The sequence below is a fragment of the Phoca vitulina genome, unplaced genomic scaffold (assembly GCF_004348235.1).
Source record: "Phoca vitulina isolate PV1807 unplaced genomic scaffold, GSC_HSeal_1.0 scaffold5, whole genome shotgun sequence".
Lineage (NCBI taxonomy): Eukaryota > Metazoa > Chordata > Mammalia > Carnivora > Phocidae > Phoca > Phoca vitulina.
The window spans coordinates 7,668-78,695 of record NW_022589708.1 but is presented as its reverse complement, the minus strand read 5'-3'; the positions used below and the strand labels follow the sequence as shown (position 1 = coordinate 78,695).

General features: G+C 44.1%; 2 protein-coding genes and 1 long non-coding RNA gene across 6 annotated transcripts; 1 reads left to right on the top strand and 2 right to left on the bottom strand.

Moving 5' to 3' along the window:
• The first annotated feature begins 4,083 nt into the window (after positions 1-4,083).
• UPF3A (UPF3A regulator of nonsense mediated mRNA decay) lies at positions 4,084-26,011 on the top strand. Of its 4 annotated transcripts, none has more exons than XM_032402545.1 (10): positions 4,084-4,334; positions 5,021-5,127; positions 6,420-6,526; positions 10,393-10,491; positions 10,613-10,723; positions 14,186-14,241; positions 14,332-14,478; positions 19,920-20,077; positions 22,295-22,592; positions 24,894-26,011. In XM_032402545.1, the coding sequence occupies exons 1-10, from the start codon at positions 4,128-4,130 to the stop codon at positions 25,044-25,046; spliced, it is 1,443 nt and encodes a 480-aa protein (XP_032258436.1). In that variant the 5' UTR covers positions 4,084-4,127; the 3' UTR covers positions 25,047-26,011. The 4 variants fall into 4 exon arrangements, with proteins under 4 accessions (XP_032258436.1, XP_032258435.1, XP_032258437.1 ...); XM_032402544.1 differs by having other exon boundaries at positions 14,332-14,490; XM_032402546.1 differs by lacking the exons at positions 22,295-22,592; positions 24,894-26,011 and adding an exon at positions 12,464-12,499 and having other exon boundaries at positions 14,332-14,490; positions 19,920-20,235.
• Positions 26,012-28,946: 2,935 nt separating this feature from the next.
• LOC116631429 lies at positions 28,947-42,455 on the bottom strand. Its single transcript, XR_004299172.1, has 3 exons — positions 38,951-42,455; positions 33,592-34,062; positions 28,947-29,950 (listed from the first exon to the last, which is right to left on the bottom strand). It is a non-coding gene; the product is annotated as an uncharacterized LOC116631429 (long non-coding RNA).
• Positions 42,456-44,061: 1,606 nt separating this feature from the next.
• On the bottom strand, positions 44,062-60,251 carry CHAMP1 (chromosome alignment maintaining phosphoprotein 1). The gene is made up of 3 exons (XM_032402543.1): positions 60,132-60,251; positions 55,000-55,120; positions 44,062-49,814 (listed from the first exon to the last, which is right to left on the bottom strand). The coding sequence occupies exon 3, from the start codon at positions 49,758-49,760 to the stop codon at positions 47,310-47,312; it is 2,451 nt and encodes an 816-aa protein (XP_032258434.1). The 5' UTR covers positions 49,761-49,814; positions 55,000-55,120; positions 60,132-60,251; the 3' UTR covers positions 44,062-47,309.
• Between the last annotated feature and the right edge of the window lie 10,777 nt (positions 60,252-71,028).

Here is a 71,028-nt window from a genome sequence, read left to right as displayed (position 1 = left end):
TGAAGCCATCTGGTCCTGGGCCTTTCTGTGTTGGGAGATTTTTGATTACTGATTCAGTCTCCTTACTTGTTACAGCTGTTTCTTTTTGGGTCAGTTTTGGTAGTTTGTATGTTTCTAAGAATTTGTTTCATCTGGGTTATTCAGTTTGTTGGTTCATAGTATCCTGTTATCCTTTATTTCTATAAAGTCTGTAATAATTTCTCCTCTTCCATTTTATGATTTTAGTAGTAAGAGCTCTTTTTTTCTCCTCAGTCCATCTGCCTAAAGGTTTGGCAATTTTGTAGAGCATTTCAAGGCATCAGCTTTTTTTAGTAACTTGCTGTTGTTTTTCTAGTTTGTATTTTCATTTCCAGTTGATTATTTATTTCCTTCCTTCTGCTAGCTTTGGGTTTAGTTTGCTATTCTTTTTCTGGTTCCTAAGATGTAGAGTTTTATTATTGAATTAAGATTTTTTTTTTTTAACATAAGCATTTAGAGCTATAAATTTCCCTCTGGGCACTGTTTTTGCTGCATTCCATAAATGTTATGTTGTGTTTTTTTCATTTGTGTTTAGGTATTTTCTAATTTTCCTTGTGATTTCTTTTTTGACCCATCGGTTGTTTAAGAGTGTGTTGTTAAATTTCCCACATATTTGTGAGTTTTCTGGCAACCCTTCTATTATGAATTTCCAGTTTTATTCCATTGTGGTTGGAAAGGATACTTTGTGTAAGTTCAGTCTTTCTAAGTGTATTCAGACTTTTCTTGTAGCCTAATTTATGGTCCTTCCTGGAGAACATAGGCTGTTCACTGGAGAAGATTGTGTATTCTGCTTTTGTTGGATGGAGTGGTCTGGTTGGTTTATAGTACTTTTCAAGTCTTCTATTTCCTTGTTGATCTTCTGCCTCCTTATTCTGTTACTGAAAATGGAGTGTTGAAGTCTGAAACTGAGCGTAGAATTGTGTCTTTCTCCCTTCCATTTTGCCAGTTTTGGCTTCATGTATTTTGGGGCTCTCTTCCTGGATGCATATATGTTATACTTCTTTCATCTTCTTGATGGATTGACCCTTTCATCAATATATAATGTCCTTTTTGTCTTTTATAACAGTTTTGCCAGCCCAGCTCTCTCCGTTACTATTTACATGGGATATTTTTTCATCCTTTTACTTTCACCTTTTTGTGTTTTTGTATCTAAGCAAGTCTCCTATAGATGGCATACAAATGGACCATAATTTTTTTTATCCATTTTGGGTTTTAATTGGAGAATTTGATCATTTACATTTGAAGTAGTTACTGATAAGGAATTTAGCTTAAGCTGCCACACAGCTGTTTGTTTTCTGCGTGTCGCATATTTCTTGTTCCTCAGTTCCTTTCACTGCCTTATTTTATAGTTGATCTTTTTGTGTATTTTGTATATTTCTTTATTTTTGTTGTTGTTTTTCTTCATGGCTACCTTGGGGATTACATTTTCCATCTTAAATTTATAACCATCTAATTTGAGTAATCCCAATTTAGTGTTAGTAGCATACACACACTGCTGCTATGCGCCTCGCCTTCCCCCTTTCTTAATATTGCTATTGTCACAGATTATGTCTTTATTCATTGTTCCCATTAACATTGATTTATAATTTTTGTTTTATTCATTTGCCTTTTAAATCATACAGGAAAAAAAGAATTACAAACCAAGAGTACACTAATACTGGCTTTTATATTTACCTATGTAGTTATCTTTACCTTTGTTCTTTATTTCTTGATAGGATTTAAAATTATTGTTTAGCATTCTTTCGTTTCAGCCTGAAGGGCTCCCTTTGGCATTTTTTGAAGGGTACTTGTACTTGTCTATAAGTGACAAACTCCCTTAACTTCTGTTTATTGGGGATGTCTTCACTTCTCCTTCCTTCTTGAAGAATGGTCTTGCCAGATACGAAATTTTTGGTTGACAGTATTTCTCATTCAGAGCTTTAAATATGTCATCTAATGGAGATAGGATTGTATAATTCATTTGTCAAAATCTTGTAAGCCCTCATCCTGACTTCAGCAGGTACAGTATCCTACTTTTTAATGGTTTCGGAGACATTTATTCAGAGCATGATTAACAAAGTATTGCACAGGAATGAATTTTCCGGGGGGTTTGATTGGTTTAGTGGGTTGGTTAAGCGTCCAAGATCTCAGCTCAGGTCTTGACCTCAGGGTCATTAGTTCAGGCCCCATATTGGGCTGTACGCTGAGAGTGGAGCCCACTTAAAAAAAATTTTTTTTTCTGGCATCTGAAATGATCCTTTAAACACCAAAACTTTTATCTTCACCTAAAATGTATTTATTTGACAGAGAGAGACACAGCGTTTGACAGAGGGAACACAAGCAGGGGGAGTGGGGAGAGAGAGAAGCAGGCTTCCCACCGAGCAGGAAGCCCATGTGGGACCCTGGGACCTTGACCTGAGCCAAAGGCAGACGCTTAAAGACTGAGCCACCCAGGTGCCCTCCAGGTCTTTGAAGTAAGGCTTTGTACATTTGAGGAATCTGAATGCAGCTATTGATGCTTCCAGGGCCCAGCATCCAGGCTGTTCTCTTTCAGCTTACCACAGTGAATGTTTAATGCAGTAATGCACTTGGACCATGAGTTACCTACTACTCTTTAGACTCAAATACTGAGGTTTTGAGTTTTCATCTTTATGTAATGGCTTTTCGGTCTCTTCTCTGTCAGGTATCACATGTACCTATTTTTATGCCTCCCCTCTTTAGCTAGGGCTAAGAAAATCAAATGACTGAACTTAAAATAGTAATTTTTAAAATAGATAAAAATGGGGCACCTGGGTGGCTCAGTTGGTTAAGCAACTGCCTTCGGCTCAGGTCATGATCCTGGAGTCCCACGATCGAGTCCCGCATCAGGCTCCCTGCTCGGCAGGGAGTCTGCTTCTCCCTCTGACCCTCGCCCCTCTCATGCTCTCTCTCTTTCTCTCTCTCAAATAAATAAATAAAATCTTAAAAAAATAATAATAAAATAAAATAGATAAAAATGAAGGTATTAATACTGTTTTCACATTTATTTTGCCTTCCAGACCAAAATATTTCTTCATGTAATTTCTTCATTGATCATGCGGTATGATTTTTTTAGGTTTCTCAAAGAGCAAACTCCTGATAAAAAGGAGCCATCACCGTATTGCCAGTGCTTTAAGAAATAAAAGGCAAATCCAAGCTGTTTTTCAGATCAGCAGCTAATGCCAATGTTTAGGCTTCAGAGAGTATCAAAGAAAGGTACTTCTATTACTTCCCAGTTTTGTACTCTTACAATGATAGTTTCCTAAAAAGGAATCCTTGCCAACTTTAAAGTGACCATACTGTCATTTTCAGAGGAATAGGGGTATTCTGGTCACCTGCTGCTTTAAACCACAGCCATTTACCAATTAGATGTGCTCCCAAGTAAAATGTGACCAGCATTTACCTCAGGACCACATTCATGTGCGGCAAAGTTACCTACTTTATTCACTCTGACGTTGAGAGATTATTTTGCCTTATTTTGTCTATAGTTGTGTGTGTATGTAAAACCAAACATTTTAACAGGCTTGGTGATGATGTCTAGGAAGCTAGATTTTGTGATGTACTTATTTTTTTATATAAAATCTTAAGCTATTTTATAAGTATATTTCATTCACTTTATCTTGAAATTTGTATTGTAAGATTTTTTTAATGTTCAAAATGTCATCAATCAAACCTGAATTCTAAAATTCTGTGATTTTTGTGAAACCATTTCTTAGAAACTTTGTTAATGACAGGAAGTAAAGAGGGGCACCAGGGTGGGGTGGCCCAGTCAGTTGCCTTCGGCTGGGGTCTTGATCTTGAGGTCCTGGGATCGAGTCCCCTGTTGGTCCCTAATTTCCCGCTGGCCGCCTACTGGGCGAGGCCTTTCCTCCCCTCGCCGCCCCAAGACCCTCCCGAGACCCGGCTACCCGCGCCAGTCGCCCTTTGCCCACCCCGTGCACTCCCGGGCCGGAGGTCCGGGTCCGGTCCGGGGCACGCCCCAGGCCCCGGAGGGCAGGCGGAAGGGGTGCTGGACGTGGAGCATCATGGGCCCGGGGGGAGGGGCGGTGGCCCAGTTCTCGCGACATTTCGGCCCGGGAGGGAGGCAGCAGCGACTCCGCGGCGGGTGCGAGATGCGCTCAGAGAAGGAGGGAGTGGGAGGCTCCGGGGTGGCCGTTGCTGCGCGGGACCCGAGCGGGAGAGAAAAGCTGTCGGCTGGGGAAGTCCAGTTCCGCCGGGAGTCGCCGCGGCGAGAACCAGAGGTGCCACCAACCTCGTCCTTCGGCTGTGGGGGCGGTACAGGCAAACCTCGCGAGGAGAAGAAGACGGTTCTGAGCAAGGTGGGGGGGGAAGGGCGGGGCAGACCAACCTCGCGAGAGGAGGAGGGTCTTCAACAGGGTGGGTTGAGGCGAGAACGGAGTGGTGCGTGCAAACCTCTCGAGATGAGGGATGGTCTTGGGCGAGGGGAGGCGGGGCCAAGGGTTGGCGTCATGCTGGAGGCGGAGGGGCGCTAAGGGTGGCGGGTGGGCGGGCGAGCCTCGCGAGAAGAGGGATGGTCCTGCGCAAAGGCGGGGCGGGCTCAGGGTTTGGGGTGGAGCGGACGGGGCGAGGCCGCGGGCGGCGTGTTCTGGGAGCGCGGGGCCGGGGCCGGCCGCTTCAGCACCGCTGACAGCGGCCAGGCGGGGGCCGTTTCCCGCCCCGCCTGGAGCCTGTGGTGTTTCCGGTCGGGGATGAGCGCGGAGACGCTGCGATCCGCGGCGGGGTGCCGGTCCGGGGCGGCGGGCGCCCACCGCGGGCTTGTGAGGTTTGAGTTTTCCACTCGGGCACGGACAGTACGCGTCGTGCCCACAGTCGTCGGGGTTCCCGAGAAGGGAGCTGTGTTAGGCGCAGCCCCTTCTGACGGCCGTGCTGTGTCACCCGTGCATCGCGGGCGTTTCTGCGCTCCCTCTGAGCCTAAACACAGGCGGCGTTCAAGGGATGGAAGCGCTGGGGGGGACGCCAAGCCCACCGTCCGTCCTCTCCTCAGGTGGTGATCCGGCGGCTTCCTCCCAGCCTCACCAAGGAGCAGCTGGAGGAGCAGCTGCACCCGCTGCCCGCGCACGACTACTTTGAGTTCTTTACCGCCGACTTGAGGTGAGAAGCTGGGAGGCCTTGTCGCTCGCTGGGAGGTGGTTGTAGACCGCGGAAGCTGTCTCCGTCTCTTTCCCACACGGACCCAGAAATCAGCGCGCACCTTACTTGGACATGATCGTTAAATTCCTCTAAAAGAGATTTGAAATGTGCCGGTACTAGCACCCCCATCATCCAAAAAGACAAACTCCGGAGAAAGAAACCGTATCCAGCCCTCAGAAACCCTGTGCTTGCGTCCAGCGCTACCACCCCCACCCACACCTACCAGCTGCTTGTCTCCTTCCCTTTCACCCCTGGGTAGAAGGGTGACTCCGAGGACACTTTAACACGTCCACATCTTCTCTTTGTGAACGAAGAGAAAGCAGACCTCAGGTTAGACCTTCCGCAGGGGACAGGTCAGCTACATTTTGTGATTTTCACTGTTTCTACTACACTCTTGATCATCATTGGTACCCTTGTTATCTTCAGTGTCGTGAGTTGGCATTTGTGGGAGCCCTATAAACTCTCCTTCTGAATAAATACTGTTTAAGTAACAACTTTCAGTCTATTCAAAGAAAAATATTTCTAACGGAAATATAGATTTGGTTTAAAAAAAGTAACAGGTGAATTTCAAATGACTAAAGTTTGAGAAAACTGGTATAGTTAAAGGACAGGCCCTGGACTCAGAGTGATTCAGGTTGGAATCCCAGTCCCACTTTTTAACTAGCTGTACCTTTTGCACGTACTGAATTTCTCTGAGCCTGTGTTCTCATCTGTGAAAGGGGGTTGGAAGTTCTGCCTATGAAGGAAGTTGGTAGTTTTGTGGTAGAGGAGAAGGGCTTAGTTCTTCTGTAGCCCCCATACCGTGTGCTGCAGTTAATAACCCTTAGAGTACGCAAAGGTGTTCTCTGAGTCAGTGAAGATTCTTTTGTGCAATATGATGTTTTCATTTATGAATCATGACTAGATTTTATTGGGTCATGATGTGTGATAAGGAATGACCTTTGAATAACCTTGCCTTTGGTTTTCAACTTTGGAAGACCAGTATTATAACCCTGTTTCTGTGTAGTAGAGAGACTGCCCTTAGTGTCTTTCCCAAGTTATTAAAAAGATCTTGGGTAATGTTTTGTTTATTATGGGTTTTTTTTTTTTTTTTTTTTTTTTTTGCTAAAGAATACCCAGATTGTTGTAATTAGCTGAGAGGTGTTCTTTGGCACATAGGTTTCAGTTTGTTGTATCTAGAAAAGAAAAAAAAGCAAAATTAAAGAAGTCTTGCATTTTTTACTAACCATTTTCACTGTTATCTCTTATTTCAGTCTTTATCCTCATCTTTATTCAAGAGCATACATTAATTTTAGAAATCCTGATGACATCCTTCTTTTTAGAGATCGTTTTGATGGCTATATCTTCATTGACAGTAAAGGTTGGATCATTGGCTTTTTAAACTATTATAATCTCAAAGTACGTTAATTAAGTTTTGCTGGAATGTTTGTAAATTATAATTAAGTTCTCAGATACCAATCTAAAATAATTTCATAAATTTCAATTGTGTTACTGTGGTTGTGTGCTTATGTTGAAAATTAAAATTATATATAAACCAAAGAATTCCATCAATTCTTTGTATCAGTGACAACCTATTTTTATATTATTGGAGTGAAGTTTTTAATATAAATGAGTTTTCTGATAATTGAACTTCCCTTTCTTATGTACCAAAACCAAATCACTTTACTTTTGTGCAATAGGAATTTTCTAAAATATATTATTCACTTATATCTATGTCTTTTTAAACAGTGTGCTCTTTATATTTTGGCTCAGGTCACGATCTCAGCATCGGCTCCTTCTTCACTCATTGGGGAGTCTGCTTAAGATTCTCCCTCTCTCCCTCTGCCCTTTGTCCCTCACTGAAATAAGTAAATAAATTAAGATTTTATTTATTTGACAGAGAGAGAAAGAGCACGAGCAGGGGAAGTGGCAGGCAGAGGGAGAGGGAGAAGCAGGCTCCCCACTGAGCAGAGAGCCCGATGGGGAACTCAATCCCAGGACCCTGGGATCATGACCTGAGCTGAAGGCAGAGGCTTAACCTACTGAGCCATCCAGCACCCCTAAATTAAGTAAATACATCTTGAAAAAAAAAATAAAAAAATAAGCATGTTAAACAGAGTACTCTTCATAATTATACCATTTTTGGACAGTGTCATGGGGGAGGGGATTGTAATAATGAACATAAGTTTCTGACTCTGTTGAACAGCATTGCCTGCTGAGACAGGGATATTTACCTCTACTGTAAATGGTTCCGATTCTCTGTACTTTTTGGATCTTGCCTTTGTCCTCCCTCCCGTCAGACTGTCAGCTGTTGTGTCCACTGCGATCGAGCTGGTACAACTGTAAGAGCATATTCTCTGAATACCCCTCACCAACCACCCTCCTCCCACTCCACTCCACTGCTGCTAAGTGTTTTCTTCTTCACTGAGAGCTAACAAAATATCCTTAAAGAGTGACTAGGCTGAGGCCAAGAGATTCTTTCCTGTGAGGAAAAGCAAATGTAATCTTGAACTATTTTTAAGATTTTATTTTTTTAAGAGAGAGCACACATGCGTGAGGGGAGGAGCAAAAAGGGAGGGAGAGGGACAAGCAGTGCAGAGGCCAACGCCTCAATCCCACGACCCTGAGATCATGACCTGAGCCCAAACCAGGAGTCAGATGCGTCAGATGCTCAACTGACTGAGCCACCCAGGCGTCCCTCATCTTAGTCTTTTCTGAGCATACAGTTCAGTAGTATTAAGTACATTCACACTGTTGTGCACCCCATCTCCAGAACTCTTTTCATCTTACAAAACTAAAACTCTGGACTCTTTAAATAACTCCCCGCTTCTCCCTGACCCCTAGCTCCTGGCATTCACCTTTCTATTTTTTGTTTCTATGAATTTACTAGTCTAGATACCTCATATAAGTGGAATCATACAGTATTTCACATTGCATGGTGTCCTCAATGTTCACCCGTGCTGTAGCATGTCTCAGAATTTCCTTTTTAAGACTGAGTAATACGCTACTGTGTGTATATACCACATTTTGTTTATCCATTTACAAAGAGCTGGCTTGCTTCCAGCTCTTTGCTATTGTGAATAGTGCTGGTGTGAACATGGGTGTACAAGTATCTGAGACTCTGCTTTCAGTTTTTTTGGGTATAACCATAGCAGAATTGTTAGATCATATAGTAATTATATTTTTAATGTTTTGAGGAACTGCCATACTGTTTTCCGTAGAAGCTACTTCATTTTGTATCCCCGCCACCTGGGCATGAGGCCTCCCAATTTCTCCACATCCTCCCAACACTTGTCGTTTTCTGTTTCTTTGATAGCAGACATCCTAATGGGTATGAGGTAGTGTTTCGCTGTGATTTTGACTTATATTTCCCTAATGCTTAGTGATGTTAAGCATCTTTGTGTGCTTGTTGGCCATTTGTGTGTCTTTGGAGGAATGCCCATGTTTAAATTGAGTTGTTTTTTGTTAAGTTGTAGATTTTTTTATATATATATATGTATATTATGGCTCTTAACCCCTCATCAGATGTATGATTTTTTCCCATTCCATAGGTAGCCTTTATATTCTGTTGATTGTATTCTGTGACACTCAGGTGTTTTTAATGTGATGTGGTCCAGTTTTTCTGTTTTTATTTTAGTTGCCTGTACTTTTGGTGTCACATCTAAGAAATCACTGCCAAATCCAATGTCAAGTTTTTCCTCCATGTTTTCTGCCAGAGTTTTATAGTTTTAGGTCTCATGTTTAGGTGTTTGATCCATTTTGAGTCAACTTTTGTCTGTGGTATCTGATAAGAGTCCAGCTTCATCCTTTTGCATGTGGATATCCAGTATTTCCAGCAGTATTTTTTTTTTTTTTTTGAGGTTCTATTTATTTGAGAGAGAGAGAGCGAGAGAGAGCATGAGCAATGTGAAGGACAGAGGGAGAAGCAGACTCCCCACTGAGCAGGGAGCCTGATGTGGGGCTCGATCCCTGGACTCTGGGATCATGACCTGAGCTGAAGGCCGACACTTAACCAACTGAGCCACCCAGGCGCCCCTAGCAGTATTTGTTCAAGAAGACTGTCCTTTCCCCATTGAAAAGTCTTGGCACCCTCATGGAAAACCATCTGATCATGTATGTGATGGTTTATTTCTGGCTCTGTGTTCTAGTCCATCGGTCTGTGTTTCTTTTTTTATGCCAGTACCATACTGTTTTGATTACCATCGCTTCATAAGAAGTTTTGAAATCAGGAAGTGTGTCAACTCCTACTTAGTAAGTATCTATGTACCAGGCATGTGGGTGCAGCAGTGAATCAGACATTGTTCCTGCCTGTCCAAAGCCCTGCTCTCCTCCTGGTTCTTGACTTTATTCCAGATAGTTAAAGTTAGCACAGAAATATTGTCCAGATAAATAAGAGTTGCAATATCATGGTCACCTGACCATTCCTGACAAGGCTAAAGGATTCAGTACCAACATGGAAGCGTTCCATCAGTTGATTAAGTAAATAGTGAACGTTTCTCAGTATGTTCCTGCCCCCCACTCCCACCCCCCCCACCCCGCACATAATGACCAAATCAGTTTCTCGTGGCTTTTGTTCTAAACTTTTCTGTTTGAAGCCAACCCTGTCTGAGTATTGTGCATGCCTTCTGAGGCCCCTCTTTTAGCCAAGTGTCTCTTCTAAACATACTAATTCCCTTGAACTCATATAACAGATTGATCATTGAAACAACCTTTTAAAATTTAAAAAAAGAAAAAATGTGACTAAGGAACCTATTTAAAGGTATTCCATGATAAACTCTTCAGTGAGGGAGAGAAGGGTTTATTGACATTTTAAGGTGTGTGTCTTGATGAATTTTGAATGCATTCAGTTATGTAGCCACTACTGCAACATGAGAAATCATTTTCTTTAATAAATAAGTGCTCGTCCTTTGTTCAGATCTGGAGTTTGACATGCTAAGTTTGCAGGTGCTTGAAAATAATAGTTTAAATGGTAATGTTATGGTCAATCTTTAAGAAACCTAGATCATGGGGCACCTCAGTTGGTTAAGCAACTCACTCTTGATTTTGGCTCAGGTCGTGATCTCAGGGTCACGGGATTGATCCCCGCTGGGGCTCTGCTGGGTGTGGAGCTTGCTTAAGACTCTCTCTCCCTCTCCCTCTGCCCCTCCCCCCACAAAGAGAAAGAAAAAAAGAAAGCTAAATCATTATTTTCCAAAATGAATATAGTGGAATTTTAGAATGGTTTTTGCAATTTGTTTTCTGTTAAAGGCCTAGAATATCCTGCAGTGGTAGAGTTTGCCCCATTCCAGAAGATAGCCAAAAAGAAACTAAAGAAAAAAGATGCCAAAACTGGAAGCATTGAAGACGGTGAGTCCCTTTACAGAGGCTGGATTATGAAACTGCCAAATTAAATACACTGATCAAATATAATTCCTGTCCCATATGTGGGGAGGAGCATGTTTTTCTTTTTTTCTTTTTTAATTTACAGATCCAGAATATAAGAAGTTTTTGGAAACTTACTGTGTGGAGGAAGAGAAACCTAATGCCAATCCCGAAACTCTTCTGGGAGACATAGAGGCAAAGACAAGAGAACTTATTGGTCTGTTTGCTTATGTCTTCTCTTTACTTGATTGAGATATGTATTTGTTTCTTTTTTACGATTATTTAAAAATTCACACTTGTGACAGGCTTAGCAGGGATGTAGAGTGTTTTCCAGTTGTAACAAAAATATGGCAACCTGGGAAAATATTTCTGAGGGAGAGCACCAGAGCTTTTGGTTACAGTTATTTGTTCACAGTAGCTGATTTAACGTGTAGCTCAAAGGATTTTTTTTTTTTTTTTTTTTTTAAAGATTTTATTTATTTGACAGAGAGAGAGATAGCGAGAGCAGGAACACAAGCAGGGGGAGTGGGAGAGGGAGAAGCAGGCTTCCCGCTGAGCAGGGAGCCCGATGTGGGACTCGATCCCGGGATTCCGGGATCATGACCTGAGCCGAAGGCAGACGCTTAACGACTGAGCCACCCAGGCGCCCTCAAAGGATTTTTTAATCACTAAAGTAAATATTTATAAAGATGTGCTTAGCAAGCATGTGCTCGTTTTTGGTCTGCACACGTTGAGTGGGTACCGACTCAGCCTAGGTGTGTGGAGTGAGCATGAATGGGACACATGAGGCCTCTGCTGTCATGTATCTGTCCTGCTCGTGGGGAAGACTGTAGTAAACACCTGTAACAATAATCAGGCTTTAAGCCAGGGCATGTCTATGTGATCAGTGCCACAGTATGATGAAACAGTCCTGGGAGGGCAAGGCCCTCTGAGAGCAGGCGTGCTAAGACATGGAAGAAGAAGGGACTAGAGACAAGAGCTGGAAGCTGAGCTGTGGGCCTGTAGGAACAGGATGTATGCCTGTGTGGTTGGTACATGGTGGGCCCGGGGCAGAGTGGCTGGAGAGGCAGGTGCGTAAGAGGTTTGCAGTTTGTTCAAGAGAAAGCTGGAGACCGCTGAGGGAGTGATGTGGCCTGATTAGTTTTCCTCATCACTCCATGCACATTGCTCTGTACGCGATGGATTGCTAGCTGCAGAGTCTGCATATGCTCTGGCAGATTGGGTGTGGGAAGAAAGGAAACAAAAAGAATCCAGGCCTCCAGGAGTTTGACTCAAACAGATCAATGAGTGGAGGCACCATTACTGACATGGGGCAGACTGGGGAAGAAACATTACTGGAAGCGAATTGAGATCCACTGTAGAACATGTTAAATTTAAGAAGAGCTAAAAAAGGAAGCAAGTTAGAAATTATTTGTAGGACTTGCCCCCTGCCCCCTTCCCTCTTTGCTGTGTAAATGCTCTTGTACTGGATAGCCACAGAAAAGGACCAGGGTCTTCCACTTGTGGGCAGTTTTGAGATAGTCCTTGGTGGCCAGACGCACACCATCCAGCTGGCTCCAGCCACCCTCCCACACCAGAGGGACGTCCTCTCCCATCCCAGCCCCTTGCTCGGTACCTGGTGCACAGTAGGTGCATTGTAGTGTTTTATGGAATGAGTAAGTGTGATTCACAATCTAGTAGCCCAGGATGAGGCTGTGGAGCTTTGTTTCTGTGATCCAGTTTCTGCCCATCTAAGTTTGGATCTTAATCCGGCAATTCAAAGCAAGTTGCCTTTTTCTTTTCTTAGATTCTGGCCTTTAGTGGATTCTATGATCTAGTCTGAGCAATGAGGGTTAAATGGAAATATTAATTCCCTCTATAGTTGCAGGTTAGTGCAGTGGCATAGCAGGGTCTGTAGAGCAGACAGACCTGGGCTCAGCTTCCACCCCTGAGACTTAGCATCCCTGTTTCCTCCCAGGTGGTTGTGACAGTGCCCAGGACGCAGCAGCTGTCTGTAAGTGGTAACAGGCTGTTGGTTAAATTCGTGTTACATTACATGGCCATGCACCTTCTGTTTAACAAATAATACACTTTTATGGTTTGTAAAGCACTTTCTTTCTTTCTTTCTTTCTTTTTTTTTTAAAGATTTTATTTATTTGAGAGAGAGAGCACAAGCAGAGGGAGAGAGAGGGAGAAGCAGGCTCCCTGCTGAGCGAGGAGCCCGATGTGGGACTCGATCCCAGGACCCTGGGATCATGACCCGGGCCGAAGGCAGCCACTTAACTGACTGAGCCACCCAGGCGTCCCTGTAAAGCACTTTCAAATACAGGGTTTCATTTACCTTTCACATTGATCCTTTGGGGTAACGAGGCAGGTATTTTGTTGGAGAAGAGAGAAGGTGGGTGGGGTCTTGTCAGCTCCTCCACCCACCCAGGGAGGTCTTGATCCTGCTCTTTGCTCACTAGTCCAAAACTCCCACGGTGCAGAGCAAGAGTCCTCCCTAATTTGAGGCAACTGCCTGTTACAGAGGGCATCAGCTGTGCTCATCCTGAGCCAGAGTTCATGATTAACATAGGAGCCACCCAGGGAGGGAATGGGCTCTTCTTGGCCCCTGCACCTGTGAGGAAATGAGCACATTTGCCCAGCCCTAAATCTGGGGCTGAGCTTTCCTGGCAGAAGCCATTTGACACATTATGTCGGGGTGTTCAGGAGTTCTTAATTCCAAATTAAGAATCCCTGCCAGGGGCTCTCTTCTAAAATTCCTAATTCTCAGAATTCGAGAAATGTCATGGCCAGTCTTCAAGTGCGTCCAGGGATTCTTCCTTCCCCCCATTTAATCTTAGGTTTTGAAAGAGCTGTGGAATAGATCCACACCATTTCCACTTTCCCCCCTGCATCGTCAGCCACTGACATGGGGAATACATATTTCTTAGAACCAGTCCCCCTGAGAGGCTGCCTTGAGGCCTGCCATATTTGGGCACCAAATTCCAGGTCAGATCAGACACTTCTGGGGCATGAAAGCTGAGGATTGAGTTTAAGTTTACAGAGAGCTTCATTCCTGGGTGGTTAGTGCTGCTTAGATGAAGTGCCCTGTGGGGTCATTGTCTAAACTTTTACATCTGGTTATTCTGGTTTGTGGAGTGTATATGATAAGAAATTACAAGAATCTACATTGTTTAACATCATTGTCTAGAGAGCAGAAAAGGAAGAAATTTCCAGAATATGTGTTGAATCAAAGTGAATCTGTAACAGTGTTACGTAATGTTTTAAAATACCTGCAAACATGGGAAGATACTCATAACGTTCGGGAAGTCTAATGTGTTGTACTCACTTTTCTTTTTTGCTTTTATAGCTACTTTGTAATATGAAGACCCTTGAGAATCAGGAATTCGTTGCCTACTGTTGGCAGAGTTGTCAGCGCCTCCAAATTACCTGACTTTATGGTGGTGGAATAGGGACTCCCCACATACAATGTGTGCTCATCTAAGTTCTGTGTGTTTATTTATTTATAAGATTTTATTTTTAGTAATCTCTACACCCAGCGTGGGGCTCGAATTTACAACCCCAAGATCAAGAGTTGCATGCTCTTCTGACTGTGCCAGCCAAATTATTTAAGATTAAATTGGAAACAAGTATTTAAAATGAAGGAAAGAAATCTTATTTTAGAGTTAAATACTACATTACAATTTTTGTGTTTTAGCTAGAAGAACCACACCTCTTTTGGAATATATTAGAAATAGAAAATTAGAGAAGCAGGTAGGTTTGCCCTTTTACCTGATGAGTATCCTTCCTGTCCCTCCCACGTCCACACAGATAATTTATACACATGCTTTTCCATGTCTCTAGAGGATTCGAGAAGAGAAGCGAGAAGAGCGAAGGAGGAGGGAGCTGGAGAAGAAGCGTTTACGGGAAGAAGAAAAGAGAAAGAAGAGAGAAGAGGAGAGGTGTAAGAGGAAAGAGGCAGACAGACAGAAGAGAGCTGCTGAGAGAGAAGTAAGGATTAAGGTAATTTTGAGGAGACAGTTCATGTCTTTTTTCCAAAGCTAGTTCTGCTATAGTCGTGCCTTTTACGTATTTAGCTCTTCCAACTTGTAAGGACATTTTTAGTTAGCCTAGTCTTTTGTTATTATGGTTCCATTTCTCTGCAGTGCAGCAGGGGTTCTCAAACTGTGTTCCCTGATCCCTGGGGGTTCCTTGGGCATACTGTGGGGGAGGGGGCCCAGCCTCCTGGGTGTGATGGCAGCACTTCACCCAGAGGAACCCCACACTACTTGTCACAGATTGGGCTTCTGCTTACATTTTCCTTTAGAGAAAAGACTCCCTGACTAAAATGTACACATTTAGAAATCGGTGGCTTGGTGTATACTGGCCTTTCTAGATGAAGGCTCACTCCTGGAACTGGGTTTTACCATTTTTTTTTTTTTTTTGCAGTAGCAGCAGTGGTTTCTAAATCTCTTGCCCAGTTTCTCCTTTGACTGATGTATTCATTTAGAAGGGTGGGTTAATGCACAGAAGGAGTTCTTCCCTGTGTAAAATAGGGTGCTCCAGTGTGAGTCAGTCCTTCCTTGTTAGTATCTGTTCGGATGACCTTATCAAACCTAGATTTCAACCTCATATGTATCTTCCCTCATTCCACGAAGGCTTTGAAGTACTTTTAGAGATTAATTGAAATTGTATCATAAAAAGAAAAAAGATCAGGACTTGGAGGAAGATAGAGTAGAAAGGGAGAGAATGGGGAAGAGGTCAGAGCCGCCATAATTGAGCCATAGATTAGTTTCTTTATATATATATATTTTTAATTTAAATTGAATTAATTAACATATAGTAAATTACTAGTTTCAGAGGTAGAGTTCAGTGACTCGTCAGTCTACGTAATACCCAATGCTCATTGCATCACGTGTCCTCCTTAATGCCCATCACCCAGCCACCCCATCCCCCCACCCCCCTCGCCTCCAGCAATTGTCAGTTTGTTTCCTGTGGTTAAGAGTCTCTTATGGTTTGTCTCCCTCTCTGATTTCATCTTTATTTTATTTTTCCCTCCCTTCCCCTATGATCCTCTGTTTTGTTTCTTAAATTCCACATATCAGTGAGATCATGTGATAATTGCCTTTCTCTGATTGACTTATTTCGCTTAGCATAATACCCTCTAGTTCCATCCACGTTGTTGCAGATGGCAAGATTTCGTTCTTTTTGATGGCTGCGTAATATTCTATTGTGTATACATACCACATCTTTATCCATCATAGATTAGTTTCTGATATGCTTGATCAGAAAAATAGTTTCATTATCCATGAGGAGAAAACATTGCATTTCTTCAAGGGAGGCAAAGCTTTTTCTAGGCCTTTACTTCTAAATCAGTTTCTCCTTATAGGTGGTCACATGGGGCTCACTAGCTGGAGGGAACAATTTCTTAACAAAATTCCTATGAAAACACACTACTGTGTGTATCCATCAGGCCTGGCTGGGTTTGCTGCAGTAACAGATAGCCTCACACCTCACCGGTTCACATAACTAGAGTCTGTTGTTGGTATTCCATGGCCATTGTACGCTGCTCACCATTGCCATCCAGTGACCCATTGATGGAGGCTTCACCTTGGCATTTGCTTCCTCATTCCTTATGATGGGGAGGGGAATGTGTGATACAGAAGATTGCATGCTGGTTCTTTTCTTTTTTTTTTTTTAAAGATTTTATTTATTTATTTGACAGAGAGAGACAGCGAGAGAGGGAACACAAGCAGGGGGAGTGGGAGAGGGAGAAGCAGGCTCCCCGCTGAGCAGGGAGCCCGATGTGTGGCTCGATCCCAGGACCCTGAGATCATGACCTGAGCCGAAGGCAGACGCTTAACGACTGAGCCACCCAGGCGCCCTGCATGCTGGTTCTTAAACCACATGGAAGAGACACAGCCCTTCTGCCCACATTGCACTGGCCAGAGCAAGCCACATGGTGGCACCTAATCTCAGATGTGGGTCATATTCAAGAAGTGCCAGGAAGAGAACCAGAAATGTCTCTCTTTAAGTTTAAAGACATTGTTGAAAACCTTATCTTGATAAAAGGTGTGGGGCAGGTCACATTCCTTGAGCACATTTGCTGTGAAGACCAAATCTAGATGTTCAAGATGAGTAGGGAACTGATTGTCCCACAGAAAGTATCTTAGAATCTGATGATAACATTGATGAGATTGAGGAACCCAACCAAGACTATCAAAGATGGTCTGTCCCCTGTCAGCAAGGACATGGCAAAACCAGGGTATTTCTAGGGGAAATAACTGAGGGCATGTTTTCCGTTTGTCCATGTGGTTTAGTGAACACACAACTCTCGCAAGAAAATTGTAGCAGATTTACTTCCTATAACAAACCTGACATCTCCAGCGGCATAAATTAACAGCCCTCGAAAGGTAACTGATAATGAAACCTTAATATTGTAGGGAAACCTTAAACATGAATTGTGGTAGAAATTCAGCTGTCATTGCCGGGCTCAGAGTAGGTGTTTGCATTTAATGCAAATTTTATGGTCACAGATGGAAATATTGCCTAATCTTCTCATTGATCTTTCTAAACACATAATAGCCAACTTACTGCCTAATCTTTACATTCTCAAAAGCGCTTTTTTCAGTAGCTTGAGAGTTTTTCAGGAATAATGTTTGAAACCTGTAGCTTACAATTTCAATTATAATTTTAAGTAAGACTTAAAGTATTTGGAGTATAGCATTTCACATTTACATTTTAAATTATGAAATTAGAGTCCAAAATAAACCAAAGAAATAAAAACAAAATTAAGTCAGTAAAAATAAACGTATGATCTTTCATATAGAAAAGAAGTCAAAACATAAAGGAAGAGAAAGGGTATTCCTTTTTTTTTTTTTTTTTAAAGATTTTATTTGAGAGAGAATGAGAGACAGAGAGCATGAGAAGCAGACTCCCTGCTGAGCAGGGAACCTGATGCGGGACTCGATCTCGGGACTCCAGGATCATGACCTGAGCTGAAGGCAGTCGCTTAACCAACTGAGCCACCCAGGCACCCTGAGAAAGGGTATTCTTATCCAAATCTGGTAACACAGGATCTTGGTTGCAGAGTAGACCCCTATGACATGGGTAATCAGCAGCTTCTGCCCTTACGAGTGTCTGGTGTCCTGACCTGAGGACACACACCCCAGCCCAAGGTTTGCCCTAAGTGAGCATCTGGCCTCATTTTAGGGATGTCTGATTTACAAATCATTTGGAGGGGTGCCTGGGTGGCCATCTTTGGAGTTAGTCATTACTCTCACCATCTCTGTCATCTCGACTCCAGCCTGATATTTCTCTTCTTTTGGTCCAGACCCTCAAATTTTAAAGGTAGCTTCAAGTTAAGGAAAGGTCATTTTTCCACAGTTCAGTTCTCTGAAAAACTTCCATCTCCCACTGAAAGTCATAGTCCAGGAGTGAAGCAATCACATGCTAGAACTTCAGGGCCAATTGGAAAGTCACCATGAACACTCGCATTGGTCGATCTTATTTATCACAAGCCTGAAAATGCACAGTCCTGGAAAAGGTGGCCTCTCTGTGCACACACGTAATTTTTAAAAAGGAGAGGGCAATATGAAGGGGGCTGAGGTTTGATCACCAAAAATCAGCACAATGAAAACAAGTGATAATGAATAATGGGCACTAGAATTCAAATTACCAGATGTTTTAAAGAGATGGGGTGCCAGTTTTCAATTCCGTTTGAACACCACATTACAAAAGAACTATTTTTAAAAATAAAAAAGGATTGAGGGTAAAGACACAGACACCCAGTCTGTGTTGGAGGTTTGGAGAAGTGGTGTTGGAAAGGACACCACACATTTGGTTTCAGAAGTATTGCAAGTAAAAACAGTTCAGAGGTGCACAAAATTATTTGTTGGATGGACGGGTGGAAACACAAACTATTATACTTCCCTGTGGTTTACTTTTATTACCAGCATATATTACCTTTTTAATTAAAAAATATGTTGGGACACCTGGGTGGCTCAGTTGGTTGAGTGTCTGCCTTTGGCTCAGGTCACGTTCCCAGGGTCCTAGAATGAGCCCCAAGTACCTGCTCCCTGCTCAACGGGGAGCCTGCTTCTCCCTCTGTCTCTGCCTGCCACCCCCCCTCCTTGTATGTGTGCTCTCTGTCAAATAAATAAATAAGACCTTAAAACATAAATGTCAATAGATATCTGAAAGGAATTGTTTAAATTCACAGACTCCACAGGCAGAATAAGAGTATGTAAGGTAACATAGTGCACACCTGTGATGAGAAGCAACTTTTCATACTCAGTCTTATATTTTATCTGTTTCATTCTTAAATTAACTCACATAGTTGAAATTTATCTGTGTATAATTTTGCTATAGTACAATTTAAAATTTGTTCACTTTTATAAGTTAGAAAAAATTCTCAGAAGTATACCTTCTACTTTTGTTTTATAAACTGACTTACCTGTGGCACTTGAATTTCAAAGAGTAAACTATGCAGAGAATGGCGGCGGGAAAGGCCCAAATTTGAAGACAGCAACTTGCTCATGTTGATTCAAGAAAGAGTAAGATGTGTTTTCAAAAAGTTTATTCTAAAAGTCATCAATATAAAGCAACATTTTATTTTATTTATTTTGTTTTTTTTAAAGATTTTATTTATTTATTTGATAGAGAGAGACACAGCAAGAGAGGGCACACAAGCAGGGGGAGTGGGAGAGGGAGAAGCAGGCTTCCCGCAGAGCAGGGAGCCCGATGGAGGGCTCGATCCCAGGACCCTGGGACCATGACCTGAACTGAAGGCAGATGCCTAACGACTGAGCTACCCAGGCGCCCCATAAAGCAACATTTTAAACAATATATTTTTACATTATTACAAAAGCAGTACTTGTTCATTTTAGAGAAAACTAGAACTTGGTGACAAAAGGAAAGAAGATCATTTCAGTTCCACCACCTGAAAATCATCACTATTAACAGTGTCGCCAGTCTTTTCTCTGTGTGTAAACATATAAATAGAGACCAGGTCCTTTATTCGTCAATAAGAACATTTCATCAGGGGTGCCTGGGTGGCTCAGTCGTTAAGCATCTGCCTTCAGCTCAGGTCATGATCCCAGGGTTCTGGGATCGAGCCCCGCATCCGGCTCTCTGCTCAGTGGGGAGCCTGCTTCTCCCTCTCCCACTACCCCTGCTTGTGTTCCTTCTCTCACTTTGTCTCTCTCTGGAAAAAAAAAAAAAATCTCATCACATCAACTGTTCTAAATCGTTGTTCATAACTATCGTCTTTCATGGACTGAACGTTCCCCTCGGTATTTAACCAAAAACCTGGTTGCTGCACCTTTAGCTTACATTTTTTGCTATCCAAACATTTGTGCTCAATGTTGTTTTATATTTTTAACTTATTATTAAACAACTACATTTATAAAATCCTCCAAAAGTGATATTTTACTGATATTATAATTTCTTAGCTTCTTAAGAAACCAGAAAAGGGGGAGGAACCAACTGAGAAGCCAAAAGAAATAGGAGAGGAAGTGGATATTGGAGATGGAAAACGGGAGCCCTGTGCTAGCTGTGCTGTCCTGAAGCCCACGCCCTTGGAGGGCTTGCTGGAGGAGCCCAGGGAAAAGTAAGCCCACACTTTTGTTGCTTTGACCACATGAAGGATCACAGAAGTGGCGCGAGCCAAGCTACTCATGCTGTTTGACAAAGTCCAAGTATGGGGGACGATCCTGAAAACAGGAGACTCCACAGCTGGCGCCTGCTCTTCTCTCTCATTTTGTTTATGGCAATCTTTATAATTGGAATATTTTTGGGGTTTCATGATAAAGTGACTACTCACCTTAGTTACGCCTATGTAAGCAATCATAATGAAACTAATTCCACGAAGAATTAGTTTCTATAGAACAAAATAACAAGACGGTCACGCTCTGTCTAGCACCTTTCTCTTTGCATACTGTTTTTTAGTTTTAGCGAAAGCCAATAAGCAGAAATCAATAAAGGTCATGTTAATCATTACAAAGGGAAAATGAAAGAAGGCTATGGCTGTAATCCAGAAAATGATCTAAGATTTGGAAAAACAAAAATATCCTAACATATAAATAAAGTTCCTCCGAGGCTGTCAGGAGGAGATGCTTGCAACCTGATCCTGTGTCTCTGTCTCCTCATTCGCCGACGCCGTCCTTTCCTACGAGAGACCCACCCTGGCTGGAGCTGGACTCTGGCACAGAAGGATCTATCAGTACTAGTTAGTGCTTGTATTTCATACTGCTGGTGGAAATCAGGGATTTTACCATGATATGCTTGTCCACATCTTTATTTTCTACTTGGTCATGCTGGGAACTTAGCTCCTTTCATCTGAATCCTCCAGTCTGTCTTCCAACCAGGGACATGTGCTTCTGCTGGTTCCTTAGCTATGCTTGTCCTGGCCTCTTCCTTTGGATTCCTGTTATCGCCCTTTAGGTCTTCAGGATCTCCTTCGCAGTCTCTTGTCCAAGTGCTAGGCTTCCTTTGTTGGCGTTATCCCTGTGGCCCTTCCGTGGAATTTGACCAGCAGCTGCGGATCCTGGTGTTCCACTAGCCCTGCCTGTTTCAGGCTAGGGGTCCTTGAGCATGTACTTCTCTGCCTGCTTGTGACATGCTGCTTATGAAAGGAGCTCAAGCAGGGCTTCTGTGGGAATGGGACAGACACGGTCTCTGCACAGGGGCCGGAGAGACCCGCCAGAACCTTGTCAGGCGGGAGCCCCTCCCTCCTGCCCTGAGCTTCCTCAAGGTTTGGTCATCTCCACACAGTCGGTGGGGAGTATCTAGGCTTCTTGTTCCCCTGGCCCAGGGCTCCTGCCCATGCACTGCATCAGGACACCCCTGGAGCTTCCTGGAGCCCGGGGCTGCTCTGCTTCTGAGGTGTCTGGAAGTGAATTTACGTTTGCAGGCAAGATGGCAGGGTCATGGGATTAAGCTGCTGTTTGCCCAGAAACAGCAATCTGAATGACTTCTTACTGTCTTTCTTCCACACAGAGTTGTGATTAAAAAAAAAAAAAAAAGTTTCCCTCTTTTTTGGGGTTCTGGTTTATTGGTTTGTTTATAAAATTAATTTATGCATGATTATGAAATCTATGATCTGTTAGCACTGTGGTTTCTGTTAGAGGTATTTGTATTATTGCTTATGATACGACAGTGCCTTTTGTCATGTTTCTGGCATGAATTCACACTTTGCTTATAGATCTTTTTCTCCCCACCAGTCCTGCTGCTTCTGTTTTGTGGGAAACCACAGACAGCATGTGAGGACTTTTACATGTGGGTTGTGAAGGAAAAGACTTTAAGAACCAAAGGAGCTAAGCAGCCATGTATTTATTTATTATGCATTTATCAGTTTAATATATGTATGAAATTATACAAATAAAAATTATACTATAAAAATTTCAGTTAATTTTAGCTACACTTGAAGCAGAAACTAAGCCATCAGTATCAGCTCTGTGTCATAATGGACATGGACCTGGGCCACTAGGAAAGTCACATGAGCACTTTGGTCTCCTGTACTTTATCTGTAAAGGGGGGAGTTATTATTTGCTTTGGGGGGTTACTGAGATTTAGAAAACTAAGTATATATGCTTGTGATGTATGTCATTCAGGTTTGGCAGTAGATACTGTCGTTACTGTTGTCGATTCATCTTTCAACAATGTTTTCTTGAATGCCTGTGCTGTGCCCATTACGTGCGTGCCTGCAGTGCGCTGATGAGCAGACTGAGGTATTTCCTGCGTCTCTGGAACTTGCAGTCTGGATGGGAAGATAGGTGCTTGACAAGCAGTATACCTAAGGTTACTGAGAATTTGTACTGAATCACAGGTCGCAGAATGACAGTGATAAAGAGAAAAGGGAGATGGAGAGAAGATTTCGAGAAAAAGAGCCTGAAACACAAAGATGCCACGTGGATGACAGCAGAAAGCACAGAGCTCACTGTGAGTTTGACAAGTTTTCAAGGAGAAAAGAAGAAGAGCTGAAATGGGGGAAAGGAGTCCCCTCAGACAGAGGGAAGAAGGGGAGCCAGGACAGTGGCATCCCTGTGGAGGCAGCAGAGTGGCCTGGGAGAGAGCACAGGAGTGAAGGCGGCCCAGCACCCAAAGCGGAGTGCCCAGGAAACAAGGTTCTTCATTCATTCATTCATCAACCCTAAAAGTATAAACTACAGCTCTGCAGGCTTATACCTGCTTTGCCAAACAGAAGTTACTTTGTTTAGCCAAAACAGAGAAATCCACATTAGGTGTCTTGATATTTCGGATCACACACTCTGACAGTGGGAAGTCCACCCCCACTGGTCCTGCACTCTTAGGGAGGCACTGCCCGAGAGCTTGCATTTCATGATACTCTGTGGAGCTTTTCTTACATTACTAGTAACATACTGATTATTAGGAGATAGTCAAATGGCTCATAAATACCTGTCAGATCTGCACAGTCGACACAGGGTTGGAATTGCCCATTTAGACCAACAAATGGCTTTTTTTTTTTTTCCCCAAGAGTTTGATGTTAATTTTTATTCAGATCACTGTGTTGCAGAGAAGCAATATTAATGGGGTCCCGTCCCTTCCAGGGCCAGGCCCCGGCCCCATGGTGCCAGCCAGCCCCCCACCGCCCGGCCAACCGATGACCGAGGGGACCAAGGCTCCCCGGGCTGCAGTCCACACCGTCCTGCCACCCCATCCCTGACCTCAGCAGACACACTGTCCTCTGTCTGCTTGATTTTGTCATTTCAGGGGTGCTTTAGAAGTGGAAGCACACGGTGTGTGACCCGAGATTGGCTTTCTCGCTCAGCAGAATTCCCTTCAGATCCACCCAAGGTGTTGCTGGTATCAGTGATGTGAATTTTTAAAATGTTTCCAGTAAAGGCAAGGCAGAGCTACCGGCAAGAGGGGAGCCTTCTCATCTGTAGCCTTGACTAACCCCGTCTGTGTTACTCAGAGGTTTCTGTAGTTACCTTCACCGCAGGTACAGCAGGCACGGCCACGGGTCTTCTTGGTGGGGGTTGTTTCATGAACACTTGTGTTTCAGCTGCCTTCTGATGTAGCGACAGTGAGTGATGTGTATTTACACAGCTTTAGGTGTTGGGACTCCTCTCAATTAACTGTGACGCTCTGGGGGTAATGAGGTGCCTTGTGCGTAACGGCGCCTTTTGTATGAGGCCTGGCTGGTTACCGTGTCCTTACACCGTCTGTGCACACCAGTGTTGCCCTGGTGAAAAGCAGGACCGTGCGTGTTGGCCTCAGGCAGGAAGTGGCATGGGAGCCCTGCACCTCTGTGTGCACGGGGATTCAGACCCACAGTGCCTGCCCAGCCCTTTCCCACTCTCTTCACTGGCCAGGCTTCCGCTAAGGAAGAGGGCATGCCAATAAATGCCCTGGTGGTGACTGTGGGGCCTGGGAGTGGGTAAAGGTGAGTTGGTGAGCCCTGCAGAAACATACCGTGCGGGATGTGCCAGGGCCCCCAGGTGGCCAAGGAAGGGGTGCAGGTGCACGAGGCTCCCCTGAGCCAGGGGTTGGTTGGTCCCCCTCTCCTTCAGGGCAGAGCTGGCTGGCTTCCCACTGTTGCTCCTGGTCCTTAACCTTCACAATCCCTTGTTCCTTCACTGGCCTCACCATCCTAGTGTCCTTAAGTAGTTCAGTAGTATTTTACACACTTTATTCAAGCATTGTTGCGTTCTTCCACCTCTGAGAGTTTAATCAGATGAAGGGGACAGTTCAGGAATAACCCACGTGGAAAGTGCTCATTACAGATCTTATTATTATTTTTTTTTTATTTTTTAAAGATTTTTTATTTATTTATTTGACAGAGAGAGACACAGCGAGAGAGGGAACACAAGCAGGGGGAGTGGGAGAGGGAGAAGCAGGCTTCCCGCGGAGCAGGGAGCCCGATGTGGGGCTCGATCCCAGGACCCTGGGATCATGACCTGAGCCGAAGGCAGACGCTTAACCATCTGAGCCACCCAGGCGCCCCTCATTACAGATCTTATTAACTATTTGGTTCATGACCCTAAAAAGCCACCTCTGAGGGGCTATGCCTTGCTTTGTCTTAGGCTGCGTGTTTACCCTACCTGGTGAGTTGGAGGGGCTGAGATGTAAGTCTTCATCTCTCCACCTGGGAGGGGAATGCCGTGGTTCTACTGGCTCTGGGGGTGTTCTGGGTTTGAGCGTAACATTTCCCCAGATACTAATTTTACCTTCTTTCAAAGTTATTTTAAATGTTAACTGTCTTCCTTTTCATGGCTTTTTTTTTTTTTTTTTTTGGCCTCAAAATGCCTGGTTTCTGTGATAGTGCTGAAAAAGGCAGATTTTTAGCTGTAAGACTAATTTGCTTTAGATAATGAGGATCATCAGACTCTGGAAGTAGAGACTTTTGCTCCCTCCTGTATTGCCAGCCTTTGGAAGGGTAACCCACCCCTCTGTCCCGGCAGGATCGGCCGGCCTTGCAGCTGTACCAGCCAGGAGCTCGCATCCGAGCACGAGAAACTGCTGGGGGGATCTCTGTGGAGGGCCGTGATGGAAGCAGGGGTGAGGCTGAAGATTCGGGACGGTCCGGTTCCCAGCAGAGTGAAGAGGCAGGGTGAGTCAGCGTGCACGTTTGACGGGAAGCTCCCATTCAGCATTTTGTGGGTTAGAGAGCGTGTTCCAGAAATTTATCAATTAGCCTAGAGTATAGGTGCATTTACTCCTTTTAAAGAAATCAGAAACTAGAAATATACGTGTGTCATAGAAACATCTAGAAACCATTCTTAAGAAGCAGCCTGTTAAAAAATTGAAAAGTTGTCATAGATTTCACTGTTTTTAGTATAAACTAGTATATACTGTTTAGCCAAAACAGAACAAGTAATCTCTTTGAAAAGTAGAAACATATGATAAAAACAGGGAAGAAAATTAGTATTATACCAGTGTGGACTCTGAAGCACTTTGAAACATGTTGTAGGAATAACCTGTACTTTGAGTTCTACACATCTGTGAGTAAGTGATCTTTCGGGATTTGCATCACGCGTGTGTATGAGCTGTAGTTTAAAAAAGGGAAGGGAGCAGCTCTCACGCCATTATAAGCTGGTGATCCAGACACCTGTGCTATCGTGAGCGTTCTGACGTCTCTGTGCTGTAGCTGCGAGGACAGGAGCCTTACCACTATGGGAAGTTTTACAGCTTTAAGTATTGCCCCTTCAGCAATTTGGCCACTGACTTTTTTCACAGTCTTTTGATGGATGTGCTGCTCATGGTGTATAACCACTGTTATGTAAGGGCTGCTGAGATAACATAAGGGCATTATTTGGGGACAGGGATAACAGGTACAGCATCTGGGGTTTTCCTTTTTGCATTCTGAGGCAGTTTTATTTTTAAAGGACTTAATGGAGCATTCTGTAATTATGCATTCACAGTATTTTTTAATGTTAGTGAAATTGTTAAACATTAATGTATTTTTGGCACTATGCTTTGGACCACATATTAAATAATTTTAGTTGCTGTGGATTTGAAGTCCAGGTTATGGTACTTTTCCTATATCAAATTTTACATAATAAAATACTGCTTTTCAAAATGTAGCTTTAATTACCTGAGTATTTTATTGATTATTCCTTACTAAATATGAAATGTTTATCAAAAAAACTGTGAATTTGGGGCACCTGGGTGGCTCATTCAGTTAAGTGTCTGTCTGCTCAGATCATGATCTTGGGGTCCTGGGATTGAGCCCCACATCGGGCTCCCTGGTCAGCGGGGAGGCTGTTTCTCTGTCCTCCCACCCTGCTTGTGCTCTCTCTCCCTATCTCTGTCTCTCTTGGGAGGGGGCAAGATGGCAGAAGAGTAGGGGACTCTGATTCAACCAGTCCGCTGAATTTAGCTGGATATCTACCAGACCATTCTGAACACCCACGAAATCAGCCTGAGATGTAGGAATATATATCTGGATCTCCACAAGCACGGTTTCGAGGGTGCATCTTGCTTGGATTGTGGTTGATATTTAGGACTCTGTACATTCCCTCAACCACCCCTCAACAGAATGACTAGGAGGAGGAGCTCCCAACAAAGAAAAGAAACTATCTCTCTCTCTCTCTCTCTCTCTCTCTCAAATAAATAAAATCTTTAAAAAAGAAAAAACAAACCTGAGAATTACTCATTTATCATTAAAGATGTTTGACTGTTGGACATATAGTCCGTCCCATGGCATTGCTGTGCTCTTGCTCTTGACTCTGGAACTCCAAGAATTTGGCAGGGGAGGGGTGAGAAGGACTTGCTGTGATTTAGCGAAGGTCCATGTGACCCAGCACAGCCAGCCCTGATGGAAAAGGGGTAGGTAGTAACTATTTTAGACTTTGCAGACTCTCTGGTCTCTGTTACAACTTGTAAACTGTGCCATTAGGCAATACATAATGAATGGGCAGGGCTGTGTTCCAATAAAATTTTATTTATAAAAACATGCAGCAGGCCATATTTGGCCTGTGGACCGTAGTTTGCTGACTCCTACTTAGATCAGACTGGCTCTCACTGTGTTCTCACTGCTCATTTGGGCTTTGACTGAAGATGACTGAAGACTCGAACATAATACCTGAAACCATAAAATTCCTAGAAGGAAACATAGAGGATTCGATCCTTGTCACCAGTCTTGGCGATAATTTTTTGTATATGACATGAAAAGGAAAGGCAATAAAAGTAAAAATAAACAAATGGAACTACATTGGACTAAAAAGTTTCACATGAAGGGAACCCATTTGAAAAATGAAAAGGCAGCCTATGGAAAGAAAAAAATATCTTCACACAACATACCTAATAAGGGGTTAATATCCAAAATATGTGAGGAACTCATACAACCCAACAGCAAAAAAAACCGAATTACCCAATAAAAGGGGCAAAAGACCCGAATAGACATTTTTCCGAAGAGGACATTACAGATGGCTAACAGGTACATGAAAAGGTGCTCAACACCACTGCTTATCAGAGAAATACAAATCAAAACCCCAAGGAGATACCACCTCACACCTGTCAGAGTGGTTGAAATCAGAAAGACGAGAGCAAGTCTTGGCAAGGATGTGAAGGAAGAGAACCCTTGTGCATCGTGGGTGGGCATGCCAAGTGGTAGAGCCACTATGGAAGGCCAGTGTGGCAGTTCCTCAAGAAATTGAAAGTAGAGCTACCGTATGACCCAGCAGTGCCACTGTGGGCATAGGTCCAAAGGGAGCGGAATCGTCTGTTCACATGTTCGTCCCAGCATTATTCACAGTGGCCACGGAATGGAAACAACCTTAGTGTCCACGGTGGAGGGTGTTTATGCAGCTTCATGAAAGGAAACCCTGCCAGTTTCAACAACGTGGATGAACTTGGAGGACGTTGTGCTAAGTGAAGTAAGCCAGACAAAAAAGACGAATACTGTATATGTACAGTGTGGAAAAAAAAATCAAACTCCTAGAAACAGAGTAAAATGGTGGCCGCCAGGACTAGGGTGTGAGGGAAATAGGGAGAGGTTAGTGAAAGTCACAGGTTATTCAGTTATAAGATTAAGGTCAAGGATCTTATGTATAAGGTAGTGACTGTAGGTGATAACACTGTATTGTGTAATTGGAATTTGCTAAGAGAGAATTTTCTCAGCCCCCAAAAAAGTAAATGTGTGAGGTGATGCTGTAACACAGTGTGAATCCTTTCATAATGTATGCATTTTATAAGTCAGTATGTTGTACACTTTCAATGTTAAAATTTGTCAGTTATACCTCAGTAAAGCTAGAAAATAACTAAGTAAAAAGTAGTTACACCCTTTGAAAGTTTCCTGAGATCTGCCCCCAGCTTTCCAGAAGTCACTTCGAGATTACTGATTTAAAATAATAATACATAGTATAATGGGTTACCTTGGTATAAAACACTTCCATATACACTTCCCAGTTTCGACTTAGACTCATTTTTAAGATTGGTTGGGCAGGATGTACATGATCTCCGTTTTATAAAACTAGGAAACACGTTTAGAGATGTCTAGCACCTGTTGCTGGCAAAGTCAAGCTGCTTTCATATTTGTAAAGTTTTTATTACTAATTAGCCAGAAAAAAAGGTTTCTGAGATTATCACATGTCTAAGAAATGGTAGAAATGTTAGGAAAGAATATTCTTCACATGGACCTACCCCTTGGGAGTTGCAGTCCACATCACAGGGAGGGACTGCAGTGCCCAGTGTGACCGAGGGGTGGCGTGGGGCTGGCCACCTGCTGGATTGCCTTCTATATTTGCTTTGCAAAACTTTCTTTTTTGTTAAAGATTTTATTTATTTATTTGACAGAGAGAGACAGCGAGAGAGGGAGCACAAGCAGGGGGAGTGGGAGAGGGAGAAGCAGGCCTCCCGCCGAGCAGGGAGCCCGATGCGAGGCTCGATCCCAGGACCCTGGGATCATGACCTGAGCTGGAGGCAGACGCTTAACTAACCCTAACTGAGCCACCCAGGCGCCCCCCGACCTTTTTTTTTTTTTTCTCTATTGTTTCTCATTTTAGATCCCAGTCTGGTTTTATTCAGCTATCTAATAATTTTAATAATTATATTTAAACGTGAACATAGCAAAGCAGAACATTAACTATCAGTATTCTAATGGATCTCAGTCTTGCTAGTAAATTATAAACACCAGCTGACTGAAGTAATTCCTCAAATCTGAAATGAAATAGGCACGTTGAAGAATCTCATTTACATCTTTGGAAACAAGTTTTCACTTGCTTGATTATAGTGCTTACCGAGTGATCGTCTCCCACTTCATGAGTCAAATGACAGTGAGACCCTTGGGAGAAGGTGAGGCAGCTCATGGGGCAACAGGTTCTCTGACCAGATCTCCACAAGGACAGCAGGGTGTGTGGCTGTGGCCTGGCGGCCCCTTTGACCACAATCCTTCTGCATATGTAGAGGACCTGGATAGTGAAGAGTGTGAGCTTCTTCACATCACACCATGAGAAATGATCTTTTATGTTTGCCTCTGTCATGGAATTCTCATTTGTATCTGTCTTCTAAACTCTGATGAAAAGAGAGATAATTATCTCCACTTTAAGTAGATTTGTTTTCTATTCCCTTCTTCCTATCTTTAAAATTAAGGACATGTCAGAGATTAAAGTGGAGAATTAAGTAGGTATTTGATCTATTTGATCTGTGTTAATAGCAAAAGAGAAATGAGACAAAATAAGTTTATTTTCAGAACAGTATTCAGAGTCAAGAGGATTTTTTTAAGCAAATTAGCCTACTTAAATCCACCAGTTAATTGCTTCAACCCAGTCCCAGCTACAGCAAGGTCTAATGATAGTAATTGTCATATGAAAATTCAGCTTTAAATCTTTATTTTTAAAATTTTGTCACTTCAGTGAAGTTTAGAAAAATGCTGTCTTCTCTGTGTGAGCTTCTGTTGGGCTGTATTTTGGTGGAAAGCTAATAGCTTCTTGTAAGTGCTCCTCCTCACCTTTGTATCAAAAGCATGTTTATCGTGTAATGTTTTAAATTTCTCCCAAAATTCTTCATTGTTACACATCTAAAGGAAAAAATAATTACATTAATAACTTTGTATCACAAAGCAATAAAAGATGTCTGTCCCATAGAGAAATGGCATTTTTCAACAATAATAGCATTTTTAGTAGAACAATTTAAATTATTGTCATGGTAGAAATTACTGTCATGTCAAGGTGCCAAACTGAGAGCTTTGTGCCTACATGTAATTACCTGGTTACACTCGCATAAAGTAGCCATTTCCTACCTCACTGGGACCATACTTTTCTGAACCAAAAAGTAGAGCAACTGATTTGACACTCTGGGGTGTGAGGGGCAATGTAGGAGATGTTTGGGTACCAAACTGCTGGCATTTCTTGGATGTCTTCACAGATGGTAGAAACCATGATATTCAGACTCAAGCCTTCTATGAACTGAACTTTGTCCGCACAGAGTTCACATGTTGAAGCCCTAACCCTACCCCCCCACCCCCGCCCGTGTGGCTGTATCTGGAACGAAGAAGTAATCAATGTTAAATGGGGTCATAAGGATGGGGCTCCGTTCTGATAGGATTAGTGTTCTTGTAAGAGGAGATACCAGAAGGTGCCTGTCTGTAAGCCAGGGAGTCCTGGCACCTTGATCTTGGACTTCCAACCTCTAGAACTGTGAGAAATAAGTATCTGTGTCTGAAGCTGCCCATCTGTGGTATTTTGTTAATGGCGGTGGAGCTGACTGAGACAGGCCTGTCCCAGGAAACCCGAGTATTGAGAAGGTGCAGGAAGGAACCTAGTGGTGGCTCCCCTCTCCTGGATCATCCCAACAAGATTTGGTCATTCCTATGTTATAAAGAAATTCCTCAGGCAAAATTGCCACATCAAAACATAAAATGGAAATATCCTCACAGCCAGCATTTGAGCTCCTAACACTACATCCTACAGACAGAGCCCCACAAGTACAGACGGTAAGCACACCAGCTGTCCCTACCTACGCCCTGCTGTAACAGGAGAAATGGGAGGTGGCTGGCTGGCAGAATAATGACGCTGAAATGTCCGCAGTGTGTTACAAAGTGAGAAGTGCATGATGTGCTATAGTAGTTTAAACACATTGGATGTTTGTATGTGCTAGAAAATGTCTGAAAAGATGTGTACCAATGTGGAAGTATAGGGTCGGTTAATCTACCACAAAGGAAGCAAGAATACTCAGTAGGGAAAAGATGATCTCCCCAATGAATGGTGCTGGGTTCTGGACAGCTGCAGGCAGAAGAATGAAACCGGACCACTTTCTTACACCACACACAGAAATAAACTCCAAATGGATTAAAGACCTATCTGTGAGACCTGAAACCATAAAACTCCTAAAACATAGGCAGTAATCTCGTAGAAATCAGCTTTAGCAACGTATTTGTGGATGCGTCTCCTCAGGCAAGGGAAACAGAAGCAAAAATAAACTCTTGGGATTACACCAAAATGAAAAGCTTCTGCACAGCAAAGGAAACCACCAACAAAACAAAAAGGCAACCTACAGAACAGGAGAAGATACTTGGCAAATGACATATCTGATGAGGGGTTAATATCCAAAATATATAAAGAATTATATAAACAGTTCTGAAAAAAACCAAACAATTTCATTAATAATTGGGCAGAAGACCTGAGGAGACATTTTCCCAAAGATACAGATGGTCAAAAGATACTTGAAAAGGGGACACCTGGGTGGCTCAGTTGGTTAAGCATCTGCCTTTGGCTTGGGTCGTGATCCCAGGGTCCTGGGATCGAGCCCCACATTGTGGTCCCTGCTTAGCGGGGAGCCTGCTTCTCCCTCTCCCTCTGCTGCTCCCCCTGCTGGTGCTCTCTCTCTGACAAATAAAATCTTTAAAAGAAAATACATGAAGGGGCGCCTGGGTGGCTCAGTCGTTAAGCGTCTGCCTTTGGCTCGGGTCGTGATCCCGGGGTCCTGGGATCGAGCTGCGCATCGGGCTCCCTCCTCCGCGGGGAGTCTGCTTCTCCCTCTCCCACTCCCCCTGCTTATGTTCCCTCTCTCGCTGTGTCTCTGTCAAATAAATAAAATCTTAAAAAAAAGAAAAAAAGAAAATACATGAAAAGATGCACAACCTCACCAATCATCAGGGAAATGCAAATTAAGACCTCAATGAGAGATCACCTCATCCTATTCAGAATGGCTAGAATCAAAAAGACGAGATAACAAGTGTTGGAGAGGATGTGGAGAAGAGGGAACCCTTGTGCACCATTGGTGGGAATGTAAATTGGTGCAGCCACTATGGAATATGGTACAGAAGTTCCTGAAAAAATAAAAAATGGAAATGCCATATGATTCAGTAATTCCACTGCTGGTTATTTTACCAAAGAAGACGAAAACACTAATTTGAAAAGATACGTGTACCCCTGTGTTTACTGTAGCATTATTTACAATAGCCAGGATATGGAAGCAGCTCAAGTGTCCATCCATGAATGGATAAAGATGTGATATAGGGGCGCCTGGGTGGCTCAGTCATTAAGTGTCTGCCTTCGGCTCAGGTCATGATCCCAGGGTCCTGGGATCGAGCACCACATCGGGCTCCCTGCTCAGCGGAAAGCCTGCTTCTCCCTCTCCCACTCCCCCTGCTTGTGTTCCCTTTCTCGCTGTGTCTCTATCTGCCAAATAAATAAAATCTTAAAAAAAAAAAAAAAGATGTGATACACACACACACACACACACACACACACACACACACACACGATGGAATATTACTCAGGCACCAAAATGGAATGAGATCTTGCCATTTGCAACAGCATGGATGGACCTAGAGGGTATTATGCTAAGTGAAACAAGTCAGAGAAAAAGCAAATGATTTCACTTATATGTACAATCTAAAAAACCAAAACAAACAGAGACTCCTAAGTATAGAGAACAAACCAGTGGTTGCCAGAAGGGAGAGGGGGCTGGGGGGCTGGGCAAAATGGGTGAAGGAGGTTAAGAAGTATAAATACAAAAATACTCAAGCTTTTAGGAAAAATACAGGAAATATACCACAATTTAATAGTAATTGCCGGTAGGATTAAGATGATTTTTAGTTGTTTTCTAATTTTTAAATAATGATTATGTACAAAAATAGATTTTCATTGCTTCTCATTCCAAATGAATTCAAAACTTATTACCAAATATATACAAATACCTGAAATAATATATGTAAAATGAGGAATTTGAAAACTAATTCTTTCCCTCAGGGTCTTTGTTAAATTGCCAAGTTTCTCATTGAAGGACACTGGTGAAACCAGCATTTAGGGATTTCCATGCAATTTCTTTTTCTGTTTTTAGTGTTTGCTTAAGTTCAAGTAGAAACTATATTAGTACTGTTTTTTAACATTTTCTTCAATATGTGTGTTAACACCATTAACCTTGACATGCAGCATGATCTATTCCTTTTGCTAGAATAGGTTTGCCTATGACACTTGCTGACCTTCTGTTTTACAAATAACCACTTTATCATTTTCTCTGTTGTGCTACTTTTTCCTCTTGAGCAGTAACTTAACCAGTTTCTTAGGCTGTAAGTAAAACATATTTTATCATTGCCCAGATCCAGTGTTTGTCATCATACGAAGTTAAAGTTTTCTAAATCATGCCCTTTTTCTTTGAAATTCTGTGTAATATTTATCAGTAAAAAATACACCTGTGTATTTTTTAAGGCCTTACCTTTTGGGATTTTTTTGCAGGTTTTCAACAGCTGTCCAATATCATCCAAATCAAGAAAAGAGAAGATCTGTAGGACTATGTTGTCAGGCATGCCAACTAACAAATCAAATTTTCCCTGACAGAAATTCAAAGAATAATCCAATACTTCTTTCCCAGACACTTTCCACATCTGACCTAAATATCAGCGAGAGAGACAGACAGACCAGGTTATGACAGGCCAACTCGATCCCACCCACTCTCAAAAGAAGTCACTTGATTTTAAAAGTTCCTGGGCTTCTTCACAAAGGGAATAAAGCCATATTCCCACTGAAAAGATGGTCACATTAAGGAATTCCAACTTTGCTTCATTGAATTGATAGACTCTCACCGTTACGACAGTCTTCACGTTTAGTCTGACAGCAGCTCTTTGAAGAGGCAGTTTTATCACTCTGGGACGTGTATTCGTTCATTCATCACATCTGCACTGAACGCCTGTGTGGGAAGGTGGCACTTTTGTAGGCGTCCAGCCTACAGCAGTGAGCAAAGTAGACTGCCCCTGACTTCCCAGGGCTCACACCCTTCCTTAAACACACAAGGAGCAGAAACCCCAAAAAGGTAGGGTCTTTCTCAAGTCTTCCAGGTCATAAATGGCAGAACCGGATCCCCTAGATCGATCAGGAACTCTTCACCTGAGATCCACGTTGAGTGACCATCCACGGGCTCCCTAGCTTAGTCTCACCATGTTAGCGATAAGCAGGTCATACAATTTTTTCTTCTGTGGACTGGTCTATAGTCTCTGTTAAGCTTTTGTCAGATCCTCAAAGGAACAACTTTTTAAAAAATTTAAGTCTCCTCCATTAGGCTATCCGTAATCCAGGACTAACCTGTTTTCACAGTCATCTTGCCATAAACATAACATGGAGAGATTCAGTATTCCAGGCAAAAACTGTCACCTAAAGTAACAGACTCTTGATATACTGTTTCCACTGCCAACGAGCCCTGTGATCCCTGAATATCACCTGCTTTCTTGCGAACAGAATCCCTGGCAGCCTGCCCCCGTTTGATCATGCTGCCCCCAGACACAGCCAGTCTACTTTGGGCCTGTGCGGGGTTGGCTGTCCCTGGTCAGTGCAGAGAGGCGACAGGGCAGACCCACTCTCCCCTGTATGTGGCCAAGGAGGCCCAAGGGGAATCAAACCCCAGGCTCCTGACTGCAGTGGTAGAACCGCGGGACCGGCTCACCCTTGAAGCCCACCCCCTGTGGACTCCTATTCGGTGAAGGGGTGTTCCTTGTTGTTGAAGCTGTTTGAGTGACTGTGTCTATTACTTGCTGTCAAATCTGATCCTGATGGACAGGTTTGGTTTTGTGTGAATGTGTGAGAAAGCTTTCACCCCGAGGAAACCCACTGCTTGCCCAACAATAAGTGTGAAACCCCACCCCCAGCAGCTCCTGGGGGGCTTGTTAGAAATGCACATTCCCAAGCGTTGCCTAAGAACTTGTGGTAATTTAGGGCCCAGCTCTCATCTTCCAGGTGGTTCTGAGGCCTCGAGACACCCTCTTCACCCCACCGTGTTTCCTATAAGAACCAGAGGCCACGCCAGTGCACAGCCATGGCCTCCTTTTACAAATGGCTGCAAAGAAACAACCCAAAGGCTTGAGGTTGTAATGTAGAACCAACTGATAGGTTGTAATGTGGTAAAGCTATGGTTCCTCTTGAAACTTTGCTAATTAAACAAATATTTAGGGGTGCCTGGGTCGTTCAGTCGGTTAAGTGTCTGACTCCTGATTTCAGTTCAGGTCATGATCTCAGGGTCCTGGGGATCGAGCCCCGAGTCGGGCTCTGTTCTCAGCGCAGTCTGCTTATCCTTCTCCCTCTGCCTCTCCTTCCACTCATGCTTGTGTACGTCTGCTTGCTCTCTCTCTCAAATAAATAAAAATCTTTAAAAGAACCACAAATATTTAGAAAAATATGAAGTCCTCCAAGTCTTCTTGGAACCTAAGCATTTCCATTTAATACACATTTCAGTAACCCTCTTGTGCTGCTTCTAAGAGGTGAATTACAGGTTCTACCCTCTAGGAATAAGGGACAGGGCTGCATCTTCTCCCTTCCACACCACAAACACCCTCACCTGCCCAGGGCAGCCCTACACCCTACACCCCTACTTCATTTCCTTCAATGAAGATACACTTTTCTGGGTGTGTATGTCATGCCGGGGACAGATGCTGCATGCTCTGGTTATGAAGCACAAGAGTTTTGCTGATACTGAGCTCTCTGTTTGCCAGGGAAATCCACATAAGTGGACGAAGAGACAATTATAATAGTTCACTGGCCTCAGGACCAAAATAAGGTGTGGACAGGAAATATGGGTGGCTGTTTTTTTAAATCATCTTCTCCCCAAGTACACTGATGTATTTGGAAGGAATAAATTTTGGGACCCTTGCCCCTGGCCACAGGAAGCCAGAGCTCAAGCCCATGACCCTGGTTCAGGAATGGTGCAGAGGTGAAGCACAATCTGGGGCCACCCAAGGCAGCAGCATGAGGTGGTGTGGTGGTGAGGGCAGCGGTGCTTCCCCAGGGCCCCAGCGTGGCTTCCTGCGTCCCACCCTGTCCGTTGGTTCTGAGCCTCATCTCGGTAATTCTCTGGACTACTTGAGATCCTTCCAGTAATTTCCCTTTTCTGCTTAACTCAGCTAGGATTGGTTTCTGTTGCTTAAAACCAAGAACTCCAAAGGAAAATGGATAAACAGGGAGGAAGTTACAGGCGACACTAACACAGGAAATCTGGGGAAAGAAGTTACACTGGCGTGAGTAGAAATACCGTTAATATCCAGGAATAAGAATCTGGCAGCCAAGCCCTGTGGTGGAAAATGGCTAATCACCTGTGGTCACCTGGAATCAACTATCCATTGTGGGTCAGGTTTGCGGAAATCACATTGCCACCACCGTGGAACAGTGCAAAAGGCAAAAGGGGTGCAAGATTGTGGTATAGGATGGCGATTTCTAACAGCACTGAATTGGAATGTAAACAGCAAACAAGACATCTAAATTCTTAAAACATAAGACCTGGGAGTTGCTATGCAAGTGGTAAAATAACCTGTCATATAGTCACAGGGTTGAAATGGCCACAAAATGTGAAAGTTGGTTCAATAATGTGGAAAGAATGGCCTCTGTACCAGAATGGAGGTATTTAGGAGTTTTTGAAAGACTCAGAGCACACTGGGCTCACCAACACCCACACCCCACTGATGCTCCCATGCCCTTCTTTCCTTCCTTCCTTCCCCAAGGAAGCAGATTTTCTTATGCTCCCCCCACCCCACCACTGTTTTCAGACCTGAATTAGCCAATAACAAAGTCGATGTAGGGAAGACTCTGCTTCCACACGAAAAGAACCCAGTCCTTTACTAATTCATGTCAGCAAAAATGAGGGGAACAAATGGAGGAATGGATTCTGAGTGTAGGAGTCTACAGAATAAAATAATACTGAGTTGGGCTGAATTTACGGATAGTGTGTTGGTTTAAACAAAGGAGAGATTCTACTTGTTGGTGCAACTGGTTCCTAGGAGCCTAAACTCAGTAGTGGCCAAATGAGGTTGAGATGCCAAAAATTCCTATCTCACTTGAAGTGGGCTCTGGAATGGGCTGGAAAATGGCCCCAAGAGGTGGCCACATCCTAGTCTCTGGAACCTGTGAGGGTTACCCTATATGGGGAGGAAAAGGGTTTTTGTAGACATGATTAAAATTCAGGATCTGAGATGGGGAGACTCTCCTGGGCTGTGCAGGTGAGGGAGGCAGGGAAGGGTTTTACACCCAGGTAGTCAGAAGAGGTGAGGTGCAGACACTGGACAAGCCAAGGAAGCCTGCAGCCCCCACAAGCTGGAGGAGGCCAGGAACAGATGGTCCCTTGGAGTCTCCAGCAGGAGCAAGCCCTGCAGACACTGATTGTGGGCTCCGACCTCCAGAACTGTAACAATAGATTTCTGTGTTTTTAAGCCACTAAGCTTGTGGTCATTTGTCATAGCGGCCATAGGAACCTAGTACAGGCACCCTGGCTTAAATGGGAAAGGAAGACCCAGGAGTTTAGTGGCAAAGCCGGGAAGTTGACCAGAGCAGGCAGAAGGGCCAGTGAGGCCATCAGAATGGCCCTCCCCCAGATAAGTCTGGGGGTGACTGATTACCACGTGCCCGGGGCTGGAAAGAATAAACTGCCCACTAGATCTTTGCTTGGTTTGCATAGTTAAACCCTATGTCAGATTTTGTGGATACAGGCCCAACTTGAGCAACCCTCAGAGAGACATGGCCCATCAACCAATTTCTAGACTAGAAGTTTCACAGACCAGAGATCCTCTGCTATCCAGAAGGGTAGCTACACTCGAACCTTGTGAGAACTTAACGAGTTTGTTCTGTGACTTTTCTTTCTATAGGCATTTACTGCAGATTGGCAAACATCTACAAGCTTGACACTGTTGGCAAGGCTGTGCCTTTGTTGGGGTACAGGACCCGCAGAACCCCAGCTCACTGATGCCTTGTGAGCAACTATGGCATGAGGGACCAGCATGGGTGTCACTAGTGGGGGTCGTTTAGGGATGGCCCTGCTGTGGACCTGAGTCATCTAAGAGGACGTGTGCTTTGAGACCATCCAACCTTTCCTTGGTGCTCCTTTCTGTGTCCAACACACACATGCTGCCTCCACCACCACCTCTTTGTGCCCTTGTTTCCTACCCATGTGGCTGTGCCCTTAGCTACCAAGACGCCCTCCCTTGCATCCTCACTTGTTGGAGAGTATAGCATCTCGAGCCCCAGGCAGACCTTCTGACCCCACAAGGCTCCCAGGCTCCACCTGCCCCTGAGGGTGTGAGCCAGCTGCTACGGACCAGTCTTCCCCGCGCCCTGAGTGCCGGGCCTCCCTGAGAAACTCACTCTTCATTTTAGAATCCACTCAGTGTCACTGGTTTTTCGATTACCACTCCCCTCTGCCTTTGAACACCACGGAAGCAGGCTGCTTTATTCATTTCCTATTCCAGAGCCTAAAGCTGTTTCTGACACACAGCAGACACGTTTAAATGAGTGAACAAATCAATGCACCCTTCATGGGTTCCACTCTGGGGCACTCCTGGGATAGAATAAGAAGAGAGTCTGACCATGTGGCCCCCAGACAGGAGGTCCCATGGCTGCACCACTGCTCTGCGGGGGCTGCTGCAAACCCCTGGGCTCCCTCACATGCACTAGCCGGGCCTCTACTGCCAAGAGGGAGGAAGGAGCAGCCGCGGGTGCCTGAGACAACCTGACGCTGCCACATGCACCCCCCCGAGTGTCGTCCCCCCCACCCCCCTGCCCCACTGCTGCTTGTTCAGCAGTGAATCTGTGTGCTTGTTCCTCACCTCTCTTGGGAGGGCTGTTTCTTGTTCCAGGCGCAGAGAAACCATCCATGACTTCCAGATAACCTGCCCAAAGAAGCAGACACACACATTCTGGCCTCGGTGTTCCCCACCATGGGGGCCAGGCAGCGGGAATGTGCTACAGCAGCCTGAAACGACTAAAACAGAAAAACAAAAGGTACCATAACCTTCTGTGAATTAAAAACAGCAGCATGTTCACAAGTGTTGAAGCTGGTGAGGATCCAGTTCACAACTCTCTCGACTTATGTAAATGTTTAAAATTTTCAGTAGTAAAGTGTTAAAAAGAAAATTCATCTCGGATGGGGATTTTTTTCCAGTTGGTTCATATGTTGACAGATGAATTGAATGAATACTTTGTACTGATAGAATAAGATGATCCTGGACAGTCCTATTCCAGTTGTTCGTTTTTATTGGTCTCATTGCTGAGACTACGTTGATGTAGTTAGGGACCAGAGGGGTCTTGTCATAGGAATGCCACCTAATTCTTTAAATTTCTTTCACGTTATATGCCAAATGTTCAAGTTACCTGTAATTAGAAATTACTTGTAAGGATTTTACCATCTGGTAACTTTCAGTCTTACTGAAAAAACAAAGACCCGACTTTTAAAAGGGTTTGTTATTCAGTTGGACTCATTCATCTTGTTTCCGGGAAGCAGACCTAAAAGGCCCTCAACTCATTGCCAAGAAGAGGTAAGCCATAAAATCTTAATCTTTTACTATTACTTTTCCTGCCAGTGGTCAAAATTCTCAGTAGCATGATTCAGTCAGAGCATAAAGTAACAATGGCATCCAGTATTTATGAAGTATGTTCAGTGTGCCAGGAATTTGACTAGTGCTCTGAGCACTTTATGCTGTCTTATTCCATAATAACCTTATGAAGTAGGTCCTACAAGTCTGCCCCATTTTGCACATGAGGATAATAGCTTGCTCAAGTTCACCTTCAGGCATGCACACACATGCACACACTAAGCAAGGGAGGCAGGTGCTAATGTAGGTTTGTCTGACTTCACAGCCCAGGCTCTCAACCCCTGTGCTCATGATCCCCAGCAGGCAAGTAAGTGCGTGCTCATCAAGGATGAAAGCTGTAAAGTCCAAGAAGGTAGGTCCTTAGCTTTGCCAGTTTTGGTAATGGCCAAGTGGTGGAAGTCCTTGCATGGAGAGGGAGCCTGGCTTCTAGCCTCATACAGAACATAGGGTAGGAGAGAGGTCATGGGCTCCTTCTGCAGTTCCGTAACTGCAAACAGTACTCAAGGCCCAGCTGGTTCCTGTGCTCGCTGCTCCTGCTTTTTTTCACCAGGACGAGCAGGTGACCTTACTTGGGCACCCTGTTTCAAGCAGGAGCCAACAAGGCTGTTTGGAAGAGGGTTGGCTTGGCATGGCCACAGTACATGCATAAGGGAGCTCAGCTGGCCTGCATCAGGTTCCTGGTACCTTTCACTTGCGTGTGTGTAGAAAGGCCATTCACTCATGTATTCGGCTAGTATGTATTGAGTGCCTGTAACGTGGCGACCCTTTCAATTCCCCCCTGCCTCACCCTGCTGGCTATGAACCTTCGATGGTCATTCAGCAGAGCAGCTGTGCCCGGCAGAAGAGAAGAGCCCCCTTCCCACCAGCAAGGCCTTCTGGGGGCCTGGGCTCCCCCTCCTTCTCCCTCCTGTAAGGGGGCTCATGAATGGTCCTCAGGCCACAGTTCATCATCCCATTCTTTCTTGCTAAGGTGGAAAGTCTCCATCTCATCCACTAGACGAGACGTTGTGCTATTTGTTTTCTATGTCCTATAGCTTACAGAGCACGTGGAATGTCTATATTTTTTCCTCATTCCTGTATTTGTCTCTTTTGCGTGTAGTTGATTTTTTTAAGTGAAATGTTTGAATTCCTTCTTAATTTCCTTTTGCATGTAATCTATGGCAGTTTTCTTTGTGGTTACCATGGGAATCAACATCGTAAAGTTACAACATTCTAATTTGAATCTGTAGCAGTGCAACTTCTGTAACAGAAAAACTGCTCCTTTACAATTCTGTCCCCTCCCCCTTTAGGTTGTTGATGCCACATAATTACATCTTTATACCTTGTGTGTCCCGAAACATATTTTTTTTTAAAATGCATTAGTCTCCTAAGTAATGTAGAAAACAAGATTTGGAGTTACAAAGCCAAGTTACAGTAATACTGGTTTTACAGTAATATTTTTTTCTTTATATGTCGTAGTCTCTTAAATCACTTAGCAAAGAAAAAAGTAATTACAAACCATTGTTACAATAATACTAGCTTTTATAATTGCCCATATATTTACCTTTATGAAGATACTCATTTCTCCATACGGCATTGAGGTAGTGTCTAGTGTCCGTTCATTTCCCCTGCAGGACTCTGTTGAGCACTTACTGTGGGGCACATCTAGTGGTCACGAACTCACTCAGCTTCTGTTTATTCTGGGAATGTCTTGATTCCTCTCTCACTTTTGAAGGACAGTTTTGCCAGATATGGGATTCTTGGTTAATGGGTTTTTTTTTCTTTTAGCACTCTTAATGCATTGACCCAGTATCTTCTGGCCTACAAATTTTGATAAGAAATCTGCACATATTCTCATGGAGGATCCCTTTTATGTGATGATTTTCTTCTCTGTTGCTGCTTTCAAGATTCATTCTTTGTCTTTGTCTTTTAAATGTTTGATTATAATGTGTCTCAGGGTGGGTCTCTTGAGTTCATACTACTTGGAGTTTGTTGAACTTCTTGGATGTTTATACTCATGTCTTTCCTCAAGTTTGGAAAGTTTTCAGCCTTTTATTTCTTCAGATAGTCGCTCTGCCCCTTTCTCGCTTTCTTCGGGCTCCTTCCGGGATGCTACAATGTATATGTTGGTCTACTTGATTGTGTCTCACAGTCCCTTTAGGTTCTGCTCGCTTTTCTTCAATCTTTTTTCTTTCTGTTCCTCAACCTGGATAATTTCCACTGTCCTATCTTCAAGTTCAGGAAGTCTTCTGTCTGCTCAAATCTGCCTTTGAATCCCCCTAGTGAATTTTTCATTTCAGTTGTGGTATTTTCAGCTCTAGAATTTCTTTTTAGGTTTTCAGTCTTCTTGTTGGTATTTCCATTTTGTCCATACATCCTTTTCTTGACTTTCTCCACCTTTAGGACCATTGTTTTAGAATGTTTGTCTAATAGATCTGCCATTAAATCTTTCTCACAGACAGATTCTGTTGAAATTTTTTCCTTTGAATGGGTCATACTTTCCTGTTTGTATATCTCGTGATATTTTGTGAAACACTGGACATTTGAATCTAAAATGTGTAACTGTGGAAATCGGATTCTCCCTCTTCCCCAGGGTTTGCTATTTTTTGTTGTTTTTATTATTGTAGGTTCTGTGCGGAGATCATCCTGAGGTATGAAACAATGTCTTCTTATGTCTCTTCTAGAGCCTTTCCTTGGGCATTCATGGCCACTTTCTCATTTTCCTTGTACATGCAGCTGTTTTTTAATGTCCTAGTCTTTAATGTCTGGCTCCCAAAAGGGGAAAAGCAAAAGTGAGGTTGGGGTGGGGGTGGGTAGGGGGTGGGGGTGGTGGTGAGTCCTGGCCCTTTAAATCTCTTGAAAGTCACTTCAGCTGGAGGGCGAAGGGATTACAGCAGCGGAGGAGATGCAATCAGAGTGACTGCCTGCCCCTTTGCCTGCACCTCTGTGATCAAAACTAGCAATCAGCAATCAAAGCACAGATCCTCAATATTGGGAAGACAGGGTCCTTTTTACCCATCCTAGCTCCTGTAAGTTGTGTGCAAGATGCTCCCATGGTGGGGGTGGGGAATGGGTAGCTGCCACTGTGTGAAGAGCTAAAATTTACTGTCCAAGCCTTCCCCGGCAAGCTGCAAGCCTTCAACAGACTTGAGTTCCAAGTAGTTACATCAGACAGGTTCTGCCAGTGCAATTGTGGCCTCCCTGGGGGACAGATTTCGGGTGCTTCCTGCTCCACCAACTTCCCAGAATCCTCACTGCTTGACTGCCTTGGATTTACCAGTGGCTTTCAGCCGATCTCTTCCACTGTAATAGCTCTCACCCCACAGGTCAGGGAACCCATGCGGGGATACTGACAGTTCCGGAGAATAGCGACTTTAATTAGATACTTCCCGAGCTGGGGCAATAACCACAGGATGGTTTGGGGGCCCGCAGAACCAGCTGTGAGACAGACCTAACAGCCCAGGCACCTGACCTGCATGAACCCTGCTTGGACTGGAGGGGCCCCAGTGATGCTCGGGGTCTCCTGGGTCCAGTGTCAATCCAGTCCATGTCCAGGTAGTCCGGAGGGTCTGTTTCCTCTCCAGCACACAGTTGCACTGCTCCAAGGCCATCAGTCCCTTGGGTGAAGGTTGGGAGAAAGGCTAACTATAAATTTTTTGGCAGTGTACTTGGGTTCTCACTCAAGGGGACCATGCCTCCTCTGCATCCAAGGAGTTCTGGGTTTGTAAACTGGCTCGTCTGGGAACTGATTGAGGGGCCAGGGTTCTCTGTTTTTGATTCAAATAAAATTTTTGTTCACTTGACCTTAGAACTAACTCTTCCATTTATACAAATCAAGAATTTATGAGGCTTCCATGCATTTCATCTAGTCCTCTTGTTGGCCCATAGCAAGCATTTGCAAGAGATCAGCTAGTGATAGAAGCAAAAAGCTAACATTATGCTCAAACCAACTAAGCCACTAATTGGTCAGGATCAAAAGTGTTAAATCATCTTTTTTTTTATTACAACAGTTTGTTCAGTTTTAGTCTGGGGAACTTGTAATGAAAATGTAGCACTCCTGCACTGAGTCAACACTAAATGAGGCCCAATTCAGTCTTAGAGGGTTTGTCTCTTCTTTCTCCAATTCATAAAATAAAAAGCAGTTCGGCAAGAGTAGCCCTGGAAAGTGGAGAGAACTGTGCCAGGCTCAGTGAGAGTAGCAGTTTTTTGTTTTTATTTTTTTTTAAAGATTTATCAGAGAGGGAGAGAGGGCACGAGGAGGGGGGAACGGCAGGCAGAAGGAGAGGGAGAAGCAGGCTCACCACTGAGCAGGGAGCCGGACTTGGGGCTCGATACCAGGACCCTGAGATCATGACCTGAGCCGAAGGCAGATGCTTCACCCGCTGAGCCACCCAGGCACCCCAGGGTAGCAGTTTAATAGGAAATGGAGCATTTTCTTAGGGAAGAAAAAACAATGAGCAGAGTGGGGTTGGAAGGTTGCTTGAGTAAGGTATGGTTTGCCAATGGAAGGCCTTAAATGTGCAACATAAAATCAGTCTTGTGGAGACCTGATTTCAGTGTGTAAAGGGTGAGTGGGGGTTGACACTGAGTCCTGACACTACAGGCAGTTTACTGTACTAAGAGACGTACACAGTGATGAGGGCCTAGACCAATGAGGAGGTAACAAGTAACACTGCTGAAGAAAGCTAGCTTGCAATAGGCCAAGCAGAGAAATCAAAACCCCAAATTTCAAGCCCAGGTCTGGTAGGCAGAGTGGCTCCAAAAGATGCCAGGCCCTATGACTATGGCAGTTTGTATGGCAAAGGAGATTTAGGGCTACTAATCAGCTGACTTTAAAACTGGGAGATCAGCTTAGATTATCTGGGTCGCCTAATGTAAACACAAGGGTCTTTACATGGAAGAGGGAAGCAGGAGCCAATAGAACATGTAAAGGGGAGGGAATGGATGCTCTTCTACTTTGGCCCAGTGAACTACAGAAATGTAAGAAAACAAATTTGTGTTGTAAGCAACTGAATTTCATGTTATTTGCTATGGCGGCAATAGGAAACTAACACTGCATACTCAAAATGACTCGACAGAAACAGCTAGATGGAGAAAAGGGGATAATTTCAGGGTGTTTAAGGTCTAGGGATGTAACGCAGCTTAAAAGATGCCCTTCATTTTGGGTTGTTTGCAGATCTTACTTGGTAAGCACCCTTCTGTTTTCATCTAACACAAAGCTGTAGAATCCACACCAACATTAAAAACAAAAGGAGGGTGGTGCCTGGTTGGCCCAACTGGCGAAGCATGAGACTCTAGATCTTGGAAATGTGGATTCGAGCCCCATGTTGGGAGTAGACATTACTTAAAAATTTTTTAAAAGTCTTAAAAAACAAAACAAAAGCAGTATCTGCCACGGACACATCCCAGTTCAGGTACTGAGGAGTCCAATTAATGAAAATTCAGTAGGTCACCTAAAATATATTAGTGTCAGGTCCATGAATGTTGAGTGAAAGATGGTACAGTAATTTTTCATATTATATAAAAAATAGTTGTAATTACATAGATAAGTGAGAAAATGAAAATGCAGACAGGTCACATTGACTAGAGGGATGCTACTGTATAGGAGGCAAAATTGCCAAGGTTAAAAAAAAAGGGTATTAGGTTATCCTGACCCTGAGGTAAAATGAGAAAAAAGTGGAAAGCCGTTAAGTGAGGTGAACCAAGAACACAGTGGCTTAACCAAAGGCCAAAGCTATTCGTGCATCTCCTACTTTAGCATAATATCCTCTGTGTTATGAAAAAACCCACCTAAGATGGCAAGTCATGGGAACTAGTTGGCTCCACTTTGAGCAAAGGTCTAGGAAGGATTCTGTGAGAAGTTTGCACCAGAAGTGTAAAGTCCTAAGGAAAATAATGTTACACAGAACAGTTGGTTTGAGACTGCAGGCTTCAAAAGGGTTTCTGGGTGCTGCACACCTTTGTCTTTTCCAGTCATAATTTTAATTGAGTCAGTATAGATGAGAACAAGACCACTGTCTTACCTAAGGTATCCTCAGATACCTAGAAGGAAACTCCAGTACTGGAAGCTTGTTCTCAAGGGGCCCAGTGTAAACGGACAACGGCATCAACTACTCACCAAAGAGGTGAGACCCGGAGCCTGTAAGATCCTCCCAGAATGCTATAAACACTAAGAGCTTCCCAGGATTCTATAAACACGAAGCCTTCTCAATTGGCATATTAATTTAGATGCTATGATAAAAAAGTGCTCGCTGTTCAAAAATGTCTGGGAACAGCTTAATTAAAGATAGTCTCTCAACCCTGGGCTGCACAGGAGAATCCTTATGTCACCAAATGCTTTACACTGTTTTTACACAAGTCAGCCAGGATGTGGATCTTCCACAAGGAGCACCGTTGAGTGTAGCGTTTCCCTCACTTACTTGACCACAGAACTGAGAAAACATAGCTTAGAAAATGCTGGGAAAATGGGAAAATCAGCATGCTGAGAACAGGGGGAACAGGAAAAAAATCATGGTACCTGGGTATCATACAATGAAAATTACACAAAAGAAAACACACACGAGGATGCTACTGACATGAAAGCCTTTGTTTTTAATTTGGTTGATACACATTTGACAAAATATTTCAGAACAAAATAATCCACGAATAGGCACAAGGTATTTACAGTAACAACTGTGGAAAACATACAATTGACGTCTCTCAAACAGAAATGTCTACTTACAAAATTTTCTACCGTGAATCTGGAAGACTCTCAGTTCCTACTCATTACCAGGTCTGAACCCCCTAGGTGGCGTGTGAGGCCCAGGAGCAGGAAGTACAGTTCTGACACATTTGGCAGTCAAGGATCATCTATTGGTGTGAGCTCACAGAGAAGAGAAGAGACAGACCTGGGGGTGGGGTGGGGTGGGGAGGGGAGGGCGGTGCAGAATGGAAGACTCAGAAGGAAACAACTAAAGATAAGACCTAAGTCACACTCATCTTTCCCAGTTTCCTAGAGAAGGCTGCAAACCTTTTAAAACTTACTCAACATCTATTTAGCAGAAAATCAGCAACCCTGAGACTCCAATTTTCCATGACGTAAAAGCTAATAAACATCTAGAGCTGCTCAAGATTTATAAATAAACTAACTTTATATGACCAAATAGGAACTTCAAAATACCTTTTATGATCTGAAAATACATTTAAGGAAAGAGAAAAAAATTTCTCAAATTTTTCATGCCTAATTCTTAAACATTCCAACTATTAATTTCATTGTCTGAAGTTAGTTTCACAAAAAAAAGATACACTTTGACTAGATGTTTTAAATTGAGTACAACTTGCTCTTGATAAGTGGACCACCTACATCTTCATATTATTCAAATATATTTAAAAGAAATCAGAGAAATTTTACCCATCTGGAATATAGTTATGAATTTATTGACTTACAAGATAGCCACATAAACAGAGACCATGAAAAAAAGAACCAAATGCTTATTCTTTGTAACACTACTGAGACAACTGAACACAGTACACCATACACATCAACATCTACTGACCCACCTACACTATTTAACTATGCTTTACACAGTTTCAACAAACAACTTTGTAGATCATATATCCACACCATGTGTAAAAATCAAATGTGCTGCTCCTCCAGGGGCTGTTCAAGAGCTTCCATTAGCTTTTTATTTGCTTCCTCATTATGCCGGCTTTGACAGTGAGTTAAATGTTTCTTAAAGCCTCTTGGGAAATTTGATTCAAAATTACAACGTGGACACTTAAGTAAACTCTGCCCATGGGCTGCTACATGATTTTTAAGGAGAGATTCCAAAAGAAAAGCCTTTCCACAAATTGTACATTTGTAAGGGCTATGAACATTATGCTTATTAACCAAATGATGCAAAACCGCACCTTTTTTCATAGCTCGACAGCAACAAATTTTGCAATAATACTTTCCTTTTCCACGCTTCATATACTTTGCAATCTCTTCCTCAGAGATAAAAGCCTCTTTCTCTTCAGTAAATTGTAACACATTTTTGGACTGCTCTGGACTAGTCATGTCCATTTTGTTCTCTTTACTAAAATCAATAGATTCTACATCAACCTGCTCTTGATCACTGCTTGATTCTTGGCCCTTGCTGTCTATCACATCTAAATCTGCTTTTATATACTCACTGCTACTAAGCTCAGCATCTGAGTTCTCTTGGTTGTCTTTCTTGAGCTTCTTTGAGGAAGGAAATAAAGTGTCTTCTAAGAGTTTCTTAGGTGTAGCTAGTAGTTCTTCCTGAACCAAAATATCACACTTTTGATCATCTATGGCATCTGTCTGTAGTTCATCACCAAGCTCAACTGCTTTCTGAGATTCTGAGAAGATAGCAGATTTGGGAAGTTCAGGGAAAAGGGCATGTTTCCGGGGCTCTGGAAAAAGAGCACGTTTTCGTGGTTCAGGAGAAGCTGGAGGGGCTGTTTTGGTGGGCTCAGAAAACAGGGCAGGTTTCCTAGGTTCGGTATCAAGAGAGAGAACAGGCTTCCAGATATCGGAGGCTGCCTTAGGGGACTCAGATGGTCCAGAAGGTTTCCGAGGTTCAATAAAAAAGGAAGACTTCCAGAGATCAGGGGAACCACCACGGGAACTTTTCTGGGACTCGGGAAAATCAAGTGAAGCAGGGGAAGTTTTTCGCTGATCAGGAGAAAGCTTCCAAAGCTCTGGAGACCCTGAAGGTTTTCTGAGCTCTGGAGATCCCGCTGGACTGCGGATCTCTGGGGACAATGGTGGGCCTGGTTTGCGAAGCTCAGGAGACAAGGGAGGTCCTGCTTTACGAAGCTCAGGGGACACTGAGGGAACTGTCTTCCAATGTTCAGGTGACAAGGTGGGAGTTGTCTTTCGGAGTTCTGGCGGGCCAGACTTCCACGACTCAGGAGATGCAGGGGGAGACTTCCAGGAACCAGGTGAGACCGACGATGACTTCCAGGATGCGGGGGACACAGAAGAAGCTGGTTTCCATGGCCCAGGTGAGATAGAAGGAATTGGCTTCCAAGGACCGGGAGACACAGATGGAGCAGGTTTAGCTGGCTTCCAAGGTCCCGATGACGCCGAAGGACTGGATTTCCAAGACCTTGGGGACCCAGGTGGCCCTGGCTTCCAAGAACCTGGTGACACAGCTGGGGCTGGTCTTCTGGGCTCTGGGGAGACAGCAGGGAATGGCTTCCAAGGTTCAGGAGACTCCGATGGGGATGGCTTCCTTGGCTCAGGGGAGATAGTCCGGGCTGGTTTCCGAGACTCTGGAGATGCAGTTGGGGATGGACCCCAAGGTTCAGGGGAAGCAGCCAAAACTGGTGACTCTGGAGATGAGCCTGAAGGTGGCCCCAATGTTTCTGGGAAATGGGAGTGTTTCTGGGGTTTAGGATTAATAAGAGTGGCCTTTACTGGCTCAGGAGATATAGGGGCAAGTTTCTGTGGTTCTGGAGAAGGAATAGGGACTGGTTTCTGAGACTCAGAAACAATAGGGACTGGTTTTGGAAGTTCAGGAGAAGAAATAGAGGCAGATTTTGGAGGCTCAGGAGAAGGAAGAGAAGGTGTCTGTGGCTCAGGAGAAACAACAGGGCCGGGCTTCTGAGGCTCCAGGGAAGTGAGAGGTGTAGGTTTTGGTGATTCTGGAGACAAAACTGGGCCAAGTTTCTGTGTTTCTAGAGAAAGGGCAGGTATGGGTTTTGGGAGTTCTGCTGAATTAGAGGGTATTTTCTGGTGTTCAGGAAGAGGAGGGCTTTTCCCAGGATCCGTTTCTTTGCTTAGCTGATTTTTTGGTTTCTCATTCCACTTCTCTGGGCCTGCATGTTTGGATGTGATGTGATAGTACACATTAGAGTACATCTTGCTGGTGAAGAAGCACTTATGGCAGTGGAATAGCTTTGCACTTTTCTGGTAAAATATCATTTTACCTAACCCACCAGCATCCATTTCATCACAAAATTCTGGATGGATGGTGCCCATGTGGATTTGCACGTTTTCATAATCCGTGCCTCGGAAACTGCAGTGGTCACACTCCAAACGTGAGGACGGTTTACGGAGTTCCTGGAATACTTCCATTTCTCTCTCTGTCACAACACACACGATTATATTCTGTAAAAACTTTCAACAGTGCTGCAATAAAGTAGAAATTAATTATTTTCAGGGGACATAATTTTGAATAAAATGCTGTTCTCCATCCATTCCATAACTGCATAATTTTAAGTCTGGAATGACATGTGCATTTATCAGATAATACCTCAATAAAGATTTTGAAGAGAAAAAAGAGAGATGGAACTAATTTTTAACTGAGCCCCAGGAACTCCTACTTTTAGAGGTATCACCTCATGTAATCCTCCTAACACTATGACTCAGTATTATTTTCATTTGTAGATGAAGAAAAAGGTTCAGAGAGGTGCCTCACCCAGGTTATAACAGTGACCCAAACCCGACCTAGCATGTGCCTTACATCTTGACTCTGAAACCCGGAATCAACAAGCTATCAGCATATAAAGCTCAGCCAACACCAAAGTAAAGCTAGGCAGTTTAAGGCTGAGCAAGAAACTAGCTCCACTTCAGAGAGCATTTGTTAAACTAAAATTATGAAAAGATGGCTTTTTAAAAATATCAACACATTTTGTAATGTTTTATCCATCCTAATATCAAGTACTTTATTCATTCATTTAATAAAATAATTTTCTGTGAAAATAATTATTTTCTGTGCCCTGTTTTTCTAGGCACTTGGGTTTAAAGAGATGTCTTGTACTATGGTGCTTACATTAGGTGCAAAGCCAAGTGTGAACGCAGAGAAGGCTGTCAAGGAAAGACACTTGAGCATAGATCCTGAATGATGTAAAGGAGTTTGCCTAGCAAAGGGCAATTCAGATAGAGGACACTTGAGGCAGGAACTTGCTTGCCAGTAATTATGACTTTTTAAAAGTTTAAGCAAGTGTTCTAGGGTGGTGAAAAGTAACAGGAGCTCATAGTTAAAAATGCACTCATTCATGCAGAACAACATATTTACACAGTATCACTTGTTCTATGTACACACAATCTCCCACAAACACATCCCACGCAAGTGGGATATTAAACACACTGATCTGCAACTTGCTTTCATTTAAGGAAGAGAAGGTGGCTCAGAAGAAGACCAGGCTCCTGAGGCTTCAGGGCGAGAAGAGGAGGTTTCGGTGATTCTAGAAACCAAAGTAGGCCAAGTTTACATGTTTCTACTTAGAGAGTTCTTTGTTTCTACTTATTTAGAGAATAAGCACTAAATTTCCTTGTGCATATCTTGAATATGAGGGTATTTCTGAAGGGAAAATTCCTAGAAGTGAATTATCTGGTTCAAAGGCGATTTACATTTAAAATTGATAAACTTCATGAAACTCTCAAAAAATTCCAGTACTATGACATACCAACCAAAAGTGTATATACCAGGGACAATTCCCCAACTCCCTCATCAATAATGAGCATTATTAAACTTCTATCTTTGCTACTTCTCGGGTAAGAACTGGAGTCTCAGCAGTGTTTTAAGGTGCTTTTCTTTAATGAGAAAGAGTGAACATTTTCCCTTGTTGATTAGCCATGTGTATTTCTTCTGTAGGATGTGCCTTGTCCATTTAATTATTTGTAAAGAGTCTGCATAAAAGAAGTCAACCCTTTACTGAAAATATTTTCCTAGTTTATCATGTCTCTTGACTTTATGGTATGTATGTGTACATATATATGTGCTTTTTTTCCACACTGAACTGGTTTAAGGTGTTTTCCTTATGATTGTTATAAATTATGCTTTCCCACTCCATTACTTTTTAAAGCAGTCAGTATTTTTTTCCTATGATTTTGAGGATTTCATTCTTTTTACAATTTGTATTTTTTGGTGGGGGGCAGAGGGAACAAGAACCTTAAGCAGGCTCCATGCCCAGGGTGGCAGAGCTCCACTTGGGGTGAGCCACCCAGGCGCCCCTTTACATTTGTATTTTTTACTCTATCTGGTAAAAAGAGATAGGGATTCAGCCTGTTTTTTCACCCCAAATGGACAGCTGTCTCTCCAACCCTTTTCCTCACTGATATGTAATGTTCCATCTACCATTTACTAAATTTTGTGTTTATGAATCCATTCTGGACTCTCTTTATTTTTTAATTTTTTTTTTTGGCAATCTCTATCCCCAACATGGGGCTCGAACTCATGACCCCGAGATCAAGAGTTGCACACTCTTCCAACTGAGCCAGCCAGGTGCCTCTGGACTCTATTCTCTACCGGTTTCATCTGGTATGCTCTTCTCAGCATGGGAACCCAACAACTGCTAGAAGAGATTCTGTAACATACACAGTGAGTTTATCCAAGTGAATCACAAAGTCTTTTCTCATTAAATTATGTCCCATCCTTTACCAAAAGTATCAGCTACCACCAAAAGCACGCAATGTGTTCTGTGCTAATAGTAATTACAGGGTCAAAACGTATTCCTTCCACGTTACTGCTCCTCAAAATACAGTACGGATTAGAGACACTTATTTATATTCAGAGTCTCCCCCCTTTAGTAATTTTAAAAACAGGGGTGCCTGGGTGGCTCAGTCATTGAGCTTCTGCCTTCAGCTCAGGTCATGATCCCTGCTTCTCCCTCTCCCACTCCCCCTGCTTGCTCTCTGTCAAATGAATAAATAAAATCTTTAAAAAAATAATAATTTTTAAAACATTAACTTAAAAAACTTAACATTTCTAATTTTGATAACTTGTTTTGAAGATGTTATTACTGATATTGTTTTCTATCACCCATATCATTAGTATATCATTCGCATTTTGGGGGAGTGGTCTAAATTTAAAAAGGTGACAGGGCAGTTGAGGAAACAAACAAGTGCATTTCAGAAAGTATTAGCCCCTTCTGAATTACCCTGCAACTATCCTGGCCTTTAGAAAATTGTTTTTAGGGCTATATGGGCTAAAAAAAGAATATAATCACTTAGTACTGAAGAAAAATCTCTGAAAAGAATCTTCAACTCACAAACATAATGAAGAAAACATGTAGAAAGAATGTGCAGGTTAACGATCCACCTCAGACCCAACGTCTCGTAAAACTAGAAGAATGTTAAAAGAAAAGGCAGTAGTATCTCAATATGCCCGTCTGGCCATAAGTGGCCGTGATGAACAGTCAAGGGATGTTCATTTTTTTTTTTTAAGATTTTATTTATTTATTTGAGAGAGAGAGAATGAGAGACAAGAGAGCACGAGCGGGAAGAGGGTCAGAGGGAGAAGCAGACCCCCCGCTGAGCAGGGAGCCCGATGCGGGACTCGATCCCGGGACTCCAGGATCATGACCTGAGCTGAAGGCAGTCGCCTAACCAACTGAGCCACCCAGGCGCCCGGGATGTTCATATTAAATAAGGGGGACATTACATATTAAACCACATCATTATATTATAATGAGCCCTATATCAAATATATTACAACACAAAGGTTAAGACCTCAGGCTTGCTGGATTTGAGTGAGTCCTGGTTCCACTATATGGCTTTGTTGAGTTGCCGAACCTTCCTATGCTTCAGTTTCCTGGACTCTACAATGGATGTTAATATTGTGTAGCATACTTGGAACAGTATCTCATGGTGAGCCCTCAGTGTCAGCTATGATTATTATATTAGAAACTATAAGGGTAGCCCGTAACCCTAACCCTACTCATGACAGGAAGAGAAGCTCTGTACTTTAACGATTTGAGTTTCTTAAGCTTAAACGAACCGTTAACCATGGAGACTTTTCCCATCTTCTCAAGAAACTGGTGTACAGGGGCGCCTGAGTGGCTCAGTCGATTAAGCATCTGCCAGGGTCCTGGGATCGAGCCCCACGTTGGGCTTTCTGCTCAGCGGGAGCCTGCTTCTCCCTCGCCCTGCCGCTCCCCCTGTTTATACTCTCTCTCTCTGTCAAATACATAAATACAATCTTAAAAAAAAAAGAAACTGGTGTACAGTAGGAGAAAGTATCTTACTTAGTGACCTCTCTCCTCTCTTTGCCTAATTTATAGTCCCATCAACAAAACAACTTTCTTCATTTCCTGTATGTTACCTCATCAACTTTTTACCAATAACTCCTAAAATAGAGGCTATCAATAAGCCCAGTAAGTGTATAACACAGGGATCAGATTATGAACTGTAAGGGTATAGCATTTTCTTCTATTCCCACAGAAATTACTGAGCACACTATTCTATCATCAGGTTGGTTTTTAAAAAATGCTTCCGGCAAACTTACCAAATAAAAAAATCAACATCTCTATTTTTTTTTTTTTTTTTAAAGATTTTATTTATTTATTTGACAGAGAGAGACACAGCAAGAGAGGGTACACAAGCAGGGGGAGTGGGAGAGGGAGAAGCAGGCTCCCCGCCGAGCAGGGAGCCCAATGCGGGGCTCGATCCCAGGACCCTGGGATCATGACCTGAGCTGAAAGACACTTAACCGAGTGAGCCACCCAGGTGCCCCCAAAACTGACATCTCTAACACAGCACAACAAGTGGAGACCTGGTCTCCTCTTCAGCCACACCCTCTATCCCAACTCCTACCCAAGTGTTGTGGTTCCTTTCGACAGGCAAAGCTCTACCACTGTTTCTCCTTATTTCTACTTTCCATTGGCTGTATCTCTGTTTCTTGCCTCTCTGGAAATTCTACACTAACCCTACATTTTACAGCTGCTCCTGTAAATTACTCTATCTTTGATGAATACCACTTAGCCTAAATCTTGCTGCTTTTGCCCCTGTGGCCTCCAGCCACCTCAGCTTCTCAGGTTGGACTGACTCCCTTTTGTCCTTAATTGCTGTCTGTTAAATCATCAGCTCTCCCACCCTTCATCTAGTGCCACTCCATCAGTTCCTCAACCATCCTGTGCCCTCTCAGTCTGTTACACCCCATGGCTCCTCAGATGTTCCCTCTCTCTCCCACCTGCCCCTCCCTACTTCCTCTTCCTATCACCAACTCTTCTGGCCAGTCTACCCAAACCTGCCTACTCCCAAGCCTCATTATCATACCTTAATAACGTCTTACTTAAAAAAAAAAAAAAGAAAAAGAATTGTACAAAATTCACTTCTCAAACCTTAACATATATATGCATATCTAGCACACATTCATGCACCATTATGTATGAGCATACATGCTTTTATAGATTTTCCTTAAGTAAGCACTTTTCAAAAATGTTCGTATCTTAAAAATATTCTCCTAAACGTTAAAAGGCAAAGAAAAACATATGCAAAGTAAAACTGGTGGAATAACAGTATAAATCCAGGACAAGTACATTTAGAGCAGGTAAGAAATAAAGACCAACAGGCTTTTCTCTGGTAGACTTACCAGCTTATCTTCCTAGAAGTCTTAAAAAGTATGTCTTCAAAGGGCAGGCAAGTCTACATGGCTTCTGAGTTAACTACAGAAAATAGCCTGTAGTACATGAAGAACAAAGATGAGAGTTGACCTGAAAGAAAAAAAAAAAAAAAAGGAAGTGTAAGCAAAACTACATTTCTGTGATAATCTGTGCCCCTGTAAAAGAATTCTGCCTATTTCTCCTGCTGTCCTGCTCCCTGCAACAGTAACAGGGGTCCAATCCATTTGCTTTTTTTTTTTTTTAAAGATTTCATTTATTTATTCGAGAGAGAGAATGAGAGAGAGCACATGAGAGGGGGGAGGGTCAGAGGGAGAAGCAGACTCCCCGCCGAGCAGGGAGCCCGATGCGGGACTCGATCCAGGGACTCCAGGATCATGACCTGAGCCGAAGGCAGTCGCTTAACCAACTGAGCCACCCAGGCGCCCCAAACCACTTGCTTTAATGTAATAATACCAAAGATGACCATGGATACTACCCATAACACCACCCACATCTAATTCTACTTTAAAATCCACTATGGGGGGGTGCCTGGGTGGCTCAGTCGTTAAGCGTCTGCCTTCGGCCCAGGTCATGATCCCAGGGTCCTGAGATCGAGCCCCGCATCGGGCTCCCTGCTCCGCGGGAAGCCTGCTTCTCCCTCTCCCACTCCCCCTGCTTGTGTTCCCTCTCTCGCTCTCTCTCTCTCTGTCAAATAAATAAATAAAATCTTTAAAAAAATAAAATAAATAAAATAAAATCCACTATGGAATTAACGCCCTTGTCTACAACCACAGCACTCTTGAACCCACCATCTCACTTGAGCTGACAGGACAGCACTCAGCGGACTGCTGCTGTGACCACAGACTACAGGAGCAGCTCATGTTTTGTCCCTTATCCACACTACACTGCAGAGCAGCAAAGTACCAGGCAGTGAGGAAGGGACAAGATAATCAACAGGACAAAGGGGCAAAGAAGGAAGAGGCTTCGGGGGACAAGGAAGGACAGTGGTGCTTCATTCAGTGACTGCTCGGGCCTCTTCCCAAGTGGATTTCATTTGTTTTTTTTTAAAGATTTTATTTATTCATTTGACAGAGAGAGAGGGAACACAGGCAGGGGGAGTGGGAGAGGGAGAAGCAGGCTCCCCACGGAGCAGGGAGCCCGATGCGGGGCTCGATCCCAGGACCCTGGGATCATGACCCAAGCCTAAGGCAGACGCCCAATGACTGAGCCACCCAGGCGCCCCTCAAGTGGATTTCAAAGAGAGTATCAGGGTCTGGGTAAGTTGCTGACTTGAATAGAAAGGAAGAAAACTGGCCACGAACAAGCCAGGTTAGCTCACAACACATTTCTGCTGTTAAGTTCCGGCACATTTCTCTACCTGTGGTCAATTGCTGAAATTCTGATAGCTGTGGTCTCCCTGCCTGCAGTGTCACTTCCTTGCAATCCACTCAGCACACAGTTTCCAGTCATGTTCCAAACACAAAAACCTAATGGCATTTGCCTGCTCACAATTCCTCAAAGTATCCCCAACACCTGCAGCACACAAAACCACAGCATATAAAGCTCTTCACCATCTGTCTGGCCCCTGACTGGACCACATTCTCTAAATACTGACCCACCTGTAATTCCACTACAAACTAAGACTCTGGACCTTCACACAAGCATTTACTCTTCTTTACACTCCCCATCTTGCTACCCAGCCATCAGGCAAGTTTCCCCATCCTTCAGGCAGATACTTCTTAAATAATGGCCGCCCCGGCCCCAATCCTCTTTGTGTGCACACCTCCAGTGTAGCCATCACTCTTTGGTACTACCAGAGTCTGGCTCTCAGAGGGCAGGGACTACCCATTCACCCCTGTAACCCTTGCACATCCCTGGCACATGGTATATGCTCAGAAAGTATCTGTTCATTACCTCTAAAACATCCCATCATGAAGACTAGAGACCTAATCTTAGATTCACAGGATTTTAAAAGTAGAAGTGACCTGAGCTACCCTCTAGTTTTCAAATCACTGGGATTTCGAGCAGGAAGACCTCAGGGATCATCTACTTTAAAACTTCAATTTATAGCTGAGGAAATTCAAACCTAGACATTAAGTAATTTGCTGAAGATGAAGCAAATAATCAGCATATGACAAAGGACCAGACTAAAGTTCTGCCATTTATCCAGGTTCTTTCTAATATATCTTGACTAAACTAATGCACTGAAATCTATAAGACCTTGACAAGCCAGTATAATGGGCAAAATCTGTGGATGAATCCACAGAGAACTGCATTCCACAGTCTGCACTGGAGAGAATGTCCCAACGGATCACTGTCTCCAGCTCTGGGCAGGAAGGACACTTTGAGTTCCTAACACTAGGCAACATGCAAAAGAAAGCGAGCAACCACGATGGCAGGCAGTCTTTAAAAACATGTCTTTTGTGAGTACAGAAACTGACCAACTTCAATATGTAATGTGTCCTAGAAGCAACAAGTGGAAGCTAGTAGGGAAACAGATTCCAGCTCAAGATAAAGTTTTACAAACTACTCAATCACGGACTAAAATGAGTTGCTTTGCCAGGTAGGAGCCCTCTATAATTATAAGCCAATGGCCAGTATAGGAAAGGATCCTCAGAGGACTTGAGTCCAAACTCTCCACTTTACAACTGAGAAAACTGATGCTGATGGAGAAAAGTACTTGAGATCACAACAGTTAGGTCAGAGGAAGCAACAGAAGATCCTGATTTCCTGATTCTGGATCTCTGCTGAAATACCATGAGGTCTTTCCCATGGGCACGCTGCAACAATGAGTCCAGAGTTGAGCTCCTGGGTAGAAGCTAGACACTGAGATTCCTCCCAGTGGGAGGATTTTTTTAAGATTCTAGCATTTCCCCCCCCTAAATTTCAGAGCTCCTAAGCCTAACTATAAAAGTAACTACACTGTCCAGACTAACAAAAGTTTCTCCGATCCTACTTTTTGCCTCTACAGACTACATGCTTTCCCTAAAAAAAAGTTCCAAGTGGTTTGCCAGTCCACCACCACATCACATCACACCTATCTGTTATTCAACAGCTTCCTTAAAGTCTAACACCTGGTCGTCTTTAAAAACTTTCTGATGCATAGCTTTTAAAAACAAAACTCAAGGGCCGCCTGGGTGGCTCAGTCGTTAAGCGTCTGCGTTCGGCTCAGGTCGTGATCCCAGGGTCCTGGGATCGGCCCCGCATCGGGCTCCCCGCTCAGCGGGAAGCCTGCTTCTCCATCTCCTACTCTCACTGTGTCTCTCTCTGCCAAGTAAGTAAATAAAATCTTTAAGGAAAAAAAAAAAAACAACTCAATATGGACAGCATATTTAAAGCTAATTGGGTTCTATTAGTATATACCCACTAGCATTGCTTTTCACCCCTAAAAATTAATTAAAAATTAGTAAACTTTATTTTTTAGTTTTAGGTTAAAGAAAAAATTGAAAGTTCTCTACCTTACCTTCTTTCTTCCTCTGCACACAATTTCTCCTATTATTAACATCATGTATTAGTACATTTGTTAAAACTGAGGAATACTGATATATTATTATTTACTAAAGTGCAGAGTTCAGTTAGGGGTCACTCTACCTGTTATACAAGTCTGTGGGTTTCCACAAATGCAGTGTCACATACCAAGCATTACACAATGGACGAGAATAATTTCACAGCCAGAACAATTCCCTGTGCTCCTCGTAAACACTGGTCTTTTCACTATCTCTGTGGTTTTGCCTTTTCCCAGACTTTTTTTTTTTTAAGATTTTACGTATTTATTTGAGAGCGAGAAAAGGAGAGGGACAAGGAGACTCCATACTGAGCACAGAGCCCGATGTGGGGCTTGATGCCACCACCCCAAGATCATGATCTGAGTCGAAACCACCAGTCGGAGGTTCAACCGACTGAGCCACTCAGGCGCCCCCCAATACATTTTTAAAATTATGGTAAAATACAACAAAGTTTACCATCGTAACAATTTTCAAAAGCACAATTTAGTGGTATTAAGTATATCACAATGCTGTACAACCATCCCCATTATCCATTTCCAGAACTTTCCATCACCACAAACAGAAACTGTACCCATTATACAAGAACTCCCCATTCCCCCACTCCCACTGGCCCTGGTAATCTCTATTCCATTTTCTGTCCCAGTGAGTGGGATCACACGGTTGTCCTTCTGTGTCTGGCTTACTTCACTTCCCACGTCTATACCACAGCAGGTACTAGAATTGTATTCCTTTTTAAGGGTGAATCCCATTCCACTGTGCATACCACAATTTACTTTCCGTCCATCTGTTGATAGATACTTGGAATACTCCCTCTTTTGGCTATTCTGAACAAAGCTGGTTACACTGGCCTACAATAATCGGAGTCCCTGCTTTCAACTCTTCGGAGTCGAAACCCAGGAGCGGAATTGCTGGGTCCTACGTAACTGTGCTAAAATCGGAGGAACCACGACACCCTTTTCTACAGTCGCTGGCTGCAGCACTTTTCGTGGCCGCCAGCCACGCGCGGCTGTGCCACCTGTCCCACGCCCTCCCCAACATCTGTGATTTGTCTCTGCTCACAGCCATCCCAGTGGGTGTGAAGTGGGACCTCACTCTGGTTTTATTTCCTTAACTCTGATGGCTGATGCGCACCCTGCGACGTGCTCACGGGCCATCGGGGTGCCTTCTGTGGAGAAGACCCACGAAGTCCCTTGCCCGTTTGTAAGCCGGTTGCTTCTGTCGCTGAGTGGCAGGAGCTCTTCCCATAATCTAGACACCAACCCCGGGCCGACTCCGGGATTTCGTGTCTCCCACTCTGGGCTGCCCAGCTCGTTTTTAAGCAGCAACAATGACAAAAGCCCACGCCGACGAGGGACAGTGAGAACCCTGTCCCGGACTGAAGCGGAACGAGCGCCTCCCTCGCGGAGTCAGCTCCCGACCTCCCCGTGGTGTCTCGCACGGTGCTTCCCGCCTCCCGCAGACGATGCGGGGCTCGCCCCCCGCCCCGAGGCCCACCCCGCCGGCAGACCCGGCGCAGGCCGCTCTTCGGTGCACGCCCCGGGCGGGCCTCCTCGGACCCGGGCCTGCGGGGCGTCGCGGCCCGCGCGACACCTCTGCCCGCCCGTCCCGCTCCTCACCGATGATGGGCCGAGGCGGCGTCCACACACGCGAAGGACGGCGGGAGCCGCGCTCGCGGTCCCCGGCTGCTCCGCGAGGCCCTGCGGCGCGGCAGCCTCCCGAATGGCGGCGCGGCGCAGGCGCGGGCTGCGGGCGCGCGAGCGTGCGCGCGGCCGCGGGACGGGCGGGCGGGGGCCGATGGGAAGCGAGTTTGGCGTCCCGCGCCCTCCAGCGCGGCCCAATCAGGTCGCTGATCGCCGGGCGCCGCTTTGCCGGGAGTACGCCAGCGGGTCGAGCGGCCCGCCCTGCCTCCGGAAGTGACGCGACATGTCCCGCCCCCGAGAGGTGCCTGGGCGCCGGCCGCGGCTCAGTGTTGGGTCCCTGTTATTCTGACCGACGCGGACGGGCTGAGAGCAGTCGCCCTGCTTGAGAGGGGTCGCCCGGCCGCTCTGCTTCGTGCTTCTGCCAAGTTCTTGGTGGACAGGCCCGCAGGCCTCGAGCGGCCGGCCGGGACGGTGCTGCGCACGGAGGGGGCGCGGCGTCGCAGATTCGCGGCCGCGAATGCGGGGTGGACCTGGGGCCGGTGGACCAGCAGCCCCCCACGCTGTGCAGACGGCATGCGCTCGCCCTCAGTGCAGGATCTCCAGTCTGCCCTTTGTCCTCATCTCACTTTCACGAGGAGTTGAGGGCCCTGCGTTCTTTGATTTTTCAGAACACGCTGACTTCTAATATTTAAATAGTAACGGGCGCGTTTTAGGGAATTTTCAGATTTTTACTTGTGTAGTAGAGTGATCCATTAGTTGTGATTAGATTTAATAGTTTCGGAAGAAAACGCTCCGCATAGTGAAAGATTTTAAAACTTTCAGTTATTTTTTTCGCCCGTGTTCCGTGGACTCCTGGATGGAGGCATCTGCCTGGTCTTGAAGAGTGTACCTGCCAGGTAGACTGTGAACTCACTCCTGGGGATGGTGGGAGGGGGCACCATTCGTCTTGCGAGGCAAAAGGAACAAACCTTTTAGAAATTCTTAAGAGAGTTTTATTTGAGCCCAAATTAGGACAGCTGCCCAGGATACACAGTCTTCACAAAGAAGACAGTGCTCTGGTAAGGGAACATTTGGTACAGGTTTATATACATTTTTTTACATAAAAAGTTCCAAATGATTAGACAAAACATTTCAGAAAGTTGCAGGCTTTAAGTTCCTAGTATATATACGCAGGGCTGTATGACTTTAATCTTATGGCAACCTGGGAAGTTTCTTAGTTTTTCTTATCTTTTGTGTTCAGAGTGCTCCTTTTTGGTTATTTTCTTTAACGCAGCAGAGGTACAGTGTGTGCTCGGGGCAGAAATAGAGCCCATGCTTTGAGGTTTTGCCAATTCATGTTGACCTTGGTAAATGTTAAGTATAGTTTCCCTGGGAGCTAGGAGTAGGGCCACAAATGTTAAAAGTTGAACATTTCCTTTAATAACCTTTACCTAGGCAAACATTTCCCATGCTCCCAAGTCCGAACTGTGACATGAACTCTCGTCCCCTAACAAAACTTTCTTTATGAAAAAGGACAGTTGAACACCCGATTAAATACACAGGCAAAAGACACAAACAGCTTATTTATGTGAGAAGAAACAGAGATGTCCAATAAACAGTGATAGAAATTCAAGCTACACTTTCGAAGCTGTGAATTTTAAATGCAGAAACGAGAGGATCCTTTCTCCGACCATCAAGGTTTGCATATTAACTTTCAAGATTGTTACCTTTAATAGGAAGTTATGTTGCGAAATTCAGTATGGGCATATATGTAGTGCTATTTTTCTCATTTATGTCTGTATTTTTAAAAAGTCTCATAATAATTATAAGTGTTGCTGCTGTATCAGTATTACAAAATAACTTTCAACTCTTACTCCTCTTGTTACTCCTAAGGCCTCTTCCTGGAAGGTAGTGTAATTTGTCATGCACATCACACAATTTCCAGTTAAGAACTGGTTAGAGACCTGAGACTGGTGGCAAGATACCAGTTTATTATTTCTTCAGTTGCTGAAGTTCATCTGTCCTGGGGTGATTTGTGAACTATCAGTTTGTGAACTATCAGTTTGCAGACACATACTTGTTCTGAGCTTTGCTGTCTGCAGACAGGAGTCCCTGGGATCTGGAGGTGGTTGCCAAGTGTGTGGATGCCTCTGGAGTACTGGAGTTCTGGGTTTCTGTTCTTCAAGAAGCTTCTTTGGAGCTTTTTACGTTCTGTTTTGAAATCCAGTTTCACAAACAAGGTTCATGGTGGCTGCACGCCAGAATTTGAATGGCTGCTATACTTTGTTTTTTCCTCAAATGTTAGAATGAGTTGATTACTTCAACAGAACTGAACAAACAAACCTCTAGCACAGGGCAACTCTTGGAAGCCAAATATAGATTGTGACAGGGCAGTAATTGGGTCTGTTTTATTGAGGTTTTCTCTATAAATAAACAACAACGTAAAAGCAAAATACCCTCTGCCATTATTTTGGATTGAAATTATGTAAACAAATCTATTATAGGGTATATGAATAATTCAAGATGAATGATTCAAAAGGTGCCTGGGTGGCTCAGTCGGTGAAGCATCTGCCTTTGGCTCAGGTCATGATCCCAGGGTCCTGGGATCGAGCCCCACATCACTGAGCAGGGAGTCTGCTTCTCTCGCTCTGCCCCCATCCTGCTCATGCTCTCTTTGCTCTCAAATAAAAATAAATTTTAAAAAAGATGAATGATTTAAATAAACTCCCGTTAATTGAAATCTTGGCCTTTTAGAATCTGTCGGTATATTGCCCTAAACTTGAAGTAACCCAAGAGAGCAGAAATTAGCCTCATAAAACCCTGTACTAAAACTAGGCCTTATAGACTTTGGAAGTCCAGTTTAAGCCTCCTATTTAGCACATACTTCTTAACTTGTTTGGGTGTTTTCATACTAGATGGAGGCAGGTGAACTAAAATCATAGCAAGAAGTGCTCACCTTGATGTCCTTAGTGAAGGAGAAACCCAAAACATTCCTGAAATGGCGTTGGGCATTGTTGTCTGTTGTGTGTTTCTAAAAAATAATGCTGCTGAGCCTGTGTACGTACTCAGAGCCTACACAGAATCACTTTTGCAAACACTGCAGTTGTCAGTTGAAGCTCTAAAATCATACAGAGTTTTTGTCAGAAAAAGGCAGACCTAAATTTTCAATCCACACTAGAGTATTAAGGTACATCTCGAGGAACATCATAAAAATGACTGAGAAATGAATATAGACACTTACACATGGTAACTGTGGTTACTTCCTGAGGATATACTTTCTGAGAACTGCTCTCCACCTGTGGGTGTGTTTCGCACTCTGAGGTCACAACTAGTCCTTCGATTCATTTCAACAACAGGGCTGCCGAGATTTAGATCTCTCTGGTTTTCTCTTTCTCATAGAATATGTAAGTTACTGATATTAGTATTGTTATAAAAGAATGGTAGCTTGTTCTTTGCGGGTAATTAAGGATAAGCATTGTCCAACTTCAAAAGAAAAAGTTCAGGTACCCACCGTTCCACTCACATTTCTCCTAGATACAAGACGGAGCAGCTGTAGAAGCCCCCTGTAAGCTGGTGGGATAGAACTGTGTCTCACCCTTGCGAAGATGCCATGGGGGAATAGAGCAAACTGGGACACTCCTGCCTTTCTGTTCCTTTCTTTCTGTCTGTCTTTTTTTTTTAATTAGGTTCAGTTAGCCACCATATAGTACATCATTAGTTTTTGATGTAGTGTTCCATGATTCATTATTTGCGTATAACACCCAGTGCTCATCCCAACACGTGCCTCCTTAATATCCATCACCCACCCACACCATCCTCCCACCCACCTCCCTTTCCACAACCCTCAGTTTGTTTCCCAGAGTCCAGAGTCTCTCATGGTTTGTCTCCCTCTCTGATTTCTTCCCAATCAGTTTTCCCTCCCTTCCCCTATGATCCTCCGCTGTATTCCTTACGTTCCACATGAGTGAAACCATATGATAATTGTCTTTCTCTGCTTGACTTATTTCACTTAGCATAATCCCCTCCAGTTCCATCCATGTTGATGCAAATGGTGGGTGTTCATCCTTTCTGATGGCGGAGTAATCTTCCATTGTATATATGAACCACTTTATTCATTCATCTGTTGAAGGGCATCTCAGCTCCTTCCACAGTTTGGCTATTGTGGACATTGCTGCTATGAACTTTGGGGTGCAGGTGCCCCTTCTTTTCACTACATCTGTATCTTTGGGGTAAACACCTAATAGTGCAATTGCTGTGTCATAGGGTAGCTCTATTTGTAACATCTTGAGGAACCTCCATACTGTTTTCCAGAGTGGCTGTACCAGCTTGCATTCCCACCAACAGCGTAGGAGGGTTCTCCTGTCTGCGCAACCTCGCCAACATGTGCTGTTTCCTGTCTTGTTAATTTTAGCCATTCTAACTGGTGTGAGGTGGTATCTCATTGTGGTTTTGATTTGAATTTCCCTGGTGGATAGTGATGTGGAGCATTTTTGACTAGCTGGGAAGCTCTCCAGTCACCAAGAGTGGATTTTAGGTGAACAAGTGGTTGGAGTAGCCAGAAGGCCACCCTTCTCTGTCTTCAGGCCAGCCCCTGGGCCTTTCAGAGAGGTTTATGTGTGAAAAGGGTGGAATCCGTTTGCCTTCACATACGTATTTGGATCGCCTGTCTCATTTCCAGTTTGTTGTCCAACTGTGACGGCACTGGCCTTACCAACATTAAAGATAACTTCTTACTGTCCCAAGAGTTGGAGGCAAATGGAAATTTCAAAAGTCCAGAAAAAGGCCTAAGGGAGACAGATGTTTGTTCTGCCACAGAAATCAGATAGCTGTCTTTGATAAGGCTACCAACTTCTTTTCAAAATTTAAAATGCAGAAGATACCACAAAACCAAGACTCCGGGACCAAAGTTTGTAGCATAATGTTCAGCTTTACAACGTTTGGTTCACTGCTTTTTCCTTACTCCTCAGGAAGCAAGGCTTCCAGACTGTGGGAGCTCCTTGAAGTATGTCATGGATGATTGGGGACCCCAGGGCCATCCTCAGTGCCACAGGATTTGTCCAGTTCACCCAGGTGACCACATGATTGCTGTTTTCCCAGGAATAAAGCACCCCATTGAAGAAACGTACATAATTCAGAAGGTTTGGAATGCTATGGAGAAGAGGGGAACATGGAACTTGGAAAATAGCTGAGTTGTAGCTGATAAGACACAGCTGAAGCTCTGGGAGACATTTTCTTGCTTGAGGTGGATCTATCCTTGCTTCCAGAGGGCAGCAGAGGAGGGGAAGGCTTCTTGGAAATATTTTCAGGGACATCTTTCTGACTGGTTTGCTGGTTTGCTGAAAAAGAGGTACCATGATGCATTTTAATGAAATCTAAATTGATTTTAAAAAGAAAAGAAGGCAAAGAGTATGACAAGCATAAATGCCATAGTATTTACTGCTTTTGATCATCTTGGACTGTTTGGCACCAATTAAATCAAAGTTCTGTAATCGTGAGAAGGTGTATTCTACTTAATTACTGTGGCTAACAAAGAGCAAGTACACACTCAAACTCATACACTCATATTCACACCTCCATTTCTGAGCATCACTGCCATGTAAACTACAGTGAATTCCCAAACTGCAACTGATCATCTTATTTAATGAATCAGAAAGCACTTTTAAAGTCACCTGAGGCCTCCATGGTCATTGAATTAATACCACTCCTATTGGGTTGCGGACATGTGGATGTGCCATCACAAGGTAAGTTAGAGTTGGAATACCACTGAAAACTCTTCTCTGGAGAGTTGGCAGGAGAATCTGGGAGCAGCATTCCTCCTTTGCACCACATGGAGCACGCCTCCGCAGGGCTCTGTTCCCAAGTGCCCGAAGCAGAGGAACCTTTGCTGGCAGGGATGGCGTGGGGATGCCTGGAGGCTGATGAAATGATTCTTAATTAATAGTATTGAGTAGGTCCCAGGTGCTGGCTTAGTATTAAGTATTCTGCAGAGACAATAGCTGAGAATGGGCAAAGTGGAAACGGGTGTGGAACACACAAGGTAAGGGGGTGTGGGGAGTAGGGGGTGGGGGTTGCAGCCCTGGCCAACCCGGGTCTCCAGTTTACCTAGGTTCAGAAGGGGTCAGTGTTGTTTCACTGTACGTAATTTCACAGATGTGCCTCTTGGGTGGAGTATGGCCAGACTTGTTCCAAGTATTTCGTAGTTGGTAGAGAAGTCGGGGAGAGGGGCTGCTAGGATAGGCATGAGAGGCTGAGTGCTCTCAAGATGGTGTCTGGCTTTTGCAGGGCTCACTTTGAGCCTGCACACAGGACTGACAAGAACAATAAAAGGTCTTGTTCTAAGCATGGAGTACTGGAAGAATGTGGTGCCCCTTGTAATCCTGGGAAGAGGACAGATCTGGTGTCCACTGTAGAGTTACTTCGTGAGAGTGGTAGTGATCTGCAGCATCTGGCTGGTAAGATGCCTGTGTCCTTTTTTGAAGTTTGGGCATGGGTTCTGTGACTTTGTCCTAATGGCTGGAATTTCCAAGGAGTGGGATTTTAAGATATCTGTCCGTGTAAGAATTGGTTCCCTGGGAGTGGGCCAGTCCTGTTCTATTGCTGAGAAGTGTGGTTGGAGTGTGTATTACAAGCCTATAGGTAAATGGTGGGGTGGTTACAGAGGTCAGCAGGCTGTTGTCATTGATGATTCTAATGGATGGATTCCTTATGGTGAGATGTTAGGTCTTATGGATAGGTATCCTCATAAAATGCCCATACAGGGTTCTTTTGTTGAGTTTAATAGTAGATAAATGTTTATTACTTCTTATTAGTGCTCCTTGTAGTTGGTACCCCAGTGAGCGTGTGTTACAACGTTGCCTGCATTGTATGTATTTGCATATTGAAAATGTTAGTGACACCCCCACAAATTGTACACTGGCATCCAGTTAGTTATTAATAAAATTTTATTTTATTTATTTATTTTGAAATATTTTATTTATTTATTTGACAGTGAGAGAGGGAGCACAAGCAGGGGGAGTGGGAGAGGGAGAAGCAGGCTTCCCGGTGAGCAGGGAGCCCGATGCGGGCCTCGATCCCAGGACCCTGGTCTCATGACGTGAGCTGAAGGCAGACGCTTAATGACTGAGCCACCCAGGCGCCTCAATAAAATTTTATTTTTGACAACGAAATAAATATCTTCCTGTGATTCTTAGTTTAAGTCTGGGGGAGGGGGCCCTCTTTTGGTACCAGTAGTGAGTAATGATAAAGGAAATTTTTCCTTTTAATGTTTGTGGGCCTTGCTCCTGGGCTCCCAGGGAAGCTACACTTTCACATTTACCAAGGTCAAAATGACTTAGCAGAACTTCAAAGCATGGGCTCTGTTTCTGCCCTGAGCACACATTGTACATCTGCTTCATTAAACAGACAAAACAAACAAAAAACCAAAAAAGGAGCATTCTCAGCACAAGATAAGAAAAAGAAACTTACATGGTTCCCATAAGATTGAAGTCACACAGCCTGGCATATACTAAAAACATAAAGATAAAACTTTCTGGAATGTCCTTGGTCATGAGGATTTGTAACTATTTATGTAAAAAACATATGTAACCCTACACCAAATGTTCCTTCCCCTGAGCACTCTTCTTTGTGAAGATTGTATATGCTTGGCAGCTGTCCTAACCTGGACTCAAATGAAACTCTTTTCCTTTCTTTTTAAAAAATTTTAAAAGGGTTTCTTCGTTTTGCATCAATAGTACCGTAGTCCTTCCTGGGGTACATTATCAAAATCTGTTGGGAGCTAAATTTGGTCTTTGTTATTGTGGAAGAATAAAGAGTCCATGAATTGTTTGTTTCCTGTTTCATATTCCACGAGTCCTGGTTTTGGTTCTACACCTCCATGAATCACACAATGATCCCGAATTTAGCATCGGCTCATCCCTCTCTGCAAAGGGTATGTTTGAGAGAAGGGGCAGCCACTGTGCACCTGGCAGATGAGCATCAGAACACTTTTGGTAGGGAGTTCCTGGGACCCTAACTCTGAACCTGCTCATGACACCCAGAGTAAATAGATTTCAGATTTAGACACTTCGGGAAGAAATTTTGTATCTATGATGAAAACCTGAAGAAAATTTGCAACCTCTAACCTTTACTACCCCTTAACCTGAATCCTGAACCCTGAACCCCAACCCCAATCTGAACTTCTAGCCCTGAACTTTTAACTGCAAACCCAAACCCCTAATACCAACCCTGAACCTGAACCCTGAACCCCAAATCCGAACCCAATCCATGAACCTGGAACTCCTAATCCCTAGCAATGTTAGCAATAGCCAAAATGTAAAAACTATGCAAATGTCCATCAGTGGTGAATGTGTAAACAAAATGTCGTTAAGTTTAGGGTTAGGATTTTATGGGTAGGAGCATGGGTTGGGGTCAGGGCCAGGCTTGAGATCAGGGTCAGGGTCAGGGTTAGCATAACTGGCTTTCTCCACCCCCTCCCAATCTCTCTGGCCCTCCGGGTTGGGCAGGACTCACCCAGGGTCACACGTGCATCAGAGGTTGAGCTGGAGCGTTGGTCTTCAGCCCCTCAGTCCTGGGTACTAACAGAAGTGTGAGATGTTTGCCTGGTCACTGACTGTTTCGAACACAACTCAACTGCAGTCAAGGGTGTGGAGGGCCTTAGAGGTTACACAGGGTTCTTCCAACCTCCCACATGGGAAGGGTGCCACTGGCCCCACTCTGCCTGGGCAGCCCCAGGTTTCAGCACAGCCCCGACTGACAAGGGCACTCAGTAGACACGTATGGATTTATATAGGACTGGCTGCAGTGGCCTGCCCGCCCCCATGTGCAGCCCTCTTTCGGACTGGTGGGGCCCTCCTGGCAGGCATTTGTGGTCCTCTAGCTCAGGCCAGTCTGGATCTTGACAACCCCCGGGCGGTTACTGAGCTGACTGTGCTCCTGGCAATTTAACAGGTCCATGGGCATTGTAGACAGCCCCTTGGGATGTTTCCATTCCCAACATCTGTGTGGTTGAGACAAGCAACTCCTCCCTTACAGCCTCCTAGCCTGCCAAGAGAGGTCATAACCCTCCAGACATTGAATGTGGCTCTGGCCACAACAGCCATTCAGCACACTGGCCCTACAGTCCTTTGGCCTCTGGTTATAATGTAAATATTTGACATGCATGCTTGTTAGGAATCAGGATATAGGAGAACCCATGTCTCCCAGTGGGCAGTTTCTCTCTGAGGCTGCATGGTCTCAGACAGCCACACTCATGACCCTAGAAAGCCTGCCAGGTGTGGATTTCATGCTGTTGAATAATCTTGAGTCTCCCACTGCTTCACTGAGCAATAATTTCCTTACCATCCTCACATTTGGTGTCATTACTTGTAAAGAAAGGAAAGAGAAGAGACTGGAGAATGAGCTAGTTTGTTCTTTGGGGATGGGTGATTAATGTGGGGGGGATGTGTGACTCATGGTCTCCCTCTTCCCAGGGACACTAGTGAGGTCTGTGTGCCTTCCAGTCTCCGAGATGTGAGGACCAGATGCCCAGGGCAGGAGCCTTGAGTTAAGCAGCATCAGTAAAGTTGCTTTTTCAGCAAGTGAAAGAGCATCTTGCCATTCAGGGAGGATAGCAAGAGCACTGGACAGGTGGCTGCAGCCCCTGACCTAAGTGACCCCTTGCTTCCTTGGGCTTCAGATTCCACAGCTGTGCAGTCAAGCATCAGTGATATGAATCTGCTGCTTTCCCAGCCCAGCATCTGTTCTCATGCCCAAGTCCAGCACATCAGCTTGCCTTTGGGAATCACATCTCACCTGCCTCCCATCCAAACAGTTCCAGAGGGCAGACCCCACTTTCCACCCACCTCAAAGATGGGCGTATGATCCAGGTCTACGCAAGCCCGTGCTCTGTCCTCTGGGTGCTCTGATGGCTTCAAGGATGAGAGTGTGACTGAAGCCGGGCCAAAGACACTTAAAGCCATGATTTTTCGTGGAACCCAAGGGAAAGAGAAACCCTTCTCAGTAGAATGGATGGTGAGTGGGAGTCAGCCTGGAGTTGTGGGAGGCCCCAGATGCAGTGAGAGAGACTGTGACTGGGAATGGGGCCACCCAAGAGCACTTAGCAGGATGGAGCATTGGAGAGGGTCCAGGTCACATTGTGAGAGTGTGAGCCCCTGGGCCTGCCAGGTCCAAACCCACTCTTAAACTTGCCTCTTGCAAGTATTAATTTATTTCTACCATTAAAAAATATTAATTTATTTTACTTCAGTAAGTGTGTCCAGTCCCTTGCCATCCAAAAAGTGCTAGGTGACACATAAGGATCAACAATCCCTGAGATTCCCCGTGCATGGTGTCCTCACTGGGCAGGGCATGGCTGGGGGAGAGGAAGACAGTGAGTGGGGTCAGGTCTCAGGGCAGCTCCAGAACAGCTCTGTCCCTGTTCCTTCTCTGTCCTGGGAGAGGAAAACCCCAGAACAGTGAGGGGAGAACGAGCAGCAGGAAGAGGCCCTGGATGGCTAATTGGTCTGCTTGTTTTTTCTTTATTTTAGGGTCCATTTTGTTAATGTGCATTTTTATTAGGAAATCACCCATTTCCTCTAGGCTTCCTGTCTGATGCAATAGGTTTCTCTTATTTGGCCTTTAATTTCTACTCTTTTTCTATTTTTCATCAAAATTGTCACAATTAATGAACAAATATTGATACATTATTATTTACTAAAGTCCAAACTTTATTCAGGTTCCTTCTGTTCTACCTTTTCTGGCTCTGGGATCCCATGCAGGGCACCACATGACATGTGGTCATCTCGTCTCTTTAGGCTTTCCTTGGCTGTGACAGTCCCTCAGACTTGTCTTGTTTCAGTGACCTTGACCATGTTGAGGAGGACTATTCAGGCATTTTATACATAGACATGCATTGGGA

Excerpts from the sequence above, each read along its gene's own strand:
- UPF3A (XM_032402544.1), top strand. The coding sequence starts at position 4,128 with ATGCGCTCAGAGAAGGAGGGAGTGGGAGGCTCCGGGGTGGCCGTTGCT. Across the intron at positions 10,492-10,612 it reads AACTGGAAGCATTGAAGACG|ATCCAGAATATAAGAAGTTT; the intron begins GTGAGTCCCTTT and ends TTTAATTTACAG. Across the intron at positions 22,593-24,893 it reads CGGAGTGCCCAGGAAACAAG|GATCGGCCGGCCTTGCAGCT; the intron begins GTTCTTCATTCA and ends CTGTCCCGGCAG.
- CHAMP1 (XM_032402543.1), bottom strand. The coding sequence starts at position 49,760 with ATGGAAGTATTCCAGGAACTCCGTAAACCGTCCTCACGTTTGGAGTGT.